Source organism: Vicia villosa, linkage group LG2, assembly GCF_029867415.1.
Source record: "Vicia villosa cultivar HV-30 ecotype Madison, WI linkage group LG2, Vvil1.0, whole genome shotgun sequence".
Classification (NCBI taxonomy): domain Eukaryota; kingdom Viridiplantae; phylum Streptophyta; class Magnoliopsida; order Fabales; family Fabaceae; genus Vicia; species Vicia villosa.
The window spans coordinates 159670035-159742123 of NC_081181.1; the positions used below are offsets into that span (position 1 = coordinate 159670035).

The window sequence follows — 72089 nt, forward strand, 5'->3', positions numbered from 1 at the left end:
GTGATGTTTGGTACCACGTGCATAGAGTCAGTTGCATTCATATGCATGAATTTGATAACATGACTGAATGTATTTCATTGTTATGATTGGTATTGTGTGTTTTGTATGATGATGGATTATCTGAATATAGATGGATTGGGTGAATAATATAACTAATGATGTGTTGTTATTTATAATGCAATAATATTTGTTAATTGCGAATGAGACTCACCCTTACACTATATTTTTCAGATTGAGGATAGCGGCTCCGACTTGGTGAGGATTAGCTCATGAGTCGATATGTTGTTTAGCGTCGGGTCATGCTCTGATAGGTGTAACACTGGGGGAAACGCTGTTTTTGAGTTTATGATAATAACTCATTTTTGTTTAATTTATTTGAGGATTAATACATCGATGATGTGATGTAATTAGATGATGTTATTCCGCTGTGTCAACATGATATATTATGAATTATGAGTTATAATGAAATGTTCCTTATTGAATGCATGACATTGACGAATGATGTTTATTTATTATGAATTGTGACGCCCTTGTGCATGTTACTCTGATTTATTTAATTAATTTCCGTGGGGTTTAGAAGGGTGTTACAATAGTGGTATCAGAGCAGGTCGGTCCATCCGGCCAATTGTCGAGTCAGTTGAGTTGCACGACAGTTGAATACTGTCGGCGTATTATTCCTTGGTACGCGACATGTGTGTGAATCACTGTCGGTACTTGGTTGTTTGTTGCGGAATTTGGTTTGAAACAAGTGGGGGAGAAGCTTCACTTCTCGGTTATGTTTCAGTTGTAAGATGATTGGTCCAGTAGGCTGTTGTTGGCAACAGTGCAAGCGTTGTTGGAATTGTTGTTTCCCGAATCGAAGGTGACTTGAAATTAAGACTTGACTGGTAATTGAGTTGGAACATCTTGAAAGAAGATGATTAGAAGTAATTTATGATTAGTTGTAGGAGAGGGAAATTAGGAAGTTGCAATGTATCAGCTCTGCTGAGAGGCTGCAAAGTTGTCAGTTGAGTAGCCTTGCGTCTCGGAAAAGGTTCGGTTGCAAGTTTGCAAAGAGGATTGCTGTCATGATGTTTCAGAAATCGAACTTCAGCGATGGGATGTGTTGTTTAAGTTATAAGAATGTTTAGAAGCGAAGAGATATGATAAGGGGCTGTTTGGAATGTGATTGAGTTGAAGATGATGAGTTTTGGAGCGGAATTTCCGTAAGAAAAACGTAGGAAAGTTGCTGAACTGTTATGAAACTTCAAAAATTCATAACTGGAGTTCCGGACATCCGAGTTGAGTTCCGTTTGAAGCGTCGGAAAGCTAACGAGATGAACTTTGTTGTAAAAATGGTTGCAGCAGCTGTAACATATTTAATTGTGTCAGTAGGATGTTGGAAAGAGGTGAAGTTGCGGTTACGCTTGCTCTTAGAACTAGACTTGTTGGTTGGTACTGCACAGGATATCAGTGTCAGAGTTGAGCGGATTGAAGGAATAATTAAAGGATTTTTGAGGAGCAATTTTAAAAATTAAGTGTACCATTTGAGGGGTTTTTGGATATATCGTTTAGAGTGTCGCTGCATGGCGTCGATGTTGCATTTTCGGATAACAATTGGAAAATTCATATCTTGAGTTCCGAGTGTCGGATTAATGTGCCGTTTGAGCCTATGAAGAGGTGAAATTATGTTCTACCTAATGGGAGAGTTATAAATACAGTAGAGGTGATCCGATGAGGAGATATTCTGAATTCGGTTAAGGAAGCGTGGAGCTTGTTAAATAGGAATACCTACTACCGCGATTGTTTGAAACAAAATTGAGTAGAACATGTTGTTGATGAATAAGTTGATGAGATGTTCGGTCATAAATATGATTTGAGTGACGATGGATTTTAGTGAGAATTGAATTAGTAGTAAAGGTGGAATAAACTTTGGGAACAGTCGAAGTCGTATTTGTGATGCCAAAGAAGAATTGTAGAGGATTTCTGACACCTATTGGTGTGAGGAAGACTTTGTTGAAATTCCTACTGGAATGATATTTGGACGTAAAAGACGTCATGGGATTGGGAGTAAAACCACGAGTTATGAATGTTGTCGCAGTCTTTTGCTAAGATGAGGATTTTAATTTGGAACGAGATGGATAGTAATGTACGAGTATATTAGTGATTGTGAAGTTGGAAGTACTTAACAAGTGTGTGATGCTAAGTGACTATGAAGTGGATTGTGTAAAATGTTTGGATGTTGTTGTCTCAGTGATAAGGTCCAGTGAGAGGGAAGCGTGCGAGTTGTGAAGACTCAAAGTGAATTATTGGGCTATGACGATGTTAATGAGTTTGAGTGCAAACTTGGAAGGGAAGCTATTATGTAGTAACGACGGTTTATGCTTAAATATGGTTGTCGACTATCTATTGACAAATTTAGGACTTGATCACCCTAAATCTCTTGTTGATAGTAGACGGAATCATATAGATGGGATGAACTTGTTTTGTTACCTTAATGGTTTGGGATGTGAAGAACACTAAGCCGTGAGAATAATCACTCACCATGTTGTGTGAACTTATGAAGAAGTGAATACGAAAGAGTGCAATATATTGGATGATGACTTAAGACGGGTAATCAGAGTCGCGCAACGAAAGTGTGACGTGGAGTAGTGTGCAAGTACTACTCGTGGGCAGTGAGGAATTAATATGTCGGAAGCCTACATAGAGAATATGTATTGATTTATATGTTGGATTTAGAATCTAGTGGAGGTAATGATGTCGTATCGAAGAATTAGAACTCTTTTGAATAATTTCCGAGATGACGAACATATTATTGTGGTTGTACGTAGTTAACGAGTATGTATTTGGCAAAGTTAAGACGATGAGTTGATACCATATGATGCTATAATAATTTTGTGCTATTGTAAGATGTTATTGTAGATTCCAGATATAATAAGGGATTATACTCTAAGAAGGACGAGGTTGATTTAATTCTTAGAGAATAGCGAAACTCAATTTGAGTTATTTTGTAAGAAATGGTGTATTGAGGCTGACGAGTGTGATTATAATTACTTGTGTGTACTTGTTCTGATGGTTAAGATGTTTAAATAGAGGAAGTAAATCAGGAATTGGTTTTTGTTGGATGCGAGTAAGGATTGCTGAGTAGTGAATTAGTACCATGGATGGTAAGAATGATTCTTGAACGAACGAGTAAAGAAGGCCAGAGTTGGGTATAACTCAAAAATCTAATTGGTAATGATGGTTGTAATGAGTAATCAGAATAGTGCAGCAAAAGCAGAGTGTAACGTGTTGGATAATTGCTGGTGTGACTTGAGAGGAGTCAGATAGTTGAAATTCAACAGTATGAAGAATACGATTATTGAGTTTTCTTGAGAGAAGCAGTTGGTGAAAAGTGTGAGTATTATTTCATCGTTCAAATGAAAAAGTATGTTTACGGATTGTACATTCGGTAGATGGAATACATTACTGCAGTGTTGATCAGGTGTGGTCATACCATGGTTGTGTAATTTAATTATTCAGATATTGGGCGTATTGTATGAGTCGTGCCTTAATGTACTATTGTTGTTAACCTTTTGGAGGTATAACGAGTAGTACACCTTTGGGTGGTCAAGTACGACGCAAGAGCCGAGAATTGAATGCGTGAGACATGTTTTCTGTTGGTAACATCAAATGGATTTTGATGATCGACTGATGGGAATGTTACTTAGGAACTAGAGAGATAGACGAAGGACTCCTATCTGGAACTTTTCATTGAAAGTATGTTTTTGAGGACGAAAACTCTTTTAGTGGGGGAGAGTTGTGACACCCCATATTTTCTAATTTTAATTTAATCGGAAATTAAATTATTATTTAGAATCATTTGGTATTTTGTTGAATTATTGGAGAATTATGGATTAAGGGCCATTGGGCCGGATGGTGAGATTAGTAGTATGGGGGTGCTAAGTGAGTAAGCCCATTACTAATTATTTTATGGTTTCATAAAATAAAGAAAATAAGGAAAAAGAGTCAGAACGTGAAAAATGAGAAGTGGAAGAGAAGAGCTGAGGAACGTAAAGAGGAACCAAAGAGGAAGAGGACCAAAGACCAAGAATTTGGCTAAGGTAAGGGGGGACTCTTCCAATTACCATCTCTTATCGTGTTATGAATGATAGGGCATGATTAGGGATATTGTTTAGGTCAATTTGATCATATGTCAGAGTTAGGTTTTGGAATAATTTTAATAGAAGTTGAATAATTGATGAATACCTCTGTGAATTCTATATAGAATTGTATGTTAATTGATGTTTGTGTTGTGGGTATTGTATCAATTGTTGTGTTGTTGCGTTCTTCCATGAACACTGAATCTGAGTTATGGGTTTCTAATAATTGGATAGAAAGTTAGGTTTTAATGTGTAAAACTGACATAGGATAATATATTGATGAAATTGGATGAATACCATATGTTAATGTGTGAAAAGATGGTGTTTTAGACTTAAAATCGTAGCCTGTTATGAGTGAAAACGAGTGGAAAACGGACTGGTGCGAAATTGCATATTTTTGGAGGAATACTGGTGAAATGCGTATGAGAATTGGTGATACGCGTATGGGATGAGGCCATACGCGTATGGGTGTGTTCATACTCGTATGGAAATTCTCAGTGTAAAATTAGTTCTGTTGATTCGCGTATGGGATGGCTGATACGCGTATGGGTTTGGGCCATACGCGTATGGGAGGTGCCATACTCGTATGGCTTCTGTGTGTAAAAATTCTGTTTTGTGATTTTCTTCGAAAGTTCAATGATGCGTAACTTTTGATCCGTAACTCCGTTTTTAGTGCCGTTTCGAGTATGGTGAACCTTATGAGATAACCTATGAGTTTAAATGATAAAATGAGGTGTAGCTTTCAATTAATTTTGAATTATGAATTTATTGCTTGATGAATGATGTATTGTACATATATATGATAAGATAGGACAATACATGCTATGTTTTAAACATGATTCGTATGATGATTTTGTTTGATTGTGTAATGGAACTCATGAGATATTTCATGTGATGATATGAGTTTGATGTGAATACTTTGTTTGTTTGATGGGTGATATATTGTTGACATATGTGATGAGATGTGACAATATAAGACGTGTTGAAAACATGATTATGTGATGATTGTTGAGAATTGTACAATGATGATTGACTTGTTTTGGAAGATGTGAATACATGTATATTCTTACTTTTGATGATGATTAGTGTAATACATGTATGTTCTGTAATGATGGTGATGATGATTGATTTGTGATGAATGATGTTAATGTATATATGAACATGCTTAATAATGATGATGATGATGATGATGATGAAATGAGTATAGATGATGCTACTCATAGAATGGTGATGATGAAAGTATGTTATATATATGTTTGCATGCATTCATAAACATTGATGAGGGCTGAATCCTAGATGATGAGAGGATTCAGTGAAGGGCAGAATTCCCATTGTGTGGAATTTGTGCTGGCAGAGCCGTATCTGGATGATGATAGATCGGTCGGTGGATGATTTCCACTGGTGATGTTTGGTACCACGTGCATAGAGTCAGTTGCATTCATATGCATGAATTTGATAACATGGCTGAATGTATTTCATTGTTATGATTGGTATTGTGTGTTTTGTATGATGATGGATTATCTGAATATAGATGGATTGGGTGAATAATATAACTATTGATGTGTTGTTATTTATAATGCAATAATATTTGTTAATTGCGAATGAGACTCACCCTTACACTATATTTTTCAGATTGAGGATAGCGGCTCCGACTTGGTGAGGATTAGCTCATGAGTCGATATGTTGTTTAGCGTCGGGTCATGCTCTGATAGGTGTAACACTGGGGGAAACGCTGTTTTTGAGTTTATGATAATAACTCATTTTTGTTTAATTTATTTGAGGATTAATACATCGATGATGTGATGTAATTAGATGATGTTATTCCGCTGTGTCAACATGATATATTATGAATTATGAGTTATAATGAAATGTTCCTTATTGAATGCATGACATTGACGAATGATGTTTATTTATTATGAATTGTGACGCCCTTGTGCATGTTACTCTGATTTATTTAATTAATTTCCATGGGGTTTAGAAGGGTGTTACAGGTTGCTTATAAAGAAGACCTAGATTTGTTGTTCCTTTCAGATACCTAAATATTCTCTTAACAGATGTTAAGTGAGCTTCTCTAGGATCTGATTGAAATCTTGCCCACAAGCATACATTGTATAAAATATTGGACCTAGAAGCAGCGAGGTACACTAAAGAGCCAGTCATACCTCGATATAACTTATTATTTACCTTTGTGTTGTTCTTTTCCTTGTTCAGACTGTAGGTAGGGTGCATAGGAGTTGCCAAAAACTTGCAATCTTCAATATTAAACTTCTTCAGAAGCTCACTCGTATACTTGGACTGATGAACATAAGTTCCATATTTCCATTGGTTGATTTTAATTTTAAGGAAGAATATTAATTCCCCCGTCATGCTCATTTCAAATTCAGCTTGCATGGACTCATAAAGTTGCTTGCAAAGAGAGGCATTATTAGAACAAAAAATTATGTCATCAACATAGATCTAGACAATTAAGATATCCTTATTTATAGTTTTTTTAAAATATAGTATCAACCTTTCCTTTTTTAAAACCCTTTTCAATTAAGAAATTATCAACCTCTCATACCAAGCTCTTGGAGCTTGCTTTAGTCCATAGAGATATTTCTTTAGTTTGAAAACAATGTCTAGGTGGACAGGGTCCTCAAATCCAAGAGGTTGTTTGACAAATACTTCTTTAGAAATAACTCCATTTAAGAATGCACTCTTAACATCCATTTGATATAAAATGATATCTTGATTGATAACATAAAAGTGAAGAAGTCTGATTGCCTCTAACCTTGCAACTGGTGTAAAGGTTTCAGAGAAATCTATACCTTCCAGCTGGCTATAGCCTTGAGCTACCAATTTTGCTTTGTTTCTTACTGAAGGGAAATTGAGATATAAACGCACTGGAAAACAAAAATTTTCCTTTTAGTTGATCCTTACAAATGAGCATGATCAGTGATTACACCTTTTGTGGTGACTAATAATTTGATGGAAAATCGAATGAATGATCACGAGCGTTGAATGAAGAACAACGCTTGTACTCAGTCCACACGAATAGAGTGCCTTCAATCTCAGTGCTAGCTGCTACGAATGAAGACTTTGAGTGTGAAAGAAAGAGATAATCACGGTCAGAGTTTCACAAACCAAATCTCATCAAGTGAGAAAGCTTATGCATAGGAGCTATATTTATATAATCACTTGTGTGGGTTGCAAGCTAAAGATTCCAACTTAAGTATACCATATAATAATAATAATAATAATTATGTTAACTGTTATTATATTATACGATGTTCCATATTTCACTTAAATGTATTGTATCTTATGGTGTTCCATAATTCTCTCAAGTACATTGTACCTTACATTGTTCCTTATGTACTCTATCTCTTATCAATATGTCCTTATGTGTATGATCCTGTAGGTTCTCATCAGACTGATTTTTAGGAATGGTTCACTAAGACATCTCACCGTAATGATTCCACCGTCCATTAGACACCAGAATTTGGTCAAGCCTAGTTCTGCTCTACCATTGGGCTGGAAACAAGTAAATTTTCTTCCTATAATAAGGATATTAATTAGTTCCCTCAGAGAGATAAAATTAGAGAAGTCTGGACAAACCACATTCCTAGAGGAGCCGGAAGACGCACATTATTATAATCTTTCTTAAGAAGAGAAAATAGAATTGAAATATCACCAAACACACAAAATGTTTCCACAAAAATTAGCTTTACGTAGATAAAGACCAGGCCACATATCCCTCTTACCTAACAAATCAAACTTCGCATAGACATTAACTACAAAATAAAACATTTTAGTCGCACCCCCTCCAGACAAACACCTAAGAAACTAGGACCAGAGAAAGAGAACAAGGATTCATCTTTCGAACTACACTAGATCGATCAAACCACCACTACTACTTATTGAGGGACAAAAACTCCAATCATAAAAAGAGTTATCCTACAAAGAATGCATAAAGAAAAGGGAGACTTCACTAAGTTTGGTCTCTTGAACTGCCACAGAATTTAAGGAATTAGACAAAATGAACTCCCACAAACTATTTTTCTTAACCTACTAGGATTTGAATGAATATACTGACACCTTATGTATATTTTGTTTATAATAGCCCCCAAGTGACCCTCCTCTTTAGGGACGATGAAACTACAATGAAGAAGCCATAGAAATCATCCATGATCATTTGTCCAAGAAAGGGACCGTTTCAATCAATGTTTTCCCATAAGACTATTTACATAAAATTTCTTAAAAAATCCATAAATAAAAACCATAAAGGAACCATGTTACATATCAATTAACATGAGCCACCTTTCTTTTTAAAAAGAAAAAAAAAAGACAGCAAGACCATATCCCCATAAAATAAAAACCCTATTCTTATACTTGAAGAAAACGTGAATCACTCAAAATCACATTTTCTTCCAAAATAAGCACTTAAAAGAAGAAAACATAAAGTTCAAAGAATGCAAAAGAAGCTCACAACTAAAAATATTTTACCACGACATACAAAGAAACACATGTAAAACTGAAATTCTGGTATCAGATATGTGATGTCGAATGAGATGTCACAACACAAATATCTGTTGATGAAGATTATGCAACAAGATGGCAGCAGTAAAGTAAAATCGTGGATAAAGATAAAGAACACAGGAAATTGTTTACCCAGTTCGGAAAAACCTTCCTACTTTGGGGAATACCAAGCCAATGATGAAATCAATATACAATAGTATCAGTTCGAAGCTAAACTCCCCCGTTTACAACTTATCACTTAATCACTACCCTTCCTATGACTTCTACCTAAGACTCACCTAGGTATGAGGCCCTCCTCAAATCCCCACCGTCACAAACCCGTGACAAACAACTCAAATAATAAAAATAGAAGACACTCTTCCAAGACACACAATTCGTAATGCTTAAAAGCTTATGAGAACGACACTACTCTCCTTACTTAATAGCTTTGGAGATTAAAACAACATTCAACACCTACAGGTTTTTGAATGCACACACATGGAACTTACAACACTACACAAATAAGGATTCATAGAACCCTAAAAATATAAATATCAGTTCCACATAAAACTAGGTTTATGCCAGCCTATTTATAGAATTAGTATTGACTGAGTTGGGCCTAAAACTGCAGCAAGGAGGCTGCATAGAGTCTGTTGCTTGATCTAAAAGAAAATAGGTTTTAATTACTCCAATATTGTTGGAGTAGCTAAAGTAAATTCATCTTGAGCAGGGCCGGCCCTGGGCCAGGGCAACCAGGCCCACGGCCTCAAAAAATCGGAGGCCTCAAAAATCGGTCGAAGAGGTAAAAAATTATAATAAATATTAAGTAATAGAACAAATGTCCGCTATTAATGTGAAAACTGGAAGCAGTAGTGTAGCGGCCATTGGTGGGAACTTGGATGGTATAAGACTTGAGTTCGAGTCATAGTAAAAATAATTTTTATTCTTATTTTATGAACCACTATTCTTCTTCTTGTTAGTTGGATTTTCAAACGAGTTTTTCTTTTAAGAATTTCTCTTTCTTTTATTTATATGAGTTAAAAGGTAGTGCACTGACAGTGTAAAATAATTTTACACTGTCATCCAATAGAAAATTATAAATGTTCCATGTCATTAAGTTTTTTTTAAATAAAAAAATGGTTTAATTGGATACATGGGTGGTGATTGGTTGACAGTGTAAAAATATTTTACACTGTCAGTGCATCACCCCTTTTCTCTATTTATATATTTAAAATATAGTTTATCTTAAATATAACACTAGCATCTAGAAAGGTGTTTAATGATTTTTATGTTTTCACATGAACTTCCATAAAAAATCTAGGGATGGCAAACAGACCCAAACCCGTGGGGCCCACCCGCACCCGAACCCGAGTCAACGGGTGAAAACCCGAGTTGACTGGGTTTGGGTTCGGGTTCGGGTGCCACCCGATATTTTGTGTGCGGGTTTGGGTAGTGTGAAACCCGCGCCCGAAACCCGAAATCACACCCGAATATATATATATATATATATATATATATATATATATATATATATATATATATATATATATATATATATATATATATATTATATTATATTATATATATATATATAATATATATATATATATATATATATATATATAATATAATATATATTATAATATATATTATAATATATAATATATATATATATTATATATATATATATATAATATAATATATATTATAATATATATATTATAATATATAATATATATATATTATATATATATATATATATATATATATATATATATATTATAATATATATATTATAATATATATTATATTATATATATATATTATATATTATAATATATATTATATTTTATATATATATATATATATATATATATATATATATATATATATATGTTTTATGGAAAGTTGTAAGAAAATTGTAGGAAAAATATATTTTATGAATTTTGTTGCGGGTTTGGGTGAAAAAACCCGAACCCAACGGGTGTGGGCGTGGGTGTTATTTTGTCACCCGAATAGTTTTTGAGTTTGGGTTCGGGTTCGGGTGGTAATTTCGGGTGCGGGTTTGGGTAGTATAAAACCCGCACCCGCGGGCACCCGTTGCCATCCCTAAAAAAATCATATATACATTCTATGGATCTTTTCAATTTTTTAAAAAATAAATTTTGAATAATGTATATAAGTTATATTTAAAAAATCTATCATAGTAATAAATTTATTTAGTATTAAATTTAGGATAATGCTACTTATCGCGAAATTTTAGTTCACGAAGGCAACACGATAACGTTGTAAGTTTTAATTTATAACTATAGCCATTTCATTATTTTTATCCAACCACCCATGTTTTTTGCTCAAGGCAATCCAACGAAGGCAGCTGCTTCGTGAGTTGTTCGTGAAATTTTTGTTCGCTACAAATAGCAGTGCTCTTAAATTTATATGATAAAATATAATATATTATTATTTTTATTTAATTCTATTAATTTTTATTTTATAATAATAATCTAAAATATAAAAAAATTTAGTATTTGTCCAGGGCCTCTAAAATGTCGGGACCGGCCTTGATCTTGAGATTATGCAAACAAAACGCGCAAACAGACAAACACCTGAAAAACAAAACCCTAAAATAGAAACTGTCACTCAGTTCAGTTTCAGAAAATGATATTAAGACATCTGCTTTGACATCTTCACAGAACATCCTAACAATATATTTTACCAAAATTGTTGCTAACAAAGAACCAACAAAAGCAACTAAAAAGAAATTTCAAATAACAGAGGAGAAATAAAAAGATTGGTAGTAAAAGAGATTGATTGAAAAGAAAAAAGAAAAAAAGAAACAAATAATTTAGATGACGTTAAATTTAGTAAATTAATTAAATTCACGTAACAATTCATATCACTTCCGTAAATTTAATTAACATAATCTACACAAATTTAGTTTACGTGAACTAAACTACAAAATAAATACATAAATTTACATCACATACAAGAATTAGATTTATGTAGGTCCATAATATTGAATTCTTTTTTGTCATATGTAAGCTTAACTTACATTAGTCCAGTTGAATCAAATTGGTAAACAATTAAAAAATAGTATTTTTTTAAGAAAAAAAATACTACTTTAATTACTAGGGATGACAATGGACAGGGTATGGGTAGGGTACTATAGTACCCATTCCCATACCCGCGGTTGAAAAAAATCCCATTACCCAAGCCCATACCCGCTTGGGTAACAACTTTAGCACCCGTACCCATGCCCTTTGGGTATGTAAGTACCCTTACCCGTACCCATTACCCGCATTTACCCGCGGTTGAAAAAAATCCCATTACCCGAGCCCATACCCGCTTGGGTAACAACTTTAGCACCCGTACCCATGCCCTTTGGGTATGTAAGTACCCTTACCCGTACCCATACCCGCTTGGGTAACAACTTTAGCACCCGTACCCATGCCCTTTGGGTATGTAAGTACCCTTACCCGTACCCATTACCCGCATTTCTAATAAAAAATAAATATATCAACTATAAAATATCATATCATTTTAAGTTTTCAATAACATTTAAATGTTTTCAAAATACTTATTGTAAAATTATGAAATAAACAAACACTTATGTTAGATATGTAATGGTATTTTTGAAAATTGATAGACATTTATTTTAATATAATAACTAGTAAAGGACCCGTGCGCCCGCACGGGTCACGTAAAGTCGGTATAAACATTAAATAAATATAATATGGTTACGGTTAAAGAATTATATTAAAATATATATTAATTAAGCGAAATAATTTCTTCAATGATGATTATCATATCAATATTAATTTAATTTATCAATTTGTAGTTGTTTTCAATGATGATATTTATGTTGGATAAAAATTAAAATAATATTAGAGATAATTAATTATTATTGTTGATTACAATTTTAACTCTTAAAAAATATAGTTCTTGATAAAAAGTAAAAAAATAAATAAAAATTGAGATAATGTAGTTATTATGTACTATCATTATCAACAATTTTTATGGGCTCCCACCCCTAGTATGTCTACCCGCCTTTTTTTCTGCAGACGCACATTATCAACAATTTTTATGGGCTCACACCCCTAGTATGTCTACCCGCCTTTTTATGAGCATGATTCAAATTGCAAGTTTAAATTATCAAAATAAAAAATTGCAAAAAAAATTATAACATCTCTATAAGTCAAGAAACAAAAAATAATGAAATGACATATTATAATTCAATGCAACACATTATGAGATTTAACTTTAAATATATATTTAATTTGATTTACCAAAGAAAAATTTGTACAAAAGATGTATATTATTAATATTAATGTTACTTATCACATATATGTCGTTAATTTCTCATATTTGTGTTAGCTACTCATACCGAATCAAAAATACTAATGTAATGGAATAAAAACAGCAAAAATATTTAATTCAAATTGCATATCCAATAACAAAAATAAATAAGTTATTAAATAAAAAATAACTTATAATTTTATTTATAATCTTGACAGAAAAAGATTTATATACCAACTTTTTCTTTATATTTGATATATTTAATGAAATGAATATAAATTAGGATTAATGTCAAATATTTTTTTTTATAGATATTAAAGAAATGAATATAAATTAGAATTAATGTCAACTATTTTCAATGGGAAAGATACAATAATGCGTATTGAAATGTGTTATATGCGTTTAATTTTTAATTTTTAATTCTATACAAAATCTTTTTTGTATGTTTATTTACAATTATTTTATACTGATTCCTCTATTTGAATTTGAATTATGTCAAGGTACTATATATTTGTTGATATTGTATGGAAGATAGAGAGTTATATGAATTTCACTTTTTTATGATTAATTAACCGTAATGATTACTTTTAGATATTGGAATTGATTTGAAAACTTGTAGCATGCAAAAGAAATAATGATTGTTTTTAGATATTGTCAAATATTAAAGACATAAGGGATGCTAATATGAGTTGATGATGAAAAACGACAATTGAAGGCATGAAAATCGGATTAAAATATTTGTTTAAACTTGGACATGAAATTAATTTTGGTAGACATCGATTTTCTTATTATGATAGTAGTTATTATAATAGTAGATCAATTATTTTTTTTTAAAATATTAATAATTGCAAATGTTAAAAAAGAAGACTAATTATTATCACCTAAAACTACATATTCCCAATGACATTTTCTTCAAACTTCTAATTAAAAAAGAATATTAATTATTACCACCTACAACTAAAACCTACTACAACTAAAATCTACCTCTATTGGTATATCAGATCAATCTATTTTTTTGTCTAACAGGTTCAGTTTAATCAATGACAAAGGATTGCGATAAAATAAAATAAAACTATTTAATATTTTATTAAATAAATTAGGATTGGAAAACAAAAAAAATTAATCGTGTGAATTTTTTTAGTCATAAATAACTTTTAGAGATATTATTATTATTATATATTAATTTTAAAAATATTATTATTTCTATGATTAATAATTTGGGACTGTTAACTCAACATAATATTTTTATTAGGTTGATTAATGTATAATTGTTATTAATAAGCTCTTACGGTTGATTATTATGAAAATTTAATGAAAAATGAGACTGTTCTCCCATCGAACCATCTCCACGTTTTTTTTTTGTTAATGTCCTTGATGCAGTCAAAGTTTTTACTCTTTTGTCACTGGAAAAAAAATACATTAATAAATAAAAGGCAAGTAAACCAAACGTAGAGGTTGGTGTGAATCATAAATCTACTATAAATCGAAACAAAAATTTGATGAATGAATAGAGTGGGAATTCAAAAGGTTAATTTTCTGTTTCCAATATGTTAATTTCTTTAACCGAGAAAAATTGTTGGAAGTATAATAGGGTTTGGGAAAAGACTTTAGGTCAAATATGATTAAATATGATTAATATTTAAAGTAATAAATAACATTGTGCGGAAGAAATTAGAAAGGACTGTGGTTCAAAAGCGGTGTTTGTGACTCTTCTTTTTTCACGTGCGACCTTTCTGTTAAAAAATAATGCATTTAAGACTTGTTAGCTACAATTAACATTGAGAATCAAAATAATTAAATTGGAAAAAGAAATGAAGCATGCTTGAATTATTTGAAACATAAATATTTGACACGTAAAGAGTCACATAATAAAAATGGTAATAATTTAATTGGAAGTTTATATATACAGTATGCTTGTCTAATTTATACTACATATTTTATTCGTTATCATTTGGAACTGTAATTAATGATGGTTAAGAAAAATTAAAGATGAATTCTTATTAGCACTAAAATTGTGTTTTTCATGAAAAACAAAGAAAGTATATTTAATGCATTTTATAATTATTTGTGTGTAGTTAATTTTTTATTTAGATTGAAATAAATAAATTGAAAAATCATATTTAATTTATGAATTAAATCAAATCCTAATCCTTTTTTAACTCTCCATTGAACTTCAGTGAATCATATATTTAATTTATTGGTATTTAAGATGGTCCTCCGAACTATGAAGACACTTTATTTTTGGTGAAATTTTTATATGAGAGAATCGTAGTCAAACTCTCCCGTGAAATCTTATCCTTCCTTTTGAAATTTTATGTGAGAAAATTGCAATCCCAATTTTAAACTCTCCCGTGAAAGTCATGTACCAATTTTTTTCAGTTAAATATATTAAAAGTTTTTTTTTTAAAGAATTAAATATGAGGATGTACACTACTTATATATATTATTTTTATAAATAGTAAATAAATATATAATAGTTGATATCTTGGCCTTTTGTTTTAAATATAAAAAAGAAATAAATTTGTGTCTTTCATAAAAAAAAATTGTTTATTCATCAATCATAATTTTTTTCATGTTTTTTAATAAAAACAAATATATGTATCAACTTTTAGAATAAATGTAACATCTTATCATAAATAAATGCTAACATTTTTTCATGTCAATTTTATTTTTATTTGTATCATGTAATAATAATATATATCATTTTTTATCAGGTATATGATATTTTTATTTAAAAAATTTATAAAAGAAATCATACTTAATTGATTGAAACAATTTTTTATAGAAGTAAATTATTGTTGTCTATAAAATTATAATGTAATGGAATAAAAATAACAAAAATATTTAATTTAAATTGCAAATCCAATAGAAAAATAGAATATTTATCAAATAAAAAATAAGTTATAATTTTCTTCATAATCTTGTATTATTAGAAGATAAATTATTATTTTTAGACCAACACTTTCCATTTTTAAAGGTTGAAATATATATTGAGACTAATTTACAATAAAATAGATACTAAATAGGCGAATATTTATTGTATTGGTAATGATTGTGTTTTGGAACCTATTAATTAGGAATTATTATTATATATTAAATATAAATTTAAATTTAAGATGATCCACTCACTATAGAATCTCCATTTTAAATTTCTTCCCTTTGATTTTGATTTTTTTTAAATATATTTCATTAATAATAATAATAATATTAATTGAATGATGGACATACGATATTCACATTCTCATACATGAACATACAATTAAAAATAGTTAATAAATCTACTATAAAATATACAAAGAATAACAATTTTGTGTTTCATAGAAAAATGGTCAATACCAACTCTTTCTTTGTATTTGATATATTTAATGGAATGAATATAAATTAGATTTAATTTCATCAATTTTTTTATGGATATTAAAGGAATGAATATAAATTAAAATTAATCTCAACTATTTTCAAGGTGGAAGATACAATAATGCGTATTGAAAGATTTTATATGCATTTAATTTTTAATTTTTAATTCTATACAAAATCTTTTTTGTATGTTTATTTAAAACTATTTTATACTGATTCCTCCCTTTAAATTTGAATCATGTCAAGGTACTGTATATTTGCAAATGTTAAAAAAGACAACTAATTATTACTCACCTAAAACTACATATTCTCAATGACATTTTCTTTAAACTCTCTAAATAAAAATGATGTTTAATTATTACTACCTACCACTAAAACCTACCTCTATTGGGTCCTTTAGTTTTTCACCATGAATATTTATACAACAACCTATATATGTTAACTAATATATTATGATAAATTTAAAATTCAATGTATTTTGACTCTTATCTCACTTTATTAAAATCATACGTGTATAATATAAACCGTAAAATATAATATTAAAATATTTTGGTAAAATACAATTTTAATAATATTAATTATATTTTAATAGTGTTTGTAATGGAAGTTAATATATTATTTTTTTTAAAAGAATATCACAAATAAATCAAATTGATAGATGGTTAAAAAAATATTACTACATCCCATTAATAGAATAATGACTCATTTCCCATTATCCCATATCCACCCATTATATATTTTTATTATAATAATGAGTCTTTAATATTAAGGTTAGAAAAATATTACTACAATCCTTTCATAAAATCTACATTTAGAAATTGTAATTACGTTTAAGGGTAATGAAAAAATTCCTTAAAACAATAGAATAATTATAGTCAATTATGTAATAAAAAACATCAAAATTGTAGGGTATAGTATCAATTATTTACTTATTTATAAGTCTTATAATCTATATATAAACAACCTATTGCAATACAATTAAACATATTTGTATAGGCTCCACCACCCACCACTATTAACAGACCATTGAAAATCGGCATAATAATGTGAATCTGTGTTGGCTATGCATAGAATCATATATCTGTATTAATTCCTATAGGCTAGAATCATATATCTGTATTAATTCCTATAGGCTGGAATAATGATGGATAACTTGTAATAAGAACGATCACGATCACGCTTTCCTTGCAAAGCAGATGCAGCAATCCCAATGATTCAATACTTTTATTAGAAACTTAAAACATATGTAACATAAAACTAACAGTTGTGCCATTTTATTTTATTTTTTGCCATTTATGAGCATATTAGTGTGACTGTATTATTCAAAATTATATATTACTGGATCCAAACTCAGTTCACAAAGACTTGAGTAAATTCAACACAATAACAAAATCAAACAAACAAATAAAGAAAAGTAAATATGTGAGAAAAAAAGATAACAAAATTCTCACGGTAACAATCACCAACTTACCAAACAAAATATTTAAGGTATCCAGATATCTATCTGTGAAATCAACCATTTTAAATTTAATGGGAATTAAGTATACTTCCAAAATCAAACACCTTAATTTCTAAAATTATCAACATTTGAGTACAACACTGATTTTTCTGTCAATATTTACAAAAATCAAATTCCTCCAGATTTCTCAGCATAAAGACTTCATTTTCCTTATATTTAAGTCTAAACAAAACAGTAAAAAAAATCATTTTTCTCTCATTAATTCGTTAAAAATATTTTTTTAATAAAAATATATTAAAAAGACTTATCAATTCAAAAAAGTAGAAAGTAAAATCTGATCGATGAAAAGCAAAAAAAAATTAAAGAAATTACCTTTGGAGGTTTCGAAAGCATTGTTGGTTTGGGAGGAGAAAATGAAAGATTAGGGTTTTAGAAGGTTTGAATAGTTGGGGATTATGTTGTGGGTTTTAATAAGAAATCTTAAAGCAGTCAAAATTAAATGAAGAAATTGGAAAGAGTTTGCCATGGTTTTGATAAAGGATGAATTTACGGTTCTCATGCTGAATGATGATGCTTTTTAATGGATCAGTCACGATTTAATAAAAAAATAAGAATGGGAAACAAAATTGAATCGGTTTTGAAGATGACAGTGGAAGAGGGAAGGACGGAAATAACTTTGAGAGGAAGTGAAGATGATTTAATATAGGGGATGAATAGGAGAAGAAGAATGAGAAACGTTTGATATGTTTCCAATGTCTTTTCAGAGTAAAAACAGTGTATTTTCCAATGTTTGGGAAACTAAAAGCGTGTGATGATGGAATATAGCCTGTTCCAATAAAAGGATTTCAAATAATTAGGGCTGCTCCAATTTAATTATGTTTAGATGTGTAATTACTCTCAGGGGTATGCAAAACCATCTTTAATTGATTGTGATTAGGGTAATTAAGGGAATTTGGTGGTAATTGATTTTTATATATTAAAATAGATATAAATCAAAATATATAAATATATATGTTGTGTGGATATGAGGCGGACTGGGTACTAAGTTGCCCATACCCGCACCCATACCCACTTATTTAAGTGGGTAATTACCCGAGCCCGTACCCATTTATGCGGGTTTTTACCTACCCATTGTGGGTATTCAGTGATTCAAAAAAATAAAATATAATTCAGTTCTCAATGTAATAGAATATTAATGGAACGACATTCCTCGCCAAGACAAGTTCTTTCGTTTATGTAAAAAAAACTCTATTGCCGCAGATACGAAATATAACCGTTTCCATCTCTTTGGATCAATACATTTTTTAGTGATGTCAATACTTTGGATCAATACATTTCTTTAGATCAATACTTAGGAACAAAGTTTATGTGACATGCTCACTTTAAACACCAAAATATAAATTGAAATGAACTAAAAATATGTATAATAATCCATGTCTGAACTTGCCTCTTCCAAAGATTTTTGGCCTACCAAAATTTCAGTTCATGCATAGGCAAGTTTCTTATTGAATACTATAACACACTTGCATAACAAGCAATACATAATACAAACCACACAAGCAGATAGCTTTGTACATTCAAAGAAATCAACAAAATACAGATAAGGAGAGAAGGAACAAGGGCAAGCAAGCTCAATAAACTTTGAGATCATGCTCATGTTCCTACCCTGAACAACTCCATAGTTCATACACTAATCTCCATTGTGTCCAATATTTGTTTTTGTTTTTTCAACTCCACAACACAGATAATCTACAAAATACTAGTCATCAACAGGGTCCCTTGGAGTTTCATCTGCGCTGCGTTTGATAGTCATGACAGGGCATTCAGCATGCTTCCAACAAAATTCACTAACAGTGCCAACAAAAACCCTGCAAAAACATGACAACTCAAAATGGTTATTGACCGTAAGTAAGTTACTCGTCGAACTGGTGAACAGATTGAACCAATCGAATCAGTGATTAGATTGAACCAATCGAAGCAGTGATTCACTGTATATATAACACATCATTAATAACAGTTAGCTATGCTAATTAATCCTAGTAACATACTTCAGAATAATAAATTGAATTCTAGGAGCTATGATGCACTCATGAAATTTCATTAAAAATTTGGACAATTCATAATGGAAAAAGTGACCATGCACATACTTTTGGAAAGGTCCAAGACCTCTGCTTCCCACAACTAGTAAATCTGGACGTAGCCGTTGCACCTCATTCAATATCACATCTTTGGGATCACCCTGCTTAATCCATGCTTGACAGGCCACCTACAAACATATAAATATTTAGCTTGCCTGCAGGCATATTATAGACGTTTATGAAGGATATATATTTTCTACAGTCATGTGGTCAAGCGGTCATAAATCTTGACCATCAGATGAAGATCAAACAACTCATATTCCTTGAAGGCCAAGAATACGAGCTGTACAATTTTCACCCAGCAGGCAAGGATTCTTGACAGTAAAGAATCTGTCTGTTTCTGAAGAAGTTAAACAACAGCTTCTTAAGATAAAAAAAGCTGATTTCAACTTCTATGAGAAATTGTTGTTTAAAAACCTTAGCCATTACCAGATTCATTAAATATTTCTTTTACAATAAGTGCTCATGTTTATCCAAAACAAAATCTAAAATCACAAGTAGAGCAGAAAAAATATTACCCCAATTTCATTACACTTATTGACAAAGTATTCCAGCAGATGAGTCCCTCTAACCCTTTCTTTCTCTTTCATGTTCTTAAAGTCTTCATTTGATGCATAGATACTATCCACGTCCTCGTAACCTACAAGAGACAAAGGCCACAAGTACAGCCATTAGATTGTAGTTCCCATTATTTTGCTTTGTAAAAAGTAAATAAATTCCTCACTAGATTAGATTCAAGTTCAAAGTAAAGGGTCAGCAGATCACAAAACACTAAGGAAAATGCAAGTGTTTTCAACCAGAGATAGTTTGTTTTAAACTCTAAATTAGTGCTTCCACAAACACTTCCTAAGTTACAAAACCAAAATTTGTTTCACAAACGACCTAATTAAGCACTTATAGCATAAAATCAATTGTCATATATGCATTTGTGTTAACTATGAAGCACGGACACCTCTTGGAGTAGACGTGTCGCAGTGTCCCACACGTGTCAGAAATTTCAGACAAGTGTCCCCAAATAAATGATATATTTTCTTAGCTTCGACACTCTTTAAATGATACCCGATTGTAGAACACGTGTCAGACAATTTAGACAAGTGTTTAAAAAAGAATTTGTTTTTTTTCTTTACTTCATACCTTATACATTTTTTAAGACAAATCTCACAAATCTAAAACGGTTAAACATATATTGAAACAATGTTATCAATGAAAAATTAAAGACAACAATTTTGATTAGAATATTTTTAACTATGTTAATATTAGATGGATAAATGAAGTTCAAATACTACGGTGTTGGTGTCCTATATTTTTGACATTGTCGGTGCCGGAGTGTCCGTGTCGTGTTGTGTCCCGGTGTCCTATATTTTTTACATTGTCGGTGCCGGAGTGTCCGTGTCGGTGTCCGTGCTTCCTAGTTTGTGTATAAGATATTCCTATAACAAATTAAAATAAGGTCAAACCATAATCATAAACTATTGTCACAAGCTATCCTAAAAAACTTACAGAAATAAGTTGAAAACAACTAACAATCATGTCATAGGCAATTTTCACAAGCTCTCTCAAACAACCTTTTAAGTGATTATACCAGTAGATAAACTTAATTAAGTCAATCCAAACCGTTATAAGGAATGCTCTTTCATCACAGCACAGCTATAAGCTCTTTTCATAGCTAACTTGGAGGGTTTACTTAAACGAGCTCAAAACACCTTATCAGAAGTCGTTTTCCATAAGCTCAAATGAACTAATCCAAACACGTCCTAAGATAACAACACTAACAAGTAACTACCACTGCAATCTCATCAAACTCAATCTACACAAAGTCGCATAAATCACACAAAAATCACAAGAACTTTCACACACCATATAGTCAACAGAAACTACAACAACGAAAATCATAAAACATAATCGAAATTCAAAACTAATTCCAACAAGAAACCGAACAAGAAAGTAAAAAAATTGAACTTGATGAGAAAAAGGAACAAAACCAACCATCTTCATCAGGAACTTGAACATGAAGAAAAAGAAGATTGAAAGAAGAAACATTGTTCCGAACAATCTTCTTGATCGTCCATTCGAAAGCACCTTTGCTACTGATTGAAGGATGAGGATAACCCTTCAAGCTTGACTCGTTCACTCCGATCATAATCCGAGTCACCTCTTCTCCCATTTTTCCACTGAGTCAACTCGTTCTCTTTCGCAAGATATTTTCTTTTTAATTTAGATTTTAAATAAATGTATTGCGTATTTATAATAACAACGCTCTAAAAATTCGAATTCTCAACGATGTGATTACACGGGACCGGGAAATGAGGTGTCGTTTTGTATTAAAACGGTGGGGACCTCATCTAAGCCACAAAAATGTCAAAACGACAATTGATCAACCACGTGCTATTTCTCTGGAAAAAAACATGTAAAACTCTTTATTGTTTTATGATTGGGACTTGGGACAGGTGTAAAGGGGCTATGGCTCCAAAATTAGTTACATATGCCATCAAGAGTACAATAGAAGTAAATTATTTGCTTTCAGAGAAAAAAAAAAACATTATTAAGCCAAACTCAATTTGCAGGGGTATAGGGATAGTAGATTCGAACTCACACCATCCCATCACTTATTTAGATGCAAGAATGTGGATTCCAACTCCCTATATCTCACTTATTTATTTTTAAAAGATGAATTATATCTACTAGACTACATGGTCAAAGAAAAACCATACATCCACTTTATTCAACAATTGTAAAAGTGTTAACTCTTTATTCCTAAAGATATGCGAGTTTCTTTCTAATAAAATAGTCTAAATACAAGTCAATCATATCAAAATACTTACGAGAATCGATCTTTTAGCGCATTTGACAAATCCACCAAATTGAAGCAGATCATACAAGAAAATACGAAAAACATAACAGATATTAAGCCACTTAAGAACATGTGCCAATAGATTCTAAAAACATACACATTCAAAAAGTATATGATTAACCTTTTCTGTTTTTTTACATCCTTCTACACATAAAAGTGAATCAATATGAAAAATTCTTCGAGGTAAAAAGAGACATTTCCATTGAAGCTACATTGTGTCAGGCAATCTAAGACATCATAATTGTCAATATTCTCCCCATCTCTTAGTCAACATTTGGTACCTTTAACTGATTAACTCTCACTAAGACTGAGCTTCCAATCTCATTTGTCCAACTTATTTTTCTTTAAAAATTATTATACAACAAACACACATTCCTGACCAAAGTTTCTCTATTGAAGAAAACCTGTTTATTCCCTCACCATTAGATGCTACTCATAATACTAACGTAGAAACATCAGGTCCTCAAAATCCTTCAACTGTTCAAATCCTTAAGTTTGATCCTTCTCCAAAACAATCTAATGATTCCTCTCCAATACCTGACCTTGACTTGAATGTGGCATCCCAACTCTCTCTGCAAGAGATAAATGACAACCTTAATACGATTCTCTTCCAATATCAAGCACTCACTCAAAAATTGCTTATCTTCTGCTAAGTTGTATTATATTTTCAGTTGTTGCACTCATAGTTGTATGTCTGTATATTTCTATATCACGCATCAAAACTATTATGAAATGGACTAAGATATGGGAATGTATGTATTATATTTTTAGTGTCAACCAGACTTCATATTTCAACAAAATTAAAACATAAATAGCTTATATTCTGGGGGAGAAAAATATAAAAACATTTAGTCTTTAAAAATTACATAATCTTTTTTGCAGGGTAAGCTTCAGCAAAAACAAAATCTACAATGTATTTTTCAATGATCAGAGGTTTTTACACGTTTAGTTTTCAATTGATTTATGTCATCTTTGAATTATTTAGTAAAGCATTTTGTTGTTTTCTTCTTCATTTAATGCATGGTTGTGTGCTTTAATGTTTTTAGGATCATATGGAGAAATCGGAATAAATCAGTGCAAAACTCGGAGTTTCGAAGGAAGTCCAGAAAGCATGTTTTAGGAGGTCTGACACGGGTGGTCGTGTTGCTCGACACAAGCCGTGTCAGGAAGAGAGTTGGGGCGAAGCTTGTAAACAATGGAAGACAGTGGTGCAACACGGGTACTCGTGTTGCTCAACACGGCCCGTGTTGCTCAGCCTGGGACTCAAACTTGAAAAGATAAATGACTGAGGGTCAACACGGCCTGTGTTGGGCAACAACGCTGATTTCATAATTTTTAGTATTTTGTTATGTAGTTAGCCTGCAAATGGTACTTTTGATATTTCCAACCAACATAAGTATGTTTGCACTATTTAGAAGAGTTTTTGAGAATGAATTAGGGATATGTTAGAAGAGGGAGAATTATACGATTGATAAGGGAAGCCTATTCAATTGGAGAAGAATAGAGAACTTTCATGAGCGGAGGCAATTGAAGATCAAAGTTCATCATCCATATCGTAATGTCTCTATTTGATCTTGTTGTAATTTCTTTGGATAATATGAGTAGCTAAACCCCCAATGCTAGGGGGTGTCCATGATTAACATTTGTGATGATTCTGAATTCCGAATTTCAATAATATATTTATCTTTTACGTTCAATTTAATGGTATAAGGTTTTTAACGCTTTCCTCGTCGGACCAACAGGATTGAAATATGACTAACAATTAGGATGGACCTCCATTGTTAGGGTTTTTATACCATTATACTATAGTAGATATCACCTAGGACCAGGGATACCTTATAGTAACCGGAATATTCTTGATAATAATAATGCTTGATTTCATCACTAATTTTGAAGGATTTTGGGATTAGGATTGAATGTTCAAAGGTTTGCCCACTAAGGACTTAGGAGAAAACACCCTTAAGAACCGGTAATTGATAAGTTAGATTTTGTTAGTGAAACAAGGGTTTAAAATTGTTATATGTTAATGCAGACACCTACCCTGGCATGTTACTCATATTTGCCCAAATTAACCTTTTAAGCTTATTTGCAATTTAATTCGTAATTTTCAAAACCAAAACCCCCAAGGCTTTTTGCTTAATTGAATTCAAAATAACTCTATAATATCACGCAGTCCTTGAGATCGACATTCGGGGAATTTTCCCTTTATTACTACAGAGACAAAATAATACATTTGCTATTTTTTTGATCAAGTTTTTGGAGTTGTTGTTGGGGACTGCCATAGTATAGAGTTTTTTTTAGTTCTATTAAAAAATTTTTGCTCGTCAACTAAAATTTTATTTTCAGCTTTATTTTTGTTATTTTGTTTAATTTCAACTAATCTGCTCTAATCTTTGAATGCGAGGAAAATCCTCAGTTGATGTATCTTTTAACGCAGAACCTGAAAGATCTTTGCACGCTAGGCTCGGAAAAGCTAAACAAGAAAGGCTAGAAGAGTCAACCGTATAACCTTTAATTCCAGAACCAGAAAAAGAGGAAGAAGTTTCAGATCATTCTGGCCATTCAAATACAGGGTCAAAATCTGATACAGAGTTAGAGACATTTATGGGGGGACCTAAAAAAAGGCTCCTCAAAGACTATGGTGTTGCGAATACACCGGGTGGGAGACTAACAATTGTCAACCAACCAGTGAATGTTCCTAATTTTCAATTGCATCCAAGTATCATCACTCAGCTTGAAAGAAATCCTTTCACCTGAAAGGCTAATGAAGATGCAAACAAGCACTTGCAGAGATTTTTGACCATGAGCACCACTCTGAAAATTGATGGTCATATTGAAGAAGCAAAGAAGCTAAGGATGTTTCCTTTCACCTTAGTTGAAGAGGCATAAGAGTGGTTCTATTCTCTCCTAGCGGGCAGTATCACATCGTGGGAAGATATGGAAAAGGCCTTCCTGAATGAGTATTTTCTAGTGCCACTCTTTCTACGAAAAAAGTATGAAATTATGAACTTTAAGCAGGAGGGTGAACCTTTGGGAGATGCCTACAAAAGATTCAAGAGGATCCTCATAGCATGCCCATCTCATAACATGAATCATGCTAAAGAGATGCAAGTGTTTGTTAATGGTCTCAAAATAAAGACAAAGCAGTTGATCGATACAGTAGTCGGTGGCTCAACTAATTTCTCAACAGCCACTAGCATTAGGAAAATCATTGAAGCGATAGCTGCAAATGAGCGTCTGGAGTTGTATGACAGGTGTACTGAAAAACCTGAGGGTATAATTGATTTGAAGTTGGAGACTTCTAAAATTCGGGTTGAAGATGCGATAGCTGCAGAAGTTGAAAATAAATTGAAGGCTATGAATATAGGTACACAAGAGGTGGCTCAAGTTCAACAAGCTCAACCTGTAAGCTGTGAAATTTGTAATGGCCCTCACCAAACTGTGTATTATGTTGTAACTTCCAAGCAGATTGAAGAAATAAAATTCTTAAGGCAAAACAATCCGTATTCTAACACCTATAATCTAGGGTAGAAGAATCAAACCAACTTCTCTTGGAAAGATCAATAACAACAAGGCCCTTAGAAGGTTGAGTGGGAGGTCGCTATAGAGAACCTCACTAGACAATGTTCTCTATTTCAAGAAGGTACAAGAAGCAACCACAGGAATACAACAACTTCAATCAAAATCCTGGAAGTTCAAGTGGGGGCAGATAGCACAACATATCACTCTACAGGCATAAGGCACTCTTCCAAGCTCAACTGTGGCAAATCCAAAAACAAGAGAAAACTAATGTTGTCACAATAAGAAGTCAAAAAGCGTCAGAGCCTAAATAAGAAGAGGAAATAGATGACAACTTCGTCATAGAGGTAGATCTTGAAGTGAGAGGAAATCCGAAAGAGCTCGAAGTAGTGGTACCACCGGTTAAGCTACTTAAATAGAAAAATAAGAAAGAAACTAAACTGGTAATCAAGCTACCTTTCCCCTCCAGAGTGACAAACAAGGATTCAAAAGAGAAAGACTTTGAGAAGTTTGCTGAAATGTTCAAAAAGTTGGAGATTAACTTACCTTTCTTCGAAGCACTTGAAAATATGTTTGCATACAAGAAATTCATGAAGGAGGTAATTTCAAAAAAAAGGTCAGTGGGAGATAAACCAGAAATTGTAACTGAAAAGTGTGGTAGAGTCTCTCCAAAAAGGAAGATCCCAACCAAGAAAAAATACCCTGGAGCAGTAGCAATACCTTGCACTATCAATGACAGAACATTCAAGAAGGTGCTAATTGATTCTGGTTCTAGTGTGAGTTTAATGCCATTGTCTATCTTCAAAAAAACTTGACATTGGAAAGATAAGAGAAAGTGAGACAAAGTTGAAATTTCCTTATTACACCATTAAGCAGTCGTATGGTGTCATACCCCAAAATTTGCCCATGCTATTTTTTTTATACACAAAACCAAATCAAAAGACAAAGCTCCAAAACACACTCTCCTATACAAAAGCTTTGAACTAGGGTTTGATTAATTCAATGGAAAATCATTGAATCAATGGCTCAAGGTGGTTCCATAGGGTCACTAACATCCTAAAGTATCTCCATATCAAGTTTCAAGTCAAACAGAGCAAATTTAGTCCCTCAAATCCTGATTAGGTCAACAGTCGACTCCCAAGGGCAAAATAGTCATTATACAGTCAAGACTCAAGATATTTGGTCAACAACATCCTCATAACCCTAAAATCATCATTTGATCAAGGGTTGATCATGATGATGCAAGGAAAGATCAGAGAAGTCAAAAGTCAAAAGTTACTATTTTGGGCATGAACTAAAAAAAGTCAACCAAACTTTGAAAATTCACCAAATATTCATACTTCATCAGAAAAATTCCCACCAAAGCTCATTTTGAAGAGAATTCATTCCTCTATCCAATGGTCCAAGAATCAAAGCTCACAGGTCAATGGTTTAAGAATTATGGCCTCATACATTACAGGTCCTTTTCAAAAGTCAACAAAAAGACACTTTCTTTAAAAGGACATAAAATGAGAATGAAAAATGATTTTGACATGGAACCAAAGACATTGGTTAGAGGACTCTCTAAGGTTTCCAAAAAGTCCAAGAACACCCCCATACCTCAAAAGTTGAGGGAGATATACCTTGTCAAAGTTGGCTAAATTTTGAAGAAGAAATGTGAACAAAAGAGCTTCAAAATGAATTTTCTTGCAAAGAGGCCCAATATGTTTTGGCCCAAGCTTGTTCCCCAAGTCATCTAGAAGCTCTAATTAGAAGGCCACGAAATTTTGATTAAAATTTGATTTTTATATGAATTAACATTCAATTAAATCATGATTTAATCAAATATTTAGAAGGAAAATTGAAAAGATTCAATTTATCTTTAATTTCAATCAATCCAATCCTCAAATATATCCTGTAATCATCATAAATTCGTGCACAAAAAGATTGGTAAAAGAAGATTGAAATTGAGCCATAATTAAGGAAAATTTCTTCATAATTTCAATCAAATTTCCATCACATTGAATTCTTGATTCAAAGAGATTTCCTTCAGTTTTATTAACCCTAATCAGTCTCATATATATACTGATCAAAGCCAGATGCAAAGGACACGATTTCTGCCTCCAAGAGCTACCAAACCCGAGTGAAAAATTCAAGAAAATTTTCAAATTCGGTTTCCAAGTTGCAGGCATATTCAGGAGTTCTTTTTTATTCTAACACCTTCCAAGGACTCCACTGAACGATTTCAGATCATTACCAGGCTCCCTCGCATCAAGAACATCTCCATGTAAGTCAGTTTCTGAGCTTTTAAAGTTTGTTTCGATTTCAATTATACACGCATGATTCATGGATTCCAATTGCATATTTGTGTTTTCCTTAATGTTATAATCGATTCTGGAGAATTAATCGCATTTATACGTGGTTTTGAGTGTTATGCCATGGCTAGGGTTCATAACCTCGAAAGGGGGTTTTTCGATTAAGGTAAAATCATGTGAAATTGCTGGTTGTTATGAGTTCAGGGTACTTGTACGATCCTGTTAAGAGGGTCGCGCCAAATTTCTAGGGCGTCTTGGTCGTATTCGTTGTTTTGTAGGTATAAAAGAAACAAGATTTTACAGCGCATCTGCAACAAGCGCTGTAAAAAGTCGTCTTTCAGAAATTCTGTGGAGAAGATGATGACGCGTCCTCATTCTATTGGACGAGCTGCGCGCGTTTTTCTGTTTTTAAATGGAATGATTCGCTGCTTCTCGTTTCACGCGCAAGTGGTACTCCCCTTCGATCCAGCCGTCCGATCAGGCCTGCACTTCAATCCAATGCGCCAGAGTTGAGGGTCTATGGTACATACACGCGCGCTACCACACGTGATCGCAAGTTAAGTATTTTTGAATTTTTTTTAAATTTAATTACACAGCCCCTTATTTTTGTTTATTTTGATATATATATATATTTTGTTTTTTTTTTATTAAACTTATTTGTATATAAAAACTATATAAAAGTTATACAAAAATTTTATAAAAAATATTTTTATGTGTTTATTTTTCTTATGTATTTATTTATATATATAATATTTATATTATTATTTAATCATATTAAAATACTTATATCTATACTAAAATTCATATTCAATTCATTAAAAATCTAAAAAATTCAAAAAAAAAATATTTTTGTTCCCGGTTAAATTATTTTGTCCCGATTTAATTAATTAGGTCGCGAGACCAATAATTAATTAAATCGTTTATGTTCTCTTATTTGATTTATACGTAATCAGGTTTTTTTTAATGAACATCTCCTACACTAAAAACGATATTTTTTCATGTGCCTCTTTTCAGGGTTATCAACATGGTTCCTTCCGACAACGCGCCCGATCAAGACTCAAAGCTAAGTATCCTATTTATTAAAATTAAAAGTCTATTTTGTTTCCTTTTGAAATCAGGGTTTGTCTTGCCTTCATCTCTTTCTGCCTTGCCTTTTCAGGGTCAACCCTAAAGGCGCCCAACCAACCATATCAGATCAAATTCGAAGCTAAGTATTTATTTACTTTGTTTATTTTAAATTTCTTTATTCGTTATTTTTAGGATTAGTGACGTTTGCCTCCGAACCGATAATGCACTCACCCCTCTGTTTATTCTGTCTTTTCCAATTTTCAGGGTTTGTCAACTGCCAAAGCTACGAGTATTGGTAACCCTAAACCCTATTTACAAATTATTACTTGTGTTAAACCTTTTGCCTTTTATTTTTATATCCCGCTGGTTTCAATTCCCCTCTCCTCCGCTGGTTACAATTTCCCTTCCCCATTATTATTGTTATATTATTGTGTGGTTAGTAATTATAGGGAGTGCAACTTATCAATTGAATTAGCATCACGTAATTTTATAAGATAACATAACTGAACATAATCACGTGATTGGTGCACACACGCACACTTTTTGGGTAACCCTCTCTGTTGCCTTGTTGCCTGTTGCCTTGTTGCCTGTTGCCTTTGTGTTTTTGCAGAATAAGCCACGTCCCTCGAATTCGAAGATACCTCAGCCGTGTTGCCTCGAATACTAAAGGTCATACGACCCTAAATGATGCTGCCTTCGATACACAATATGACCTCGACCCTCGGAAGTTGCCTACGGAAAAAGGCTGAGGTATCTTCTGGCTGCCTACGAAATGGCTTATTCTGATCCTTGCCTTAGACTACCTGCCCTTCTATGGCATGGGACAGTCTTATGGCAAAGGATGCTTCGATGACCCTTCAACCTCCAAACGAAAGGCTTCCTGCCCTCTTATGGCAAGGATAGACCCTTTCATTCTGAAAGGCAAAAAGAGACCTATTATCTGAGTTTAAGGTAATTGCCCCTAATTGCCTTGCAATGCTCAATTTTCATATTCTTTTTCACAATTCTTCAAAAAATTGGCTACGCTTATTTACAAGCTAAAGTCCATTTTTTTTCTTTCATCTACTTTTTCTAAAAACAAACGAGCAAGCAAAGCAATTAAGAGCCCATGGAAAACCATGGATGCAAAGGGTGCCTTACACCTTCCCTTTGCATAAATTACCCCCCGAACTTAGATTTCTTTTAAAAGGTTTTTTTTCTGTTTCTTTTTGCCTTTCTGATTTAGTTTGGATAAAATAAAAGTCGGTGGCGACTCTTGCTTAACCGCGACATTTCGATCGATAAAAAGTCAGTTCACCGTATTACAGAACTGGCGACTCTGCTGGGGATTTTTTTTCTTATAAAAGAGGGGTTACCTTAAAAGTTTAGGATTCACTTAAATGTTTTCTATTGTTTGCTTTGTTTGTTTTATTTTTCAGGGGGCGTTTTGGGAATTAACTGAAGGACGAATCCTATTCCCGGATTCAAGAACCCTTAAGATTAGGAGTGGCATAGTCATAAGGACCTCTTTCACATATGTGGGAGATGAGTCAGTATGAAGTTCACGCTTGAGTTAGGACTCCATAGCATATGCACACCTTTCTCAAATGAGGGAGGTCTATGTATGTGTCTGTGGGTGCGCCGGAGCTCAAGGACCTTTAGTTACCCTTAACCCATCCTGGCCTTTAGGAACGTAGTGGGGGGACTACCCTTGACAAATGTTAAGGACTAGTCGCTACCCGATGCTACAATTCAGATAGGTTCTTTCTCAAAGTATCATTGCATGGTGCAAATGCATCATGTCCGAGGGTGCTTTAGAAGGGCTTACAATTCTGGATAACTTGTAGAACCTGTTGCTGAAATCTCCTTATCCATAGAAATGCCCTTGGGAAGGACACCTGATCTAAAACTCCATGCAAGCCTTAAACCAAAAATTGTGTGATTTGTGTGGATTTGTTTTTCTGTGATGCATCATGCATACATGCATTCATGACATGGCTAACTCATCTCAAGGAGAAAAAGGTCTTTTAACCATAATTTGTTTTGTAGGTTATTTGAATAATGGGAATCCTAATCAGAAAACCTTTCTTCCTCAACTTCAAGAAAGTACCTACTGCATTAAGGCTCTTATGTGATGACATTACTGGCTCTCTTATTCTTTCTGAATCTCTCAACAAACTGATGAGTTTAATGCGAACCAAAGTCGATGAAGCTCTCCTCAACTCTATGATGCAATTTTATGATCCTCTTCTCCATTGCTTCACTTATAGAGATTTTCAACTGGTACCTACATTGGAAGAATTCTCTTACATAATGGACATGCCCATACCTGATCAAATCCCTTACACTGGTGAGGAAGGAGGTCCTAAGTTGGAAGACATTGCTGCTGCTCTACACCTACCAAGATCAGAAATTAACAAAGTTTGGATCAACAAAAGAGACTACTCTGGGATACCTGTGGATTTCTTGATCGAGAAAGCTAAGATCTTTGCTAAAGCTTTAAGCATGGATGCCTTGGAAAGTGTTCTAACCCTGTTGATATATGGACAAGTTCTTTTTCACCGCTGCGACAAAGTTGTTGATAGGGCTGCTATCAAAATCTTCCTTAGCAAGAATCCTGTTCCTACTCTACTTGGTGATTTATTGCATTCCATCAACGCTAGAGTGACAAAGAGACGAGGTTGTGTTCTAGGGTGCATCCCTCTCTTACATAGGTGGTTTATTTCTCACTTACCCCGATCCTCAATAAAGAATGAAGAAGGTTTGACTTGGATTCAAAGGATTATGGAGCTTTCATACGACGACATCATTTGGTATCCAAAGAAATTCGAAGGAGTTCAGTTATATGACCGCTGTGGAGAGTTCCCTAATGTGCCTCTTCTTGGCATCCATGGAGGAATTACCTATAACCCTATACTTGCTCGACATCAGTTTGGTTTTGCTTTAAAAGATAAGCCCCGCTCCATATATCTTAGTGCGGAAAATTTTGACTATGGTTCAGATACAACTGAAAAAAAGAATCGCTTCATTAAAGCTTGGTATGAAGTAAAAAAGGTGGGTGCAAGAGAATTGGGAATGAGGATCGATACTCCTTCAGATCTTTACTTTAAATGGATTTATGACCGAGTCGTCGAGTTCGGCATACCACATCCATCCGACACACCTGTTGTTCCAAGGATCACTCCTCCCGAGGTCCACGTAGAATTGGAGCCTTATGTACCCGCTCCAAACGAAGACCTTGCTGCCACCGTGGCTCATTTAAGACAAGAAAAGGCTGATCTTGAGAAGCGTCTACAAAAGGTTGAAGCAGAAAAGGCAGTATTAGTGGCTAATGCTAAAGAACGAGATAGTATGCTTGACTATTTCTCTCGCAAGTGGAAGATTGAGGATTTTATCTCTCCTGAACAAATACAATCATGGGAGTTAGAGATTGATAGGCTTATTCAAGAAAAGAACGAGATGGTCAAAGCCCATAAAGAGGAAATCAGAGGATTGAAGAGGAAGCGTCGACTTGAAGATTGACTTCTCTTATTTTATATTTATTATATAGTATTTCTTCGATGTAACTTCAAAAATAATAAACAATACATTGGTTTTTATTTTTAATTAATTTATTTTGCTTCTATTTTCTTTTCTTTTAAATGTGTTAAAAAGCCTTTAACTCCTTGAAAACATTGCATATGCATAATCATATCATTCATAAACATCGCATCACAGGTTTCATAAAACCAAATGCCTCATCTTTGTTGCTGTTTATTTCAGTAAGAAAGATGAATCTCGAACAATCTGTCAAGGATCTCCAAGCTCAGAATGCTGAATTTCAAACTCTGATCCTGACCCTAGCCAATGGGCAAAACGAGCTGAAAGCCCTTCTGACTAAGAAGGACAAGAAGACCAAGAAACCCAGAGGAGTGATCAATATGGGTAGAAGGTTCAAAGGTCGTCCCAAGAAAGCTGAGGATGCTGAAATCCCTAAGAATGAAGAAGATGAAGAGAGAGATGATATCAGTATCAAGAACAATCAGGGAAGCCATGTAGGTTCTGATGGGGAAGAGGAAGAAGAAGAAGAGTATCCTGAGGACGAGGATGAATCTGATGAGAGGTATAGGCAGTTAGAAGAGCGTCTGAGAAGCGTGGAAATTCAAAAGGTACCTGGGCTGGATTTCGAAGAACTGGGACTCGTTCCTGGAGTCGTTATTCCGCAGAAATTCAAGACACCCGCTTTTGCTAAGTATGATGGAATCTCTTGTCCTAAGATGCATCTGAGGTCTTATGTGAGAAAGATTCAGCCTCACACTGCTGATAAGAGGCTCTGGATCCATTTCTTTCAAGAAAGTCTATCTGGAACTCAACTCGAATGGTATTATAAGCTGGAAAGTGCTAGTATCCGCACTTGGGAGGATTTGGTTGTGGCTTTCTACAAGCAATACCAATATAACTCCGATCTTGCACCGACTCGCATGCAACTTCAAAGCATGTCCATGGGTCCTAAAGAAAGTTTCAAGGAGTACGCTCAGAAATGGAGAGATTTGGCTGGGAGAGTCCAACCCTCTTTAAATGATAGGGAGTTGGTAGACATGTTCATGGGCACGCTAACTGGGCCGTTCTATAGTCACCTGCTGGGTAGTTCTTCTTCTGGGTTTACTGAACTCATTTTAACTGGAGAACGTGTGGAAAATGGTATTCGAAGTGGGAAGATTCAAGTAGGTTCTGCCTCTGGTACTACAAGGAAGCCGTATCAAGGAAGAAACGAATCTAATGCTATTCATAGTCAAAAGAGCCGTGGTAAGGAGGATCAGAATCAATCTGTTGGTGCCGTCCTTATCTCCACACCAATAGCTCAACAAGCTCCTAGACAAGATTACCAACGCAAGACTGATAAACCAAGGAGAAAATATACCCCGATCAACATGCCTTTGTCTCAAGTCCTACAACATCTACTGAAGGCAAAACTGATCACACTGAGAGACCCTCCGAAGTTTACCAACACTGCTAGTCCAACTTATGATCCTAAGGCTACGTGTGCTTACCATTCCAATGCCCCTGGACACAATGAGAATAATTGCTGGGCCTTGAAAAACAAAGTCCAAGACTTGCTAGAAGCTGGTGAAATTGAGTTCGACGCTCCTGAGACTCCTAACGTCATCACTGCTCCGATGCCAAAACATGACCATGCTGTTAATGCCATCATGGATACCATCCATGTCTATGATGTGAGAGATCTGTCGACTCCTCTCCCCGATATCAAGAGAAAGTTGTTGCGAGCTGGTTTATTTCCAGGTTGCGACCCTGACTGTTATTACTGTGCACTCATACCCGAGGGTTGTGAGAACCTGAAAAGAGGCATCCAAGGCTGGATGGATCGTGGCACTATCAGATTTGAGAAGACTCCCACTGTTGAAGAGTTGTGTGAGGGTTTCTCCCGTGGTTTGAAGCTCGAAGATGTATCTGTGATCTCTAAAGTACCACTAAAGATCCCTACCAAGGCTCCTTTCAAGATTTCTGCTGAACCTCGTGTGGCTCCGATCATTATCACTAAACCTGGTCCTATGCCATACTCATCTGACAAAGCTATCCCTTGGAATTATGGTTCCGAGGTCTATGTGCAAGGAGTTAAGCAAGAACTCGAATTTGATAAGGTTTCTGAAGATGTCAATCCTGATGTAGGAAACATTGCTGGAACTAGTAAGGTGACGAGGAGTGGAAGGGTGTTTTCTCCAGAGATCTCCCCAAATGTTACTTCACCTACCATTACTGTCAACCTGAATGCTGATGCTCATGATAAAGGACCGCTGCCTGAACCTGAAACTGTCACTAGAAATGCGCCATCTGAAGAAACAAATGAGTTCCTGAAATACATCCGCAAGAGTGATTATGATATTGTTGAACAAATGGGGCATACTCCTTCCAAGATCTCTATGCTGTCGCTCCTGAGTTGTTCAAAGACTCATGCCAAGGCCATGATGAAATTTCTAGAGGCTGCCCATGTGCCACAAGAGATTTCTGTCACCCAACTCGAGAACTGTATTGCGAACTTAACAACTGATAACTACCTTGGGTTCTCTGATGCTGATCTAAGTCCTAGTGGGAGGAATCATAACAAGGCACTGCATATCTCCATTGAATGTGGTGGTACTACCCTGGCTCATGTACTAGTTGATGATGGCTCCTCTCTGAATGTGTTACCCAAGGTGGTGTTGGACAGACTCAAGGTCGATGGAATTGAGCTGAAATCTAGTAATGTGATAGTCAAAGCTTATGATGGCACTATGAGTACTGTGTATGGCGAAGTTGAGCTCCCCATCAGAGTAGGCGCCCAAACTTTTAATACTGTGTTCTACGTGATGGATATTCGTCCCGCCTATTCCTGTCTACTTGGGCGTCCCTGGATACATAAAGCAAATGCCGTGACTTCAACTCTCCATCAGAAGTTGAGATACCCAATGGGAGGCAAGATTGTCACTGTGCATGGTGAAGATGAATATTTGGTAAGTTTCGTAGATGAGACCAAGTATCTTGAGTTCACTGGAGAGGCATTTGAATCACCCCGCATAGCACATGAATGGAAGCTTGAACCAGTTCCAGAAACTAAATATGTCTACACTCCTCCTAAAATTCCTGGAGATGTTCCTACGATGGCTTCCCTGAAAGACGCTAGGGCTGTGGTAGAAGAAGGTGGCTGCACCATCTGGGGGCAATTACCTGACATTCCATATAAATCCAACAAATGGGGTTTAGGCTGCACTGCTAAGGATCAGAAGGGAACACCACCTCCTCGTACAGAAGACTTGAAACATCACTTCGTCAGCAAGGGAGTTAATGCCATTGAAGAAGACGAAGATAATCACAACCTGGACAAATGGATCTCCCCTACATCAGACAAAGGGCTGAACAACTGGAAGATCGAGGACATTGTTTCTATCTCCTATAGTCAGGAGTAATTGCCGTTCTTAGTTTATTTCCTGCTTTTCTTTTATTTCCAGTTTAATTCTTGTATTTCAATAAAGACAATAAAACGCTAAAGCCATGTGTCCCGCCCGAGGCACAATGGTCCATTTGTTAGGGCTTGTCATTTCATAAGCATATTTTCATTCAATAAAGCATTGGACGTTTCGTATTCAAATTGTGTGTTTGCTTTTATTTTTTCTTTTATTTCTTTTTATAGCTATGCGTTCTCACACACACCCACATAATGCACTGCAGACCCACATCCACGCTGGATCCTGTTGATAACGATTCTGCTATTGCTAAATATGACTTTGAAAATCCGATCTATCAAGCTGAGGATGAAGGTGAGGAAGGTTGTGAAGTGCCTAGAGAACTTGCCCGTTTATTAGAGCAAGAAGAAAAGACTATACAACCGCACGAAGAGCCAATTGAAGTTGTGAACATAGGTACCGATGAAGAAAAGAAAGAAATCAAGATAGGGGCTGAATTAGAGGATGCTGTCAAGCAAAGGTTGATTCAGATGTTACGAGACAATGTTGAGATCTTCGCTTGGTCATACGAAGACATGCCTGGGCTCGATACTGATATTGTGGTTCATCGTTTACCTATCAAAGAGAATAGTCCTCCAGTTAAACAGAAGTTACGAAGAAGCAGACCAGACATGGCTCAGAAAATCAAAGAAGAGGTCGAAAAACAATTCAATGCTGGGTTCCTGAAAGTAGTGAGTTATCCGCCATGGATCGCCAATATAGTGCCCGTACCGAAGAAAGATGGAAAAGTCAGAATGTGTGTAGACTATAGAGATTTGAATCGAGCAAGTCCTAAAGATGATTTCCCATTACCACATATTGACATCCTGGTTGATAGTACTGCACAATGCAAGGTTTTCTCTTTTATGGATGGTTTCTCAGGTTACAATCAGATTAAGATGGCACCCGAAGACATGGAAAAGACGACTTTCACTACGCCTTGGGGCACTTTCTGTTACAAAGTCATGCCATTTGGGTTGAAGAATGCTGGGGCAACCTACCAACGTGCAATGGTAGCCTTATTCCACGACATGATCCACAAAGAAATAGAGGTCTATGTTGATGATATGATTGCAAAGTCCAATACTGAAGAAGAACATCTGGTCCATTTACAGAAGTTGTTTGATAGGTTGAAGAAGTACAAGTTGAGATTGAATCCAAACAAGTGCACCTTTGGCGTAAGGTCTGGTAAGCTGCTGGGTTTTGTTGTTAGTAGAAAAGGTATCGAAGTTGATCCTGCAAAAGTGAAAGCCATACAAGAAATGCCCGCTCCACGAAACGAGAAAGAAGTTAGAGGATTCCTGGGTCGACTAAATTACATTGCTAGATTTATCTCCCATCTGACCGCTACTTGTGAGCCAATCTTCAAATTACTAAAGAAAGATCAAGTAGTGAAATGGAACGACCAATGTCAAGAAGCCTTTGACAAAATAAAGAAGTACCTGCAAGAACCTCCGATCATGATACCACCTGCAGAAGGAAGACCTCTAATTATGTACTTAACAGTGTTAGAGAACTCAATGGGGTGCGTACTGGGGCAACATGACGAGTCTGGTCGAAAAGAGCATGCAATATACTACCTTAGCAAAAAGTTTACCGACTGTGAAACAAGATACTCACTGCTCGAGAAAACTTGCTGTGCTTTGGCTTGGGCTGCTCGCCGACTAAGACAGTATATGTTGAACCATACCACCTTGTTGATTTCCCGAATGGATCCCATCAAGTATGTATTCGAGAAACCCGCTCTCTCTGGACGAATAGCAAGATGGCAAATGATACTAACAGAATATGACATCCAATACACTACACAGAAGGCAATCAAGGGTAGTGTAGTAGCAGATCATTTGGCACAACAGGCGGTAGACGACTACCAATCGATGAACTTTGAATTTCCAGATGAAGATGTGATGCTTGTTACTGACTATGAGCAACCTGGCCCGGATGAAGGACCTGAACCAGGATCCCGATGGACTATGGTTTTCGATGGAGCTTCGAATGCACTTGGTAATGGCATTGGCGCTATAATTGTCTCTCCTGCTGGTGGACACACCCCATTCACCGCAAGATTATGTTTCGACTGCACCAACAATATGGCTGAGTATGAAGCGTGTATCTTGGGGCTCAGAGCTGCTATCGATTTAAGGATCAAATTCCTGGAAGTGTATGGGGATTCGGCACTAGTAATCAGCCAAATCAGAGGGGAATGGGATACAAAACATCCTAATCTCATACCCTATAAGGAGTTCGTACTATCCTTAATTCCATATTTTGAAGAGATTACTTTCGAACATATTCCCCGAGAAGAGAATCAGCTGGCCGATGCGTTAGCTACTATGTCATCTATGTTCAAAGTCAATTGGGACAATGAGGCTCCTATAGTTATCATTGAAAGACACGACGAACCCGCATATTGTTATGAGATAGTTGACGACGAGGCTGAAGAGAAACCATGGTTTTACGAAGTAAAAAGGTACCTCGAGACTCAAGAATACCCTGAAGGGGCATCCATTAATGACAAGAAGTTCTTAAGAAGATTCGCATCCAAATTCTTTCTGAGCAATGGGACTTTATACAAGCGCAACCATGATTCAACCCTGCTTCGTTGTGTGAACAAGAAAGAAGCTGAAAAGATCATGGAAGACATGCATGATGGTACTTTTGGGACCCACTCTAGTGGACATACTATGGCCAAGAAGATTCTAAGAGCAGGTTACTACTGGTCTACTATGGAAACTGACTGTCACCACCATTCAAGAACTTGTCACAAGTGCCAGATATACGCCGACAAAGTACACGTGCCTCCCGTTCCTCTAAATGTACTAACTGCTCCCTGGCCTTTTGCAATGTGGGGCATTGATATGATTGGAGAAATTAAACCCACTGCTTCCAATGGACACCGTTTCATTTTAGTAGCCATCGATTATTTCACTAAATGGGTAGAAGCTGCTTCATTTGCCTCCGTAACCAAGAATGTGGTGGCTCGATTCATTAAACACAACCTCATCTGTCGGTATGGAATTCCCGAAAGAATCATCACTGATAATGGTACCAATCTGAACAACAAGATGATCACTGAGCTCTGCACCCAATTCAATATCAAACATCACAACTCTTCGCCTTATAGACCAAAGATGAATGGCGCTGTGGAGGCCGCCAACAAGAACATCAAAAAGATTGTGCAAAAGATGACTGTGACTTACAAGGATTGGCACGAAATGTTACCATTTGCTCTTCATGGTTACCGTACCTCTGCACGCACATCAACTGGGGCAACCCCGTTCTCGTTAGTCTACGGTATGGAAGCTGTATTACCAATTGAAGTTCAGATACCGTCGTTAAGGATCATGAAAGAAGCAGAGCTAGATGAATATGAATGGATCCAGACTCGACTAGATCAGATAAACTTGATTGATGAAAAGAGGCTCGCGGCTGTTTGCCATGGACAATTGTATCAGAAACGTATGATCAAGGCATTTAACAAGAGAGTCAAACAACAAGTTTATCGAGTTGGTGACTTGGTCATAAAGAGAATAATTCTACCACAAGGTGATCCTAGGGGCAAGTGGACTCCCACCTATGAAGGACCATTCGTTATCAAGAAAATCTTCTCTGGAGGAGCAATGATACTCACTACTATGGATGGAGAGGACTTCCCGCAACCTGTGAACGCAGACATAATCAAAAAATACTACGCATAAATATGACCCGCTAGGTCGACGCGCCTAGGCAAAAGTAAGGGCATCCCGGCAAACCAAAAGGGTTTGGGCAAAATTTAGGGATATATATCTAAAAAAAAATATGTACACCCGTCAAGTTGAAAACCCGAAAGGGCGACTTGGGCAAAAAAGGGTATCCTGCTAGACTGAAAACCTGAAAGGGCGGTCTAGGCAAAAGTTAAGGATTAAGCGTACGACTATGTCTCGTTCCTATCATTCATCAATCAGATACATCTACAACAACAAGTTCAAAGGGTTCAGATCAACTCAATCACTTTTCTCCGACAAGCAGGGGATGAGATGCTCGAAGACATAATAGCAATAGCGGAGTGGAAACTCAATAGGATTATTTTTACATAGCTATGTTTCTGTTGTTTTTCTATCTTTTCAAAAACACACAATATGTTTCATCTTGCCTATTTATGGCTTTTCTCAATACAATTTACTTCTCTCTTTCAAATTTCTTCTTCTTTTCGAATACGCAAACGTCCAATGATAATTTTGAATGAACATATGCATATGAACATGATTATCATCCACTTTCTTTTTCCAATAGAAATAGGTAGTAATAGTCTATTAGTAGGAAAGGCAAAGAGACAATGTCCGAGGTAATCAAAAGTCCTCCCGCAAATCAATTGACATATCCCCACAGAACAATCACTAAGAAGATATCTTCCCACAATAAAGGCATGGCTCCCCAACACGGTTTACATCCCTATTTTCTCTGTATCCCAATCAGGGAATATCAAGTTACTGATCATCCCCCAAGCAGAAATCATAAATCTCCAGCTGAACACCTTTCAAGACAAAATCAAACATCAAGATTAGCATCTGAAGATTTATTTTCTCGACAACATAAATCATATTCGCATACCATATGACACAAACATATTCATACATCGCATACATCGCTGCATAACAAATCCATAACATGCAAAGTTTCTCATTTATTTTGAGATACTCATAACATAAAACACATGCATCATGACATGAGAAAACTAACCTCTACTTTTCAGGGTATTACTATCTCTATTTGCAAAAGAGTTAAGTCGACACCTTTGACGGTTCCTTAACAATCTATTCTCAAGTATTAAGTCGACACCTTTGACGGTTCCTTAATACATCAAGAGTTAAGTCGACACCTTTGACGGTTCCTTAACAATCTATTCTCAAGTATTAAGTCGACACCTTTGACGGTTCCTTAATACATCAAGAGTTAAGTCGACGCCTTTGACGGTTCCTTAACAACACAATTCAGATATAAGTCGACACCTTTGACGGTTCCTTAATACATCAAGAGTTAAGTCGACGCCTTTGACGGTTCCTTAACAACACAATTCAGATATAAGTCGACACCTTTGACGGTTCCTTATACAACCTACCAGCATATCTGAGTCGATACCTTTGACGGTGCCTCAATGATATGCTTCAAAGTTAAGTCGACACCTTTGACGGTTCCTTAACAACACACCTCAGATATAAGTCGACACCTTTGACGGTTCCTTATACAACCTACCAGCATATTTGAGTCGATACCTTTGACGGTGCCTCAACAATATGCTTCAAATTTGAGTCGATACCTTTGACGGTTCCTCAACATTCAAAAAAGGGAAGACAACAAAAGCAGAAATTTTGCAACAATCCATACTCCAACAACTATCCGATGGCATCTACAAGCCCATCCCCGACAAAAGTCCCTGCTTCAAATAGGGCAAATTTCTTGGTATTCTTATATTCAATCATCTTCCACCTTCAGATACCGACTGGCGCGCAAACCACTCTACATCTTCAGGTTTAAGATAATTGAACAGGGGCAGCTGTCATACCCCAAAATTTGCCCATGCTATTTTTTTTATACACAAAACCAAATCAAAAGACAAAGCTCCAAAACACACTCTCCTATACAAAAGCTTTGAACTAGGGTTTGATTAATTCAATGGAAAATCATTGAATCAATGGCTCAAGGTGGTTCCATAGGGTCACTAACATCCTAAAGTATCTCCATATCAAGTTTCAAGTCAAACAGAGCAAATTTAGTCCCTCAAATCCTGATTAGGTCAACAGTCGACTCCCAAGGGCAAAATAGTCATTATACAGTCAAGACTCAAGATATTTGGTCAACAACATCCTCATAACCCTAAAATCATCATTTGATCAAGGGTTGATCATGATGATGCAAGGAAAGATCAGAGAAGTCAAAAGTCAAAAGTTACTATTTTGGGCATGAACTAAAAAAAGTCAACCAAACTTTGAAAATTCACCAAATATTCATACTTCATCAGAAAAATTCCCACCAAAGCTCATTTTGAAGAGAATTCATTCCTCTATCCAATGGTCCAAGAATCAAAGCTCACAGGTCAATGGTTTAAGAATTATGGCCTCATACATTACAGGTCCTTTTCAAAAGTCAACAAAAAGACACTTTCTTTAAAAGGACATAAAATGAGAATGAAAAATGATTTTGACATGGAACCAAAGACATTGGTTAGAGGACTCTCTAAGGTTTCCAAAAAGTCCAAGAACACCCCCATACCTCAAAAGTTGAGGGAGATATACCTTGTCAAAGTTGGCTAAATTTTGAAGAAGAAATGTGAACAAAAGAGCTTCAAAATGAATTTTCTTGCAAAGAGGCCCAATATGTTTTGGCCCAAGCTTGTTCCCCAAGTCATCTAGAAGCTCTAATTAGAAGGCCACGAAATTTTGATTAAAATTTGATTTTTATATGAATTAACATTCAATTAAATCATGATTTAATCAAATATTTAGAAGGAAAATTGAAAAGATTCAATTTATCTTTAATTTCAATCAATCCAATCCTCAAATATATCCTGTAATCATCATAAATTCGTGCACAAAAAGATTGGTAAAAGAAGATTGAAATTGAGCCATAATTAAGGAAAATTTCTTCATAATTTCAATCAAATTTCCATCACATTGAATTCTTGATTCAAAGAGATTTCCTTCAGTTTTATTAACCCTAATCAGTCTCATATATATACTGATCAAAGCCAGATGCAAAGGACACGATTTCTGCCTCCAAGAGCTACCAAACCCGAGTGAAAAATTCAAGAAAATTTTCAAATTCGGTTTCCAAGTTGCAGGCATATTCAGGAGTTCTTTTTTATTCTAACACCTTCCAAGGACTCCACTGAACGATTTCAGATCATTACCAGGCTCCCTCGCATCAAGAACATCTCCATGTAAGTCAGTTTCTGAGCTTTTAAAGTTTGTTTCGATTTCAATTATACACGCATGATTCATGGATTCCAATTGCATATTTGTGTTTTCCTTAATGTTATAATCGATTCTGGAGAATTAATCGCATTTATACGTGGTTTTGAGTGTTATGCCATGGCTAGGGTTCATAACCTCGAAAGGGGGTTTTTCGATTAAGGTAAAATCATGTGAAATTGCTGGTTGTTATGAGTTCAGGGTACTTGTACGATCCTGTTAAGAGGGTCGCGCCAAATTTCTAGGGCGTCTTGGTCGTATTCGTTGTTTTGTAGGTATAAAAGAAACAAGAATTTACAGCGCATCTGCAACAAGCGCTGTAAAAAGTCGTCTTTCAGAAATTCTGTGGAGAAGATGATGACGCGTCCTCATTCTATTGGACGAGCTGCGCGCGTTTTTCTGTTTTTAAATGGAATGATTCGCTGCTTCTCGTTTCACGCGCAAGTGGTACTCCCCTTCGATCCAGCCGTCCGATCAGGCCTGCACTTCAATCCAATGCGCCAGAGTTGAGGGTCTATGGTACATACACGCGCGCTACCACACGTGATCGCAAGTTAAGTATTTTTGAATTTTTTTTAAATTTAATTACACAGCCCCTTATTTTTGTTTATTTTGATATATATATATTTTGTTTTTTTTTTATTAAACTTATTTGTATATAAAAACTATATAAAAGTTATACAAAAATTTTATAAAAAATATTTTTATGTGTTTATTTTTCTTATGTATTTATTTATATATATAATATTTATATTATTATTTAATCATATTAAAATACTTATATCTATACTAAAATTCATATTCAATTCATTAAAAATCTAAAAAATTCAAAAAAAAAATATTTTTGTTCCCGGTTAAATTATTTTGTCCCGATTTAATTAATTAGGTCGCGAGACCAATAATTAATTAAATCGTTTATGTTCTCTTATTTGATTTATACGTAATCAGGTTTTTTTTAATGAACATCTCCTACACTAAAAACGATATTTTTTCATGTGCCTCTTTTCAGGGTTATCAACATGGTTCCTTCCGACAACGCGCCCGATCAAGACTCAAAGCTAAGTATCCTATTTATTAAAATTAAAAGTCTATTTTGTTTCCTTTTGAAATCAGGGTTTGTCTTGCCTTCATCTCTTTCTGCCTTGCCTTTTCAGGGTCAACCCTAAAGGCGCCCAACCAACCATATCAGATCAAATTCGAAGCTAAGTATTTATTTACTTTGTTTATTTTAAATTTCTTTATTCGTTATTTTTAGGATTAGTGACGTTTGCCTCCGAACCGATAATGCACTCACCCCTCTGTTTATTCTGTCTTTTCCAATTTTCAGGGTTTGTCAACTGCCAAAGCTACGAGTATTGGTAACCCTAAACCCTATTTACAAATTATTACTTGTGTTAAACCTTTTGCCTTTTATTTTTATATCCCGCTGGTTTCAATTCCCCTCTCCTCCGCTGGTTACAATTTCCCTTCCCCATTATTATTGTTATATTATTGTGTGGTTAGTAATTATAGGGAGTGCAACTTATCAATTGAATTAGCATCACGTAATTTTATAAGATAACATAACTGAACATAATCACGTGATTGGTGCACACACGCACACTTTTTGGGTAACCCTCTCTGTTGCCTTGTTGCCTGTTGCCTTGTTGCCTGTTGCCTTTGTGTTTTTGCAGAATAAGCCACGTCCCTCGAATTCGAAGATACCTCAGCCGTGTTGCCTCGAATACTAAAGGTCATACGACCCTAAATGATGCTGCCTTCGATACACAATATGACCTCGACCCTCGGAAGTTGCCTACGGAAAAAGGCTGAGGTATCTTCTGGCTGCCTACGAAATGGCTTATTCTGATCCTTGCCTTAGACTACCTGCCCTTCTATGGCATGGGACAGTCTTATGGCAAAGGATGCTTCGATGACCCTTCAACCTCCAAACGAAAGGCTTCCTGCCCTCTTATGGCAAGGATAGACCCTTTCATTCTGAAAGGCAAAAAGAGACCTATTATCTGAGTTTAAGGTAATTGCCCCTAATTGCCTTGCAATGCTCAATTTTCATATTCTTTTTCACAATTCTTCAAAAAATTGGCTACGCTTATTTACAAGCTAAAGTCCATTTTTTTTCTTTCATCTACTTTTTCTAAAAACAAACGAGCAAGCAAAGCAATTAAGAGCCCATGGAAAACCATGGATGCAAAGGGTGCCTTACACCTTCCCTTTGCATAAATTACCCCCCGAACTTAGATTTCTTTTAAAAGGTTTTTTTTCTGTTTCTTTTTGCCTTTCTGATTTAGTTTGGATAAAATAAAAGTCGGTGGCGACTCTTGCTTAACCGCGACATTTCGATCGATAAAAAGTCAGTTCACCGTATTACATATGGGATAGCTGAAGATGTATTGTTAGAGATTGATAAGTTTGTCTTTCCAGTTGATTTCCACATCATGGGAATTCCTGAAGATGAAGAGACTCCTATCCTTCTCGGGCAACCATTTTTGCTTACTAGTCGCTGCAACTTGGATGTCGAAAAAGGGATAATAACCATAAAATCATTTGATGAAGAGGTAACTTTAAAGGTGTTCGAAGTCAAGAAGCAAAGTGCAGGTGGCAATAATCACTCTTCGGTTGGCATAATTAAAACTGAAGGAGGGAGCAAAAATCCAAGACCTCCCCCAAAAAAAGTCTCAAGCATAGTCTCTCAGGTGGCCGTAGCTCATGCATCTACCAAAGTTCCTAAGTTTGCTGAAGAAGCCAAAAGGAAAAAGAAAGAGGAAACTCCAGGTAAGACGATGAGAGTGGGAGGTGACTCAAAGAGAAAAGTAGTCCATGCTTTTCACCTTCATGAGTTGTTGGTTGCGAAAGTAACAAGCAAAAAGGTTTGGAGAAGGAAATATCATCCATAATAAAGGGTTAATAGATCGTCGAGCCATGCGATGTTAAAAGAAGCGCTTTGTGGGAGGCAACCCGCGCTTTTAATAACATAATTCCTTTTTGTGTTTGTTTTGTTTTTCAGGAAATAAAAGGGGGCATTTTGGGTGAAAGCTAGAAAGCGTCAGCTGAAGTGCAGTACCCTCTGTGAGTCACCCCTCTCGGGCTTGTTCTTAAACATTGCGGACAATGTTTAGTTCAAGTTTGGGGGAGGATTTACTCTTACATTTTTCTTTTATGTTGTTATTATGATGTGTAAACCCATACATTAAATTCTTCCCAAATTTGGCTGAAATTTTTATTTTTCATAAGAGTTTCTGATTTAAATAGCAATCGTGAATAATATATAAAGATGAAGGGATGGTTGGTTGAGCGCAAGAAGTTAAGCATTTGGAGTGGGAAGATATCAAAGTAGAATGTGATTTATTTATGATTTCTAATTATCTATACAGATGTCCCTTTATATAATAATAGAAATCATTTTAATGCAGTATGTAAACATTTTATTCTCTGATTTCAATAACATACAAATATCAAAATAGAAAACGTGAATCAATGCAACAGCAGGGTTTCGTGGTGTAGTTGATTATCACGTTAGTCTAACACACTGAAGGTCTCCGGTTCGAACCCGGGCGAAGCCAATTTTTTTTGTTATTTTTTGAAAAATAAGCAGTTCGGCATTTGATGCTTTCACATACTTTCTTTGCCTGACGAGATTGAGTTAGCAAGGTGTCCCATTTTGCCCTGTCTTACTCTTTGTCTTTGATATGTCTCTAGCTAAACAAACCTCTCTAGTGGGTTTTTTTTGCTTTCACTTCGTTGTTTGTGTTTTCTTTGTATGTTTTCACTTGTACTCGTGAATTTTACATTTAAAAATATTTAGGTGTTTTATCTTATTTTTATGATAAATTGGAAGATTTTTTGTGTGATTTCTTGTATTTTAAGTTAATAAATACTTATGATAAATAGATAGAGTTGTCAGCCCAAAGGAGGTTGATCTTCAAACATCGTCCAAATAAGGACAATATGTAACTGCGAAGTTTGAAAATTTCATCGGTAAATAAAAGTAACAAATGTTGCTCATTCGGTGCTAGAAAAAATGAATTCTTGACTAGTCTGGTGCATGTGATGATCATCATAAATTCCCATTGCCTTAATTTGATAGTCCTAATGAAAGAGGAGGAAAATCGGAAAGATACTTAAGTATAAAGCATAGTTTGAGATGTATCCGAAAGGGGGGCTAAGGGTATAAATGTTCTCACAAGAACTCTTCGCGTCGTTTGATTGCCGGACTAAATGTATCTTGATCAATTGGATTATATATCTCACGTATGAAGACTGGTATGCTGTGATGGTCAGTATCTCTTGTAATTGTCGCTTGAGGTCAAGCAACACTTTAAGTTTGGGGGATTTTGATCGGTGGTTTTTACACGTTTAGTTTTCAATTGATTTCTGTCATCTTTGAATTAGTTAGTAAAGCATTTTATCTTTTTCTTCTACATTTTATGCGTGGTTGTGTGCTTTAATGTTTTTATGATCATATGGAGAAATTGGAATAAATCAGTACAAAATTCGGAGTTTCGAAGGAAGTCCAGAAAGCATGTTTCAGGAGGTCTGACACGGGTGGTCGTGTTGCTCAACACGGGCCATGTCAGGAAGAGAGCTAGGGGCGAAGCTTGTAAAGAATGGAAGATAGTGGTGCAACACGGGTACCCGTGTTTCTCAACACGGTCCGTGTTACTCAGCCTGGGACTCAAACTTGAAAAGATAAATGACAGAGGGCCAACACGGGTGCCCGTGTTGCTCAACACTGTCCGTGTTGGGCAATGACGCTGATTTCATGATTTTTAGTATTTTGTTCCATAGTTGGCCTGCAAAGGGTACTTCTGATATTTCCAACCAACTTAAGTGAGTCTACACTATTTAGAAGAGTTTTTGAGAATGAATTAGAGATCTTATGGCAGACGAAAAATTATACGATTAAGAAGAGAAGCCTATGCAATTGGAGAAGAACGGAGAACTTTCATGAGCGGAAGCAATTGAAGATCAAAGTTCATCATCCATATCGTAATGTCTCTATTTGATCTTGTGGTAATTTCTTTGGATAAAATGAGTAGCTAAACCCCCCAATGCTAGGGGGTATCCCTGATTAATATTTGTGATGATTCTGAATTCCGAATTTCAATAATATATTTAGCTTTTATGTTCAATTTAATGGTATAAGGTTTTTAACTCTTCCCTCGTCGGGCTAACAGGATTGAAATATGACTAACAATTAGGATGAACCTCCATTGTTAGGATTTTTATACCATTATACTATAGTAGATATCACCTAGGACTAGGGATATCCTATAGTAACCGAAATATTATTGATAATAATAATGCTTGATTTCATCACTAATTTCGAAGGACTTTGGGATTAGGATTGAATGTTCAAAGGTTTGCCCACTAATATATTGTGGAACAAACACCCTTAAGAACCGGTAATTGATAAGTTAGATTTTGTTAGTGAAACAAGGGTTCAGAATTGTTACATGTTAATGCACACACCTACCCTGGCATGTTATTCATATTTGGCCAAATTAACCTTTTAAACTTATTTGCAATTTAATTCGTAATTTTAAAAACCAAAACCCCCAAGGCCTTTTGTTTAATTGAATTCAAAATAACTCTATAATATCACGCAGTCCTTGAGATCGACATTCGGGGAATTTTCCCTTTATTACTACAGAGGCAAAATAGTACACTTGCTATTTTTTCGATCAAGTTTTTGGCGCTGTTGCTGGGGACTTGCCATAGTATAGAGTTTTTTTTAGTTTAATTAAAATTTTGTTGCTCATCAACTAAAATTTTATTTTCAGCTTTATTTTTGTTATTTTATTTAATTCTACTAATCTGCTCTAATCTTTGTATGCGAGGAAAGTTCTCAGTTGATTTATCTTTGGGTTAATACCATTTTACCCCCCTGCCATATAGGTCTTTTCTGGTTTTGCCCCCTGTAATTTATTTATTTTGAAAAACAACCTTATCATTTCAAAAAGCTAACTTTTTAGCCCCTAAAGTCAAAATCCACAGGAAAATCCGCAGGAAAGCTGCAGATTTTCCTGCGGATTTTGACTTTAGGGGCTAAAAAGTTAGCTTTTTGAAATGACAAGGTTGTTTTTCAAAAAAAATAAATTACAGGGGGCAAAACCAGAAAAGACCTATATGGCAGGGGAGTAAAATGGTAATAACCCTTTATCTTTTGACGCAGAACCTGAAAGATCTTTGCACCCTAGGCTCATAAAATCTAAACAAGCAAGGCTAGCAGAGTCAATCGTAGATCCCTTAATTTCAGAACCAGAAAAAAGAGGAAGAAGCTTCAAATCATTCTGGCCATTCAAATACATGATCAAAATCATATACAGAGTCAGAGACAGTTATGGGGGAACCTCAAGAAAGGCTCCTCAGAGACTATGATGTTGCGAATACACCGGGTGGGAGACTAGCAATTGTCAACCAACCGGCGAATGTTCCTAATTTTCAATTGCATCCAAGCACCATCACTCAACTTAAAACAAAGCCTTTCACCGGAAAGGTTAATGAAGATGCAAACAAGCACTTGTAGAGATTTTTGACCCTAGCACCATTCTGAAAATTGATGGTCATCAGAACAAAAGATTAGCGCTTGTTTACCAAATTTCACGATAAACACCTATACATTACAACAAAATGGTAGTGCTAAAAGAAAATCTACCTATTATCATAAGCCAAAGTCCCTCTTCAATATTGGTGGAAAGCATTTTGCATTGTTATGTACTTAATCAACAAAATCCCTTTATCTACAATTTTTTAATGATTATCTTAAATTATTTAATATAATTAAAAACAATTATTTTCTTATTTAAAAAATTAAATTATCGATTCTTATTTAAAAATTAAAAGTGATTAAACATGTCCTTGGTTTGTCTTAATCGACATATAATCTTCTTTTATTTAATGTTCATTTTATAAAAGTTGGTGTTAGTTTGACCATTTTCTCAAATTGTTCTATTTGAATTTGTATCTTTCAAGTTATTCTCAAATTATATTTGCGATGTTAATCGTTTTAAAAGAAAATACTATCAATAAACGTTTCTAACATATGAAGCAAGTGAAACTTAGTGGTCAATGGTCATACTCAAATTTTTATTGGATCCATCCTAAATACAATACTAGTATTAAACAAGTCACTTATATTTTCACTTTTCCCCATAAATTTCCATACAAAAAAATAAACAACAATGAATCTATCATATAAGAAAAGTCTACCATTTAAGACTTTCTTAGGCTATCCACATCAGCAACTCTTCTATGGTTGATCCACATCAGCTTTGGTGGTTACTACAGAATTTTTGATCCTTCAACTGCATGGTGGGCTGCGGCAGTTATTGCTGTGGAAGTTTCACCCTCACAGCTTCTCATGTTGCTGCAGTTATGTAAGCTCCATTATTCTGTGCCTGTCCACGTTCCAAACTGCACAATTGCAGTAATTATGTGTTTAAATGGCTTGCCTATTTATCAGTGATTTCATTCTTCTCTTTCCATGCTTGCTAACTTCTGCGGTTATCATTCAGTGCAGTGTGAATTTGCATTATCATGTCAAGGCCTGTTGAGAGAATAGCAGAGATCAATGATGGAAAAGAGCTTTGGAAGATTGTTGTTAGGATTCACCACAGATGGAAAGTTGTCTCCAACAACAAGGAACATTTTGAAATGATCTTTGTTGACAAATTGGTGATTACCCTGTTTATGTTTCAGTATGTTTATCATTTACCTATGTTTGTATAGTTTGAATCATTTTTTGGTTTCTGCTGCAGGGAGATGATATTCATGCTGTTGTTCCAGCACCTCATGTGTCGGTGTTCACCGAAAAATGCTTATTAGGGCATACTTATACTGTATCTAATTTTAAGGTGGTGCCTTATGTTCTGGCCTTCAGGGCATCGGGACACAAATATATGATAAAGTTTACTGCTGGAACGTCTGTTCTTGATGAAGACAAACATGAGATACCCCCGAAATCGATTTTATTTACAAGTTTTTCCGACATCATAACAGGGAGGTTTGACAAACATGTTCTGATTCGTGAGTATGGTTTTTGGTTTTTTTATTATCTCATGTTTTGATGCATTTTAGCCGTGTGAAATTAATAAATTTATTTCAGATGTCGTTGGAATGGTGGATAGTATTGGTTATGCACAGACTGAGTCAGGTGCAAAGAAGCAGCAAATTAGCATGATGTTGCGTGATCACAGGTTTGTTTTTTTATACATTAGACTGCCTGATATATGAATCATGTTATATATCTTAATGTGTTGTGATCATGGTTTAGCAACAACATGTTGAATTGTACTCTGTGGGAATCATACGCGGATCAGTTCATCAGGTTTAACAAAGTTAGGGTTGCTGCATCACTCCCTACAGTTGTGTTGCTTCAGTATGCCAAAGTGAAGGAAGAAGGTTATTCCATGACTTATTTTTTAAATTAATACTAAAACTACAAAATCTGTGATAAATATATTGACAAGGTATAATTTGAATTTGCAGGAAAGTATCCTCTGTCTGTGACAAACACCTACAATGTGACCCTTTTATGTGTTGATGCTGATTTTCCGGTCATGAAAGACTTTATTGATAGGTATGTTGATAGTGTCATCCATTTTATGCAATTATTTTTTCCATGTATGAATTTGATAATGATCCATGCTATGCAGAATGCCTGAGGAGAGCAAGGTAACCCTGTCTGAACAACTTGGAGGGAATTCCCAATATTCCTCCCAAAGTTCTGAAAATCAACAGCTCACTCCTGTGCAAAAATTGTTCTCAAAGGCTGTTGTTTTGCCTATTGCTGAGATTATTCAACTTACGGATGTATGTCTTTCTATTTTCCTATATTATCATAATTATAACCTCATTGTTTAGTCTGTCACATGTTTCTGATTTTGGCGGCTATTTGTCCAGGTTACATTTTGTGCTACTGTCGCTACAACAAAATTATTAGTAGCATCTCCGTTTGGATGGTTCTATCGTGCCTGTCATATGTGTCAATCTATAGCGCGTGGGGACAGCCCCCCCCCCCCCCCCTTTGAGTGTGAAGCTGGTCATGAAACCATGGCTGAAGTCCTTAGGTTTTAGTTGTTCTCACCTAATAGATGTTGTTTCTGTCATGTTTTTGATGTTTCTATGTTGTCGGCTTTTTTAACGGAACGACTTCTTATGATGTTCAGGTATAAGATTGAAATTGAGGTTACTCACGGGGGCCAAAGCTACAATTTTGTCTTCTGGAACAGAGAATGTGAAATGTTGTTGGGTTTATCTGCATCGCAACTTCGTAACACTATGATTCAGGTTATATTTATATTGTGCAGACGAATTAGAATGTACTTTCCAATACTCTGTGTACACTAATATGGCCAGTTGTTTAAATAGGCTGGAATTACTGATCCATTGGACTTTCCGTTAGCACTTGATCAGTTGTTGAAGTTGGAAATGGCTATGAAGGTTAAGTGGCATCCACGCTGGAAGAACTGATCCGTCGTTATGATTATAAAAAATGATCCTATTATCCAGCAACTTAAGGAAAAATGGGGAACAGATGAGGTCAGCTCTAATAAACTGACATTTGTTTTATAAAAGAGGACTTCATATTATAACAATTTTTTGCCTGATTTTGTTTTTCTTTGGTAAATTCTCAAGGAACCTATTCCAATCCAAACTGTCGTACCTGAGACTCTGGAGGTAGAAATTTTTAACTGTGTATGCATTTTTTTGCTTTTCCTGTGATTATGTTATATTGAAAACTGTGTTTAACAATATATAGATTAAAGAGAGTGTTGATGAGGCTAAAACAGATGCCAATGAAGACTGTGAATTGGTTACAGTAAGTCTCACTGCAACACACTTACCTACTTACATTTATATTAATTTTACTAACACTTACTGACTTACATTTATATAAATATTCCTAACTAATAGTCTTCATCGTGGCATTGCAGGACCTGGAAATTACATTTGAGCACAAGCCTGATGCTGTCACACCTGGTGGTAAGAGGCATCTTCCTGCTGCATCAAGTGAATCCATTGATTTGGACGGATTACATGATGGGGAACTGTCATCAAACAAGCTGAAGAAGATAATTAAAATGGAGAAGATTGATTAGATCTATTTTTATTTTGTGTGTGTTTTGCTTAGGTGTTTGTTATAAAAACTGAATGTTAGTTTCCTTTGCTTTTAATCATGTGTGTGATTTCATTTTCTGTAATAATTAGTGCATGAATACTGGCTATGTGCTTCTGTTATGTTCAATTTGATTTAAGAATTATCAATGGTTTGTGTGGCTTATTATATTCAAATGATTCAAATTGAACTACATATTATATATACTGTGTTCCCATTTTGGATAAAGTGCTTACAAAATAACATGTAGCAGAATATATATAACACAATGTACCAAAATAACATTCCCAACATATAATATAACCATTAAAATTCAGGTATAGTACACGGTTTGCAAATAGCAGTAGTTTCTTCATTGTCTTTCAACCTTCACATAGATATACGGAGAGAATCGCAGCATACTCCACGCTATTGTATCCCCATTACGCAGGTTAAGAGATTTGGCGAATTCGTACCATCCCAGGGCCATGTACTTTTCATATGGCTGGGGTATTCCTTTTCTGTTAGCTTTGTGAACCTGACAGGTAACAATGTTCTTCATCCTCACATCCAGCAGGTTGATTTCATCTTGAAAGCGACGGAGGCATCTTTTGGCAATTTCCTTAGGGAAATGCTGCATACAAGAAATAACGTAACTATTAACAATATATACTATTTACATTTTCAATAACATGATTCTCATATTCAAATTTCTCCTTACCATTACATTCTGCTGTGTAGATTTAGCATTTGTAACATGTGTGTTCTAGAAAAATTTTTGAGCCCCTGTAGAACTGTCTACAGTAATGTCTGTACCCACCTTTGCTTTTTTCACCACTTTACCCTTTTGTTTCTTACCCTCTTTTGATCCACTTGGTTCACCAACTTCAGAAACTTTGATTTCATTTGTGTCAATGTCTGTTGATTCCTCTTTTATCTTTATAGGTCCTGCATTGGGATTGCTTTTAACCCTTGCGCTATTTTGTGCGACAACATCAACATTCGACACAACATGACCAGGGGTGACATTGCGCTGTTTATTCCTGCGTTTTCTTTCCACCTTAGGATCGTACCCTGTTTCCTTTACCAAATCTTCTATGATTTCCATTGCCTGATCATCGCTGTTCCAACATCAAATATGGATTAAAAACAAACCGCATATGAAGCATTCTTTACTAAGCAATAGTCATATGCCGAGCAACGACGGGATATGAAATCCAACAATAAAAACCAACAATAGTCATTCAGTCACATTTGATTTCTTGACAAATACCACACATAATACAACATTGCACTATATTGATACTACACCCATCACTAAATGTTGTTAAGTGTTATTACCACACTACCATATTCTGTATACCGGTATACCCTATTTTGTACTGCAAAGCAAAGGTGAAATAAAATTATCTACTCATACCTGAAATCATTTTCATCATCAGAGGGAATACGCACAGGAGGACCACCGTGTGAAGATGCCATTGTCGGAACCCTAACCGCAGGCAGCTGCAATGCTAAACTTCTATTCAGTGCAATAGGAAACAAGTACTTGGTACATGCAGAAAGTGGGTTAACTGTTCAGTTTCTATTTACTTATAATATTAGTTTTGACTTAAAGTCTTTTTAAAAGAGTAACACATCCATCAAATAAAATATTATAAATAACCTGTATAGATTAAATTAAATACATTTAACACACACAACAGTTATAAGGGAGGGATAAGTGATAATTTAAATCTATAACCATCATTCTATTCATATTCAGTTCCAACTTCATATATATTCAAGTATGAAAGAAAAATTAAAATCAATACTACATTCATGACATTTGAACCCACCAATACCCCTTCAATTTGAAACTGTAAACTTTTAGTATTCAAAACCATGAGGTAGCATGCTATACCTCTCATATTGTGTGCATAAATCTATACAAATCAATCTTATTTGTAGTATTATTATTCATTCTACTTTTGTGTTTGTGATGGAAACAGATGTTGTTAAAAACACTGCTCCTCAAACATCCATTGCAAGAAAGAGGAGAAAGCTTATTCTTAAAGCAAAGAGGGATTATCGAAATCGTGTCAGATCAAGCAACCTCACTTCCCATTTAAATCATAATTTTACATCTTCTGTAACATATGAAACCACTATTGAAACGGCTATGGCTAGAAAGAGAAGGAAAATAATCTTGGATAACAGAAAAAGATTGAGAAATTTGTTCAATACTGAACTTAGTAGGGTTCAAAATACAAACAACATTGTTAGTCAAAGTCAGAACATGGATCATGCATCTACTTCAAATTATAATATGTCAAGTCAGTCCATGGATCATCCATCTACCTCAAATCATAATATATCTGTTGAATCTCATTATGAAGACAATAATGACTCCAACTCTGACAATAATTTAAATTCTTCTAATAGTTCCGACTCTGACGAAGATTCAGATCCGGCACAATTACAGGAGGCCCATCTTCAAGGTATTTCCATATCATACACTGATAACCAAATGATGTACACTTCTTCTGTTAATAGACATATTCAGTATTGTGGTTTCTTCTTTCAGAATATTACGATATTGGCGACCAAAGTTATGAATGCGCACACTGCCAAGCATGTATGTGGTACCAAGAAAAAGTGAATAGACACAAAATTACAGCAACTCCTCGCTTTTATCGTTGTTGCCGTGGAGGAAAAATTGTTCTTCCGTTCTTTGAACAACCTCCACAGGTGTTGCAAGATCTTCTATTTAATAAAACATATTCAGATAGTAAAAACTACCAGGCTAACATACGAACATACAATGCAATGTTCTCATTCACTTCCCCTGGAATGAAGTTCGACACAACATACTCTAAAAGAGGAGGACCCCCTACTTTGAGACTGCAGGGTCAGACCTGTCATCGAATTGGTACACTGCTGCCAGAAACAGGGCAACCTCCGCAATATGCTCAATTATACATCTATGACACGGACAATGAAGTTGAACACAGAATCAAATGTTTCAAGTAAGCATGCTCAGACATAATTACACAATTGTTTTATAAAAATATTTTGTTAAACTATTTATTCATGGCTGCGAAAAATAAACAGGGACAACAAAGGCATCGAGCGACCGGTTGTCAAAAAGCTCAAGATGATGTTAGATGAGCACAATGTTCATGCCAAAGCTTTTAGAATGGCAAGGGATGTTTTAAGGACAAATTCTTTCACAGATTTAAAACTCAGGCTTATTTCTGATAGATCCGAAGATGGCCGTGTTTACAACAAATCTACTGTCTCAGAAGTGGCTGCACTCATTGTGGGAGACATTGATTCTGCTGATAAAAGGGACATCTTAATTCAGCGCCGCAATGGTGGTTTGCAACAAATAGATGAGTTTCACCCAGCATATTTGGCTTATCAGTATCCTCTTATATTTCCTTATGGGGAAGATGGTTACAGGAAAAATATAATGCACAGATATCGCCATGAAACTGAGGTCACTAGGAGAAACCGTCAAAGCATTAAGGATTGGTTTTCTTACCGGTTACAACAACGTCGCAAAGAGGCAAAAACACTACTTTACTCAAGACGCCTATTTCAACAATTCTTAGTCGACGGCTATGCTATGATGGAATCCGAACGATTGAATTGGTTGAGAGATAATCAATCGAAATTAAGAGTGGGCAAATATAATAATTTGGCCGCTCAAACTGATGGCGATACAAGAAATGAACACCAAAAGCGAGGAAAACGAGTTGTTCTGCCATCAACATTTGTTGGTAGCAAGAGATATATGGATCAACTATATTTTGACGGTATGGCCATTTCAAGTCAATTGGGATTCCCTGATTTATTTGTTACTTTTACCTGCAACCCAAATTGGCCTGAAATTAAAAGAGCATTGTCAGGCACAGGTCTACAACCCCATGATAGGCCAGATATCATTTCAAAAGTTTTCAAAATAAAGTTTGATACCCTCATGGATGATATTACAAAACACCATGTCGTTGGAAAAGTGATTGCATGTAAGTTGTTTCATTTAATTATACTACTTTTCAATCATGTGTCTGTGTAGTACCAAAATATTACATCGAACTAACTTTCAATTTAATAGATATGTACACCATTGAATTCCAAAAGCGCGGATTACCACATGCTCACATCTTGATATTCCTACACCCTCAGAGCAAATACCCAACACCATCTGACATAGACAAGATCATTTCTGCTGAAATTCCCGACCCGACTGTTCATCCCAATTTATACAAATTGGTTAAGGCACATATGATGCATGGACCCTGTGGCCTTGCTCGCGTGACCTCACAATGTATGAAGAATGGACGATTTTCTAAATACTATCCCAAAAAGTTTATTGAACACACTATTGTTGATGCAGAGGGATATCCGCTGTATAGGAGAAGATCAAAAACCTTCACTATTGAAAAAAATGGTATCACCTTGGACAACAGACATGTGGTTCCATATAATACCAGATTTCTTATGAAATACCAGGCACATATAAACATGGAATGGTGTAATCAGAGTACTTCCATAAAATATCTTTTCAAATATATCAATAAAGGCTATGACAGAATAACAGCAGCAGTTTCAACAAATAGCAATCAACCTGTTGATGAGATCCAACAATATCTCGACTGCAGGTATGTCTCTCCCAGTGAAGCATGCTGGCGCATTTACTCTTACAATATTCATGGCAGAAAACCAGTTGTGGAACGTATGTTCTATCATTTGGTTGGGGAAAAACCTATATACTATACAGATTATGCACGCATGGAAAATGTGTTGGAAACTGCAAGTGTGACTGAATCAATGTTTACTGCATGGCTGGTAGCAAATGCTAAATATGAAGAGGCACAAACATTAACTTATGGTCAATTTGTCTCAAAGTTTGTTTATCACAAAAAACAGAGAGAATGGAAACCGCGGAAAAAAGGCTTCACCATTGGACGTCTCATATGGGTTCCGCCAACAACTGGTGAACTGTTTTACCTGCGCATGATGTTGACGGTGGTAAAAGGACCAACAACATATGAGGAAATCAGGACCGTGGATAACATTCAGTATGATACATTCAGAGATGCATGCTTTACAATGGGATTTCATACATAGCTGCTATAAAGGAGGCAAGTCATTGGGGGAGTGGTCATTTTCTTCGAAAACTGTTTGTTATCATGCTTTTGTCTGGTGCTGTTAATCGCCCTGCACATGTTTGGGAACAAACTTGGCTCCTATTATCTGATGGTGTCTTACATACACAAAGAGCATTGGCTGCTAATCCAGGTTTGTTAGACATAATAAAATAGCAAACAAAACAATTTGTTAATAACAACCTACAGATGACTTACCAACAGTATTATAACTCAATTTCTCATATCAATGGACAATTAGTCCTCACACAAGAAGAGTTACAAAATTTGACTTTAATAGAAATTGAGAAACTGCTTCAGGCAAATAGAAGGACACTAAAGGATTTTAGTCCTATTCCATATCCGGATGCTTATGTTCTTGAACAATTGGGAAACAGGCTCATATATGATGAGCGTAATTATGATACAGCATCAATGAACTCAAAATTTGAAAATCTGTTTGCTGCTCTTACAGGTAACTATTGCGTCAATTAAATTCATTTTATTTTACGCTTTGAAATTCTATGAATCAACTATTCTAACACCGTTCTACAATCAATATTATGTTCCTAAGATGAGCAAAGAAGTATTTATGAAAAAATCATCCACGCTGTGGAGTCTCAAAAACCTGTGGTTTTCTTCCTTCATGGTTATGGTGGTACCGGAAAAACATATATGTGGAGAACACTCGCAGCTGCATTAAGATCAAAACACGATATTGTTAGGTGCCAAATTGTGTTTATATTTAGTTTAATTAATGGCACCTTTCGACCGTTTTTATCGGATATTCGTACAATTCCCTGAAGTTTTAGATAATTATTTATGGTTTATAATATTAAGCTTTCATTTTATGTTAATATGTGTTTTAGTTATGATTTTGTAGGTTTTAGCCAATTTTGGGGAAGTTTGGAGCTTGTTTTGAGCTTTGCAAGAGAGTGCCTGGCAGAAGTATGCGCGCGTCGCGCTGGGATGTGGGCGCGTCGCGCCCTGGGCAAGATATTTTGGAGCTTCCAGACAGAGAGTTGCGCGCGTCGCGCGCATGGGCGGTTTATAATTTTAAGTGTATTGGCGCGAAGCGCGCTGGAGGGCGCGACGCGCCCTGGACAGATTTCAGAAATACTATATAAAGGAGTTTTCAGATATTTTAGGTTTTTTTTGGTTGATTTTGAGAGCTAAAGAACACTTGTGCACTGTAGCAAACAAAGAATCGAAGATTGGAAGCTTTGATCGTCGATTAATCGCCTTTGATGCTTGTTGATCTTCATCCTTTACTTCTTGAGCAAGCTACCATTTTCATGGATAGCTAAATCTCTTTTGTATCAAGATAAGATGTAATCTTCCTAGCCTTTTGTAGGTTTTTCTTGTGAATATATGTGTATGAACAAGTGATGATCAATATAGATGGTTTAGTTTGTTTATTAAAGCCTTTTCTTTGGTATAAGTGTTTGAGACATCAATATTTGTATCTAGATATAACTTTATCATCTATCAAACTATAAATTGCAGACATGGATTTAGCGTTTGATGTTTACTTAGTATCGGTTTTAAAACGTTATTTGTATTGTTTAAACGGTGGAGAAATCGTCGGTTAAACAATACGGTAAATCTAACTATATCGTTGCGGACACGGACGATATAGGCGTCGATACGTAATTATGTTGATCGTTACCATGTTCATATACGTATATTTATAAGGAGACATACAAATTTAGGTCGATGAAATCGAATCTTGATACATTTTCTTTAACTTAGAACTTTCATTAATTTACTCTTTGCTACTAAAAGAATTGAATGACCTTTTGCAAACCCAAATTTAAAGTAACATTAACTCAAGACAAAATAGGCTATAGAACGGCGGTGATATCGCAATAATCCCTGTGGATACGATAATAACGAAAAGTACACCACAATACTCTTTCAACAAAATGGCGCCGTTGCCGGGGATTGTTGTTTAGATATTGCAAGCATTGCAATAGTATGTTTTGTATTGAGTCTTATAATTAATATCTTGTTTCTAAATTTATTTTCCTTGTGTTTGTTAATTTGCTTGGTTAGTTTTTCAGATTACAGTTTATGCGAGGACGTGTACCTGCAGATCAACTCCTTTTTGATCCTGAGATTGAGAGGACTGCTCGTAGAGAGAATAGCAAAACTCGTAGGAGGAGACAACTAGCTAGGGAAAGAAGACAACAACAAGAGGCATCTTCTTCTTCAACTCCGGTTGAAAACTTAGTTGAGGGAGAAATGGCAGGAGAGATTCCTAATGTTCCAGCTCGAGGGCCTTGTGTTAATAGCCCTCGACTCAATGCACAATTTGCTCGTGATCAAGCCAATGGAAGAAACTCCGAGATGAAAACGGGGTTACTTCAATTACTTTATCAGAATCCTTTCACAGGGGCAGATCACGAGGATCCATTTACTCATCTAACAAAGTTCTACGAGATCGCCGGAACAATTGGTGCTCCGGAAGACCAAGAAGAACAGGTGTTCAGGAGACTTTTTCCTCATTCCTTAATTGGAAAAGCTAAGGAATGGTACCTTGATCAACCTAATAATGTCATGACAAATTGGAACGAGTTAGAAGAGAAGTTCTTGGATCGGTTCTTTCCTCACAATAGGTTCATGGAAGCGAAAACTTCTATTGCGGTGTTCTCTCAAGGGTCGAATGAATCTCTCAATGAAGCATGGGAGAGGTTCAAGTCCATGGTTAGAAAGTGCAAAGGTCATGGGTTTGATGAGTTGTCTCAAATCCATATCTTTAGAAATGGACTCCAACCTCAACCAAAAACTCTTTTAGATGCTACCGCGGGTGGTTCGTTGATGTCAAAAACTGCTGCAGAAGCGATTGCTATCATTGATAGAATGGCTTTGAATGATCATCAAGGGCAACACAACCGTAGTGCATTGCAAAGAAAACCGGGAGTTCTTGAATTGAATACTAGTGATGCAATACTTGCTCAAAACAAGTTATTGACACAACAAGTAGAATTGCTCACTCAACAAATGTCAAAACTCCCTCAACAAATCAAAGAGATAAATGGGAGCCCTTCTAAAAATCAACATGTGATGTGTTGTGAATTGTGTAGGGGTGACCATCAAACAGGTTTTTGTCCTCCACCGGGTGAAGAGGTGAATTATGTGTCTAATCCTAATCAAGGATATGGTGGAAGACAACAACAACAACCTTACAACAATAACCAAGGTTACCAACAAAGAGGTAATCAAGGTTATCAACAAGGATGGAGGCCGGAAGCGGGCCCATCGAATCGTCAAAATCCTTACCAAGGCGGTTACAATCAACAACCTCAACAAACAAAGCTTTCTATCGAGGACACTCTTAGCCAATTCATGCAATTGCAAATTGCAAGCCAAAAGAGTACGGATGCCGCAATTAAGAACCTTGAAACTCAAGTCGGGCAATTGTCAAAGCAACTTGCCGATCAAAACAAAGGTCCTTTTCCGGCTACTACACAAGAAAATCCTCGTGAGCATTGTAAGTCAATTCTAACTCGTAGCGGTAGAAATATTGATATGGGTGTAGGAGAAATAGTTGAGGAGGAAATTGTTGAGAGTGAAAAAGATAGGGTGATTGAAGTAGAAAAAAATGTTGAGGGTGATTTAGTTGAAAATGAGAAAGAGAAAGAATTAGTGGAAAAAGAAACTCTTGAGAAAGTTGTAGAAAAAGAGAGAAAAAAATTGAGTGTGAGTGAAAAGGGAAAGAAGAAGGTGGATGATTCTATACAAGTGAAGAAATTACCTTACCCTCCCGGTCCGTCAAAGAAAGAAGATGCAAAGCACTATGCTCGGTTCTTGGATATTTTTAGCAAGTTGCAAATTAATGTTCCTTTTTCCGAAGCATTAGAGCAAATGCCGATGTATGCAAAATTCATCAAAGACATCATCACTAAGAAGAGAAGATTCTTGGATCAGGAGGTAGTAACGGTGAGCTCTTGTTGTAATGCGTTAATTCAACGCACTACTCCGATAAAATCGAATGATCCTGGGCGGGTAACCTTACCGGTGTCTATTGGAAATGTTCACATAGGCAAAGGTTTGGTCGATACCGGTTCTAGCATTAATTTGATCCCATTGTCTATGGTGAGAAGATTAGGAATCAACGATTTGAAGCCGACAAGAATGACGTTATCATTAGCAGATAAATCCACAGCTCATCCTCATGGAGTTGCGGAAGACTTGCTTGTCAAGGTTGACAAATTTTGGTATCCTGTTGATTTTATTGTCATAGACATGGAAGAAGATCCTGAGATTCCATTGATCTTAGGAAGGCCTTTTATGAAGACGGCCCGAATGATGATAGATATTGATGATGGCTTAATGAAATTAAGGTACCAAGATGAAGAATTATGTCTTGATCTCTTTGAAGCCATCAAGCATCCTAATGATGAGGATGATTGTTTTAGAATCGATGCTACCGAAAGGGCTATTATGAAAGTGGAGAATCAAATGCACTTGTCGAATCCTCTTGAGAAGACTTTAATGGAAGCTCTCGAAGTTCTCACCAAAGATCAAGAGAAGGAAATTGAAGATTGCTTGAGAAATTTAGAGGCTTGTGAGGAGATGAATCCATTTGAAACTCAAATTGAAGAGTTGAAGGATGAACCTAAAGTTGAAGAGCAAAAGGTGGAGTTGAATGTGTTACCATCTCACTTGAAATACGTGTTTCTCGGTGACAATTCTACTAAGCCGGTTATCATTAATAGTGGTTTGTCTAACAAGGAAGAGCATCGATTGAAGGAAGTGTTGACAAAGAATCAAGAAGCAATAGGATGGGTTTTATCCGACTTGAAGGGTATTAGTCCGGCCTATTGTATGCATAAGATTATGTTAGAAGATGATTTTCGGCCCGTGGCACAACCTCAAAGGCGATTGAATCCAACCATGAAAGAAGTTGTTAGAAAAGAGGTTGTGAAGTTATTAGAGGCGGGGATGATTTATCCCATCTCCGATAGTGAATGGGTGAGCCCGGTGCACGTGGTTCCTAAGAAGGGTGGATTGACAATTGTGAGAAATGAGAAGAACGAGTTGATTCCTTCGAGAGCGGTGACCGGGGTGGCGAATGTGTATTGATTATAGGAGGTTGAACCAAGCAACAAGAAAAGATCACTTTCCATTACCTTTTATGGATCAAATGTTAGAGAGGTTAGCCGGAAGAAATTTCTATTGTTTCTTGGATGGTTATTCGGGATACAATCAAATATCAGTGAATCCGGCGGACCACGAGAAAACTGCTTTTACATGTCCTTTTGGCGTTTTTGCATACCGAAGAATGCCATTTGGACTATGTAATGCTCCTGCAACATTTCAAAGGTGCATGCAAGCTATTTTCTCAGATTTGATCGAAAAAAGCATTGAGGTGTTCATGGATGATTTTTCTGTGTACGGGTCATCATTTGACTTGTGCTTGAAGAACCTTGATGTGGTGATGGAGAGATGCATTGAGACAAATTTGGTTCTCAACTGGGAGAAATGCACTTTCATGGTGACGGATGGGATTGTTCTTGGCCACAAGGTTTCTTCAAAGGGGCTTGAGGTCGATCCGGCAAAAATTGAAGTTATTGAAAAGCTTCCCCCTCCGGTGAATGTGAAAGGCATAAGGAGCTTCTTGGGACATGCTGGGTTCTATAGAAGATTCATCAAGGATTTCTCCAAGGTCGCAAAGCCTTTGAGTAATTTGCTCAACAAAGGTATGGAATTTAATTTTGATGAATCATGTCTAAAAGCTTTCCTAGAACTTAAAGCAAATTTGACCACCACACCCATAATTGTCGCTCCTAATTGGTCGCTTGAGTTTGAACTCATGTGCGATGCGAGTGACTATGCGGTTGGTGCGGTCTTAGGCCAAAGGAAGAACAAACAATTCCATGCTATACATTATGCGAGCAAAGTTTTAAATGAGGCACAGGTTAACTATGCCACTACCGAAAAAGAATTGCTAGCAATTGTATTTGCATTGGAAAAGTTTCGCTCTTACCTCATTGGTTCTAAAGTGGTGTGTTATACTGATCATGCCGCAATCAAATATCTTCTCACCAAGCCTGATTCAAAACAGAGGCTTATTCGGTGGATTCTTTTGCTTCAAGAGTTTGATCTTGAAGTGAAAGATAAGAAAGGTACAGAAAATTTGATTGCGGATCATTTGTCTCGGTTAGTGAATACCGAGGTGACAAACAATGAAAAAGAAGTGAGGGAAGAATTCCCCGATGAAAAACTGTACATGGTACAAGAAGTTAGACCCTGGTTCGCAGATATGGCTAATCACAAAGCATCTGGCTGGATACCGGAGGATCTAACTTGGAATCAAAGAAAAAAGTTTTTGAACGATGCTAATTTCTATGTTTGGGATGATCCTCACTTATTTAAGTTGAGTAGTGACAATCTTCTGAGAAGATGTGTCGCGGATGAGGAGGCGAAAAGCATTTTGTGGCATTGCCACAATTCGCCTTATGGTGGTCATTTTAATGGTTTGCGTACGGCCACAAAAGTCCTTCAATCGGGATTTTGGTGGCCTACTTTGTTCAAAGATGCTTACCACCATGTTGCCTCATGCGACAGTTGTCAAAGAACTGGTGGAATAGGGAAAAGAGAGGAAATGCCCCTCCAAAGTATTGTAGAAGTTGAGGTATTCGATTGTTGGGGCATTGATTTTGTTGGACCATTCCCTTCCTCAATGTCAAATGAATACATCTTGGTAGCTGTGGATTACGTGTCTAAGTGGGTGGAAGCGATTGCTTCACCCAAAGCAGATGGTAAGACCGTGATAAAGTTTTTGAAGAAAAATATATTTTCGCGGTTTGGCTCGCCAAGAGTATTAATTAGTGATGGTGGATCTCATTTTTGTAATGCTCCGCTTGAAAAAGTGTTGGAGCAATATGGAGTAAAGCACAAGGTAGCTACTCCATATCATCCACAAACTAATGGGCAAGTTGAGAGGACCAATCGAGAGATTAAGAGAATTCTTGAGAAAACTGTGTCTAGTTCTAGGAAGGATTGGTCAATGAAGTTAGATGAAACCTTGTGGGCGTATCGGACCGCTTTCAAAGCACCGATCGGTCTTACACCATTCCAAATGGTGTATGGTAAAAGTTGCCACCTTCCCGTAGAACTAGAGCATAAGGCATATTGGGCCTTAAAGCTTTTGAATTTTGACCACAAGTTGTGTGGAGAGAGAAGAAAGATCCAACTTAATGAGTTGGAAGAGATGAGATTGCATGCCTATAAGTCTAATTCAATTTACAAAGAAAAGACCAAATTCTATCATGATAGTAAGGTTAGAATGAAGGACTTTAAGGTAGGGCAATTAGTTTTACTCTTCAATTCCCGGTTAAGACTTTTCCCGGGAAAGTTGAAGTCTAAATGGTCCGGACCGTTTTTGGTAAAAGAAGTGAGAAGCCAAGGGGCTATTGTGATAGAGGACCAAAAATCAAACCAAGAGTGGGTAGTAAATGGTCAGAGGTTGAAGGTGTATCGGGGAAGCGATTTTAATCGTGAAACTTGCGTTTTATCGTTTGGCGATCCTTGATTGCCTTTGACCGTCGAGCTGACCGACGTTAAACAAAGCGCTCTTGGGAGGCACCCCAAGTTGTATATATTCACTTGTATTTGTGTTATTTTTGCAGGTGGGATTTTTGAGTTGTCGTCGAGCCAGAAACGATCTACCGGTATTTTTGGGCGTGCTGAAACAATGCAGTTTTTCTGCTGTTTCTGGTGTAGCGCGCGTCGCATCCATTAGCGCGCGTCGCGCGCTATATGTACTCAAGGACCCCTTCCAGGCAGAGATGAGGGCGCGTCGCGCCGGTTCTGCGCGCGTCGCGCGCTGTACATATTTTTGAAAAAAAAAAATAATTTTGTTTGGGCCCACCCATGCTGGGCCCGACCCGGTTTCATTGGCAGAAGGTTTAGTTAGGGTTTTGGAGGTCTTTGCCTCCATTCCACCCTTTCTCCTCTTTGTTCCAAGAAAAGAAAAAACACAACACACACTTGTTCATTTAGATTGTTGCATTTCCTCACTATTTTTGTCTCTCTACCATCATCAATCATCAAGGTATGTTCTATCTTCTTCTCTATTTCCATTAAATTAGTTTTAGTTATTAGGTTTTTAGATTTAGGAATATTTTGAATAATTTTGAAAAATTAGGGTAGAAACCACGCTTTGACTGTAAATATTGCTTGCTGGAACCCTTAGAAGTGAGGAGAAGTTGGTTCTCCTCTTCTGTTTTGCAGAAAAATGAAGGATTTTTCTGGGTTTCGCAGAGCGCGCGTCGCGCCCTGTCCAGCGCGCGTCGCGCCCTGGGTTCAACTTTGAAATTTTTTTTATGCATTCTGAGTATTTGTTTAGGCCTGTTTTGTGATTGATGATGAATGTGGACTGATGTGGGTTTTTAGTTGAGAGGTTATGCTAACTTTGTTTCAATTGTGCGTGTTTTGTTTGAATTACAATTGTGCAGGAATGGCACCTTTTTTGAAAAGGAAGAAGACTGGTTCTGGTGAGGGATCTTCCTCACAAGCTGGCAGGTTTGATCGGACGAAGTTTCTAGGTCCGGAGCAAGAGGCGAGGTACCATGAGCTTGAAAGCCGCGTTGTGTGGAGTGAACGCACGGTGATTCCTATTGACCACGGCCTCTTCCAAAGGGCGTGGACTGCTTTGTCTGAAACATGCTGGGACAAGTTGTTCACTCCACCACAATTCTATCAGGTGGAGATTGTCAGAGAGTTTTATGCAAATGCCTTGCCTCCGAGCAGTTGGTCAGGTACTGAAGCTTACCCGTTTAAAACATGGGTGAGAGGTAAGGCCATTGATTTTAGCAAAGAGGCAATTTTTGATTTTCTGGATAACCCTCTTGCTTTGGTAGAAGAGTGTCAGTACCATCCCAGGTTGAATAGAGGAAATTGGGATGTAGACAGCATTAGGGACAGGATTTGCAGGACTGGTTTCACCTATACTCTGACTAGAGCTGGGCTGCCAAAGACTTTTACTCGTAGTCAGTTGACGGAGGAGGCTCAGTTGGTGACTTCGGTGGTCCTTTACAACATTAGGCCACGGAGTCACACTTCTTCCCTCACCATTGATACGGCAGGTTTGGTTCAGGGTATTCTGAATGGTGATAACATTGATGTGTCCAGGATTGTGGCGAATGAGCTGAAAAGAGTCGCCCTGAATGGGACTCTTCATGGAGATGGGGTGAGATGTAGGTTGATTTTTCCTGGTCTAATAATGGGTTTGTGCAGGAAGGCTGGTGTCCGGTTCCCAACTGGTGGGATGATCCCCATGGATGGTATTATAGATGATATTTTTGCTAACAGGTACTGTTTGCCTGGAGGTCGTCCTTTTGGTGTTGCTGCTGGTGCATCTAACCTTCCCGATGCTTCTCAAGCTGTTCCGGTTGCTGCTGCACCGCCTGCTGGTCCACAGTATGGTGATGCAAGTGATTGGAACTATCAGATGCATATGGCGCATCAGAGAGCGTTTATGTTTTTGCAGGATTCTATCCGGCAGCTTTCTCTGCAGCAGCCTGTTGGTTCCAGGGATGATTTATCTGCCTATGCTTCATGGCCTGAGGGCAGGCCAGATCCTGAGGAGGGGATGGAGCAGGATGATCCGGAGACTTCCGATGAGGAGTAGACTTTATTTTTTACTGTTTTATGTTTTATTGTTTTTAGTTTTATGTTAGAACAATTTTTAGTTACTTTGTTTTTAATGTTTATAGTTTTGTTCCATCCTTTTGGATGAGGTACTTTGAAAGGCTAAGTTTACGCCTTTGGATAGTTAACACCTGTTTGGTGTGGTTTTTATTTTATATAAGTTCAGTTTATTTTATTTTTGCATTTATTTATTTTTAAGTAGTTTATTTTAGTTTAGTGTTTATATTTTAGAAATAATGGTTTGATAAGTTGTCCTGATGATTAATTAGCTGGAACACGAATTTTTGTTGCCACGATGAATTTGGATGATGCAACACAATTTGAGTGGTGATGATATAAGTTGAAAACTGTACGCGCAAGGTACATCCTTTATCATTTTTTTTTATCAAGTACCTTCGATTCTGATGCTTTTAATTGTACAAATTAGTTGTCATTAATTTCTGTGGATAAAATTAGTTCAATTGTGAATCACTTTAGCCTAGCTGTAGTTGTGAGGAGACTTTCCACTGTGTATATATATAAATTGTGCTGGATACCAGCAATGTGCGTTTTAACTCGTTTTTATTATGATTAATCTTGCATTGTTATTAAATTGTGTTAAGCATGAAAGTGATCAAGGCGTTTTGTTCTGCACTATGAGAAAAACTTCCAATCCAAATATAACCTACCCGGTGAGTGTGTGAGTATTTGCTAACCACTTTGAGCCATTTTGCCAAGATTCAATCGGTATCATGTCATGCCTTATAATTGCCGATTTTTGATTTGAATTTTGATGACTTTCTTTGAACCTTGAAAAGTACCATGAAATGTGGTTAGGATTGATTCCTTTTCGCCTTAGAATAGGGAGCATTCGTGATTATGTGGTGGTAATATTCAAGTTGGGGAGAATAAAATTTTGATCTTGGTTGTATTGGTGTGTAGAAGAAAATAAATAATTGCTCAAGAGAGAAAAAGAAAAAGAAAAAAGAAAAAGAAAAAAAAAAAAAAAAAGAAAAAGAAAAAGGAAAAGAGAAGAGCTTTGTATATAGCTAGTTCTTTTAAAATAAAAAGATTAACTCTTGAGCAATAAAATTGTGTGATCGGTTGATAAGGATGTGTGGATATTATCATGATTTGAATGCTCTCTTAGGAATTGACCCCTTTTGTTTCAATGGCCTTGAGAAATGACACTTCCTTGTTAACCAAGCCAAGCTACAACCCGAAAGTCCTTAGTGATTCATGCTTATATACTTTTTATATATCTTATGCTTAGATGAGTTTATAATTAATTCGGTATGTTTGCGTCATTGTCTGGTGAGTGTTAGGATCCTCCATTTTTGTTCTCTCAGTAGAGAAATACGTAGGTGTGATTCATTCTTGAACTTCTTTTGCTTTGTGGAATTTCTGACATAGAATTTGTATATAGGATTAGCATTGTTATCATGGTACTTTGATGAAAACTGGTAAAGCTTGATCTTTGTGTACTTTTGGAATTTGAACCATTCAATTGTTCTTGTTTCTACCTTGTTGTTTCATTTGTGATATTTTGTGTTCCCGGAAATTTATCATTGTTTTGTTTGAGGACAAACAAGAGTTTAAGTTGGGGAGAGTTGTTAGGTGCCAAATTGTGTTTATATTTAGTTTAATTAATGGCACCTTTCGACCGTTTTTATCGGATATTCGTACAATTCCCTGAAGTTTTAGATAATTATTTATGGTTTATAATATTAAGCTTTCATTTTATGTTAATATGTGTTTTAGTTATGATTTTGTAGGTTTTAGCCAATTTTGGGGAAGTTTGGAGCTTGTTTTGAGCTTTGCAAGAGAGTGCCTGGCAGAAGTATGCGCGCGTCGCGCTGGGATGTGGGCGCGTCGCGCCCTGGGCAAGATATTTTGGAGCTTCCAGACAGAGAGTTGCGCGCGTCGCGCGCGATGGGAGCGGTTTATAATTTTAAGTGTATTGGCGCGAAGCGCGCTGGAGGGCGCGACGCGCCCTGGACAGATTTCAGAAATACTATATAAAGGAGTTTTCAGATATTTTAGGTTTTTTTTGGTTGATTTTGAGAGCTAAAGAACACTTGTGCACTGTAGCAAACAAAGAATCGAAGATTGGAAGCTTTGATCGTCGATTAATCGCCTTTGATGCTTGTTGATCTTCATCCTTTACTTCTTGAGCAAGCTACCATTTTCATGGATAGCTAAATCTCTTTTGTATCAAGATAAGATGTAATCTTCCTAGCCTTTTGTAGGTTTTTCTTGTGAATATATGTGTATGAACAAGTGATGATCAATATAGATGGTTTAGTTTGTTTATTAAAGCCTTTTCTTTGGTATAAGTGTTTGAGACATCAATATTTGTATCTAGATATAACTTTATCATCTATCAAACTATAAATTGCAGACATGGATTTAGCGTTTGATGTTTACTTAGTATCGGTTTTAAAACGTTATTTGTATTGTTTAAACGGTGGAGAAATCGTCGGTTAAACAATACGGTAAATCTAACTATATCGTTGCGGACACGGACGATATAGGCGTCGATACGTAATTATGTTGATCGTTACCATGTTCATATACGTATATTTATAAGAAGACATACAAATTTAGGTCGATGAAATCGAGTCTTGATACATTTTCTTTAACTTAGAACTTTCATTAATTTACTCTTTGCTACTAAAAGAATTGAATGACCTTTTGCAAACCCAAATTTAAAGTAACATTAACTCAAGACAAAATAGGCTATAGAACGGCGGTGATATCGCAATAATCCCTGTGGATACGATAATAACGAAAAGTACACCACAATACTCTTTCAACAATAGCGCAGTGGTTTATCCATTGCATGGAGTCTTTAGTGTTACATCTCTTAATCCTTAGTGTCAAGTAATTACATAGACTTACAATGAATTTCTTATATAATTTTTGTGACAATTTTATTTTAATTCTTATAATTTTATTTATTTTAATTTTTATAATTTTATTTTAATTTATTTTAGTATAAATTTTAGACTATTTATATATATAACTAAATATTTAAAAGCTTGTTATATTAACTAATTTATTATAAAAAATTTAGGATGAAATTAAATTCATTATCACTTGTGCTTTTATTTATTATTATTTTATAAAAATAAATTTCTTACCAATCAAGTAAACCTACGTATAATGGTTGGGACATGATTTACACCTACTCCTACCTTTTCTAACCATATGACTTGATTTTCCACAATTAAAACAAGAAATATTGCCATTTTCATTATTTTGAGATGGTGGATGTTGTCTAAAAATTTGAACAATTGAGATACTTAAAAGATTTTCAAAGTAATCCTATTTTTTTAAAAAAAAAACATTGTCAGCAGGGGAGCACCAATTCAATTAATGATAATGTACAAATATATAAAAGAGAGAGAGTGCACACTGTGGCTAATAAGATTGACGCTCCTCCTATGTATTTATACATTGTCATCAATTAAATTAATATCTCTTTCGATGTGTTGTACAAAATCGTCAATTAGATCGACACTTTCTTTTAGGGGTGGCAAAACGGGTCGTGGCCTGCCGGGCAGTCTGCACACCCACCAAAAAATGACGGGTTGGGTTGACATTTTAGGCCCGCCGTCCGCCTGCCAAAACCCGCCGCCGCCAAGCCCCCCCGCCCGCCAAAACTCGTTGTTACGTCAAAATCCATTATTTTTTAAGTTAACTTTACTAATTTTAATTTTTTATAG

At 35.7% G+C, this 72089-nt stretch overlaps 3 protein-coding genes and 1 non-coding gene across 4 annotated transcripts; 3 read left to right on the plus strand and 1 right to left on the minus strand.

Moving 5' to 3' along the window:
* Positions 1-19118: 19118 nt before the first annotated feature.
* LOC131647244 (universal stress protein A-like protein) lies at positions 19119-22089 on the minus strand. Its single transcript, XM_058917153.1, has 4 exons — positions 21846-22089; positions 20378-20499; positions 19869-19987; positions 19119-19589 (listed from the first exon to the last, which is right to left on the minus strand). Exons 1-4 carry the CDS (start codon positions 22021-22023, stop codon positions 19481-19483), a joined length of 528 nt encoding a protein of 175 aa, XP_058773136.1. The 5' UTR covers positions 22024-22089; the 3' UTR covers positions 19119-19480.
* Positions 22090-46980: 24891 nt separating this feature from the next.
* Positions 46981-47054, plus strand: TRNAV-AAC (transfer RNA valine (anticodon AAC)). The gene has a single exon. It is a non-coding gene; the product is annotated as a tRNA-Val (tRNA).
* A 3976-nt stretch (positions 47055-51030) lies between these two features.
* Positions 51031-53594, plus strand: LOC131650446 (uncharacterized). The gene is made up of 12 exons (XM_058920156.1): positions 51031-51168; positions 51252-51332; positions 51493-51496; positions 51599-51689; positions 51767-51894; positions 51982-52072; positions 52149-52305; positions 52396-52454; positions 52662-52782; positions 52864-52935; positions 53255-53314; positions 53430-53594. The coding sequence occupies exons 1-12, from the start codon at positions 51031-51033 to the stop codon at positions 53592-53594; spliced, it is 1167 nt and encodes a 388-aa protein (XP_058776139.1).
* Positions 53595-55571: 1977 nt separating this feature from the next.
* On the plus strand, positions 55572-58705 carry LOC131650447 (uncharacterized). Its single transcript, XM_058920157.1, has 5 exons — positions 55572-56070; positions 56157-56598; positions 56684-57600; positions 57651-58025; positions 58158-58705. Exons 1-5 carry the CDS (start codon positions 55572-55574, stop codon positions 58703-58705), a joined length of 2781 nt encoding a protein of 926 aa, XP_058776140.1.
* Positions 58706-72089: the final 13384 nt, after the last annotated feature.

Coding starts and splice junctions, on each gene's coding strand:
- LOC131650446 (XM_058920156.1), top strand. CDS start 51,031: ATGTCAAGGCCTGTTGAGAGAATAGCAGAGATCAATGATGGAAAAGAG. Junction 52,783..52,863: donor TTCGTAACACTATGATTCAG/GTTATATTTATA, acceptor TTGTTTAAATAG/GCTGGAATTACTGATCCATT. Junction 53,315..53,429: donor AAGACTGTGAATTGGTTACA/GTAAGTCTCACT, acceptor GTGGCATTGCAG/GACCTGGAAATTACATTTGA.
- LOC131650447 (XM_058920157.1), top strand. CDS start 55,572: ATGGAAACAGATGTTGTTAAAAACACTGCTCCTCAAACATCCATTGCA. Junction 56,071..56,156: donor ACAGGAGGCCCATCTTCAAG/GTATTTCCATAT, acceptor TTCTTCTTTCAG/AATATTACGATATTGGCGAC. Junction 56,599..56,683: donor CACAGAATCAAATGTTTCAA/GTAAGCATGCTC, acceptor AAAAATAAACAG/GGACAACAAAGGCATCGAGC.
- LOC131647244 (XM_058917153.1), bottom strand. CDS start 22,023: ATGGGAGAAGAGGTGACTCGGATTATGATCGGAGTGAACGAGTCAAGC. Junction 20,500..21,845: donor TCAAGTTCCTGATGAAGATG/GTTGGTTTTGTT, acceptor TGTCTCTTGTAG/GTTACGAGGACGTGGATAGT. Junction 19,590..19,868: donor GGTCTTGGACCTTTCCAAAA/GTATGTGCATGG, acceptor ATGTTTTTGCAG/GGTTTTTGTTGGCACTGTTA.